The sequence below is a fragment of the Helianthus annuus genome, chromosome 3, assembly GCF_002127325.2.
Source record: "Helianthus annuus cultivar XRQ/B chromosome 3, HanXRQr2.0-SUNRISE, whole genome shotgun sequence".
NCBI classification, from domain to species: domain Eukaryota; kingdom Viridiplantae; phylum Streptophyta; class Magnoliopsida; order Asterales; family Asteraceae; genus Helianthus; species Helianthus annuus.
The window spans coordinates 45,778,284-45,850,372 of record NC_035435.2 but is presented as its reverse complement, the minus strand read 5'-3'; the positions used below and the strand labels follow the sequence as shown (position 1 = coordinate 45,850,372).

Below are 72,089 nucleotides of genomic sequence, written 5' to 3'. Positions count from 1 at the left end.
ACACGAAGTTGATGATACCCAGAATGAAGATCGACCTTTGAAAATCAAGTAGCACCCTGTAACTGGTCAAAGAGATCATCAATGCGAGGTAGGGGATGTTGATTCTTGATGGTAAGCTTATTCAGCTCACGATAATCGATACACATTCTGAAAGATCCATCCTTCTTCTTGACAATAAGAACGGGAGCACCCCAAGGTGAAAAGCTAGGACGAATAAAACCTTTGTCAGAAAGCTCTTGAAGCTGTTTAGACAACTCTTGCTTCTCAGATGGTGCAAGACGATATGGAGCTCTGGCAATAGGATTTGCACCAGGTACGAGATCAATACGGAACTCAACTTGGCGTACTGGGGGTAGACCAGGTAACTCTTCAGGAAACAACTCCGGATAATCCCGAACAACTGGGATATCTTGAATAGACTTACCTTTGCCCTTATTTGCTGTAACATGTGCCAAGAAGGTGACATAATTCTTTCGCAGATACTTCCGAGCTTGAAAACAAGACATAAGCTTGAGGCTACTAGCAGGTTTCTCACCACAAACCTGTAGTATCTCACCTGACGAAAGCGGCACACGAACGATCTTCTCAAAACAAACTACCTCTGCGCGATGCTTGGCTAACCAATCCATACCCACAATAATGTCGAAGCTTCCAAGTTGCATAGGCGTGAGGTCAATAGGAAAAAGATGGTCGTTAAGGTTAAACTGGCAGTTGCGAAGAACAGAATCAAGAACAACAGGTTCACCACTTGCAACTTCGACTGTCAAAGGCTTACCTAGTTTCGTTCTAGACATGCGAAGCAATGGCTCAAAAGACAACGACACAAAACTCTTATCGGCCCCTGAATAAAAAAGAACAGATGTAGGTTGATTATTAACAAAGAACGTACCATTCACCACATCATTGTCTACTTGCGCCTCTTGTGCATTCATGTTGAAAGCTCGCCCACGAGCCTGAGCCTGAACTGGGTTCGCATTTACCAACCTTGGACACTGGTTACGGTAGTGGGTCAGATCCCTATAGTTATAACAAGAACCTGGTAGGAAGTGAGGTCGTGCTGCTTGACCTTGTTGCTGAGCAGGAGGCTGAGCAACTTGTTGAGCCGGGTTCTGAACTGTCTGATTCTTGTTGACCGGAATGCGGCATGTAGCAGCAAGATGACCAGGTCTTCCACAGTTAGTGCAATGACGACATTGGAGGTGGGTTAGGTGATGGCCGTTACACCTGTTGCACAAAGGTGCATTGCCAAGATAAGGCCTCTTGGCAGGTTGTTGCGCAGGCTGATTTTGTGCAGCTTGAGCCTGTGCAGTAACGACATAGTTTTGGGAAGCCTTTCGCTTCCTAGACCCCTTTGAGGAACCCGCATCATTTCCCTTCTTTTTTTTACTTTTCTTGCTATCCTTATTGTCATACTCCAGCTTCTTACCCTTCTTGTCACCCTTTCTGTGCAACTTACCCTTTCGAATCTGCGACTCAGTCAACGTCGCAGATAACTCGATCGCCTGACGGACAGTGGTAGGATTACTACCAGTAACGATGTCTTGCACGGAGTCAGGTAGACCATCGATGTACCTCTCGATAGCCTTTTCGAGTGGGGTAACCATTGTTGGGCAAAGTAAGCTTAACTCCTCATACCTGTCAGTATATGCCCTGTGCTCACCACTTTCCTGTTTTAAATCATCAAACTCCCTCTCCAACGCTCGCAGCTCATGACGAGGACAAAACTCCCTCATCATAAGAGTTCTTAGTTCAGCCCATGTTTGTGCCAAAGCAACTTCAGCACCACGGTCTCTCATAACCACGTTCCACCATGTCAAGGCCCTCTTCTGAAATACGCTAGAGGCGAACTCGACCTTCCTATTCTCAGGACACAGAACATGGCGGAATGTACTCTCAATGCTCTCTAACCATTGAAGGAGCCCAGATGCCCCCTCAGTACCACTGAACTTGAGTGGTTTAGCCGAATTGAAGCTCTTGAAGTTACAAGGAGCATTCTGATTGTTGTTGGCTTGGTTCACCTGAGCGATAATGTTTGGGAGTGCTGCAGCCATGTGCTGTGCCATAATATCTGCCATTTCGACATTTGTTAATGGGTTTTCACGTCGAGGAGGCATGCTAAAAAGATGAAACATGAGAGGAAACGAGTGAGATGATTAGATGAAAAAAACGAGAGGAAACAAAATCAACAAAGCAAGGATGGTGGTCACTTGTCCGTATCACAAAGCAAACAAACGACACATAGTGACTAATCAAAGTAAATGGGTCCAAAAATAATGCTTAGCGAAGACATGCTCGCCTATAAGTGAACACTCACCCCAAGAGTTCCCAGGTAAGAGTGACTGGTCCAATTATGTGGATTTGAACGAACACTCTAGCCTTAGACAGAAAACCCAGGGTACAGGCATTCACCCTTCCAGTTTGCACGTGTTCACACTATTTAGAACCCAAAACTTAGACGAGATTTTGAAAACTTGGAAGGCACAAGGCCCAAAAGAATCATTTAAAACAAATGATAAATTTTCATAATCAATTTGAAAAATCAAAAGGGTTCAAAACCATATAATAAATCATTAAAAACAGAAGATTGTTTTTCAAAAATCGTTTTAGAAAAACTGGGTTCTTGTTTTTGTGATCACCTAAGGATAGGTGAAGTGCACGTTTTAAGATCTAAACACAAGATAACTTGTGTTGGGGTCCTAGAAAGGTTATAGTCTAGGTCAAAGCATTACTAATAACCTAATTTCCTATAACCATTGGCTCTGATACCAACTCTTCTGTCACACCCCGACCACGTAAAACATCAAATCGTGGCGGAAACATCGGGGAGTGTTGTAACAGAATTATTATTCCATAACCATGGTAATTAAAATAATATTTTATTCATAACCAAAGGTGGAATTTCATTGTCTCAAAACAAGAACCAAAGAGTTACATTGTCCTAAAATAAAAGAAACAAGAGTACATAATTAAACTAAGTCTATCTTCATTTTATGTCACTAAGGCCCAAGTCCACCCTAGCGTGTCACGATCAACATCCTAAGCAACGGCTCCTGAAAATACATGTGAAAATAGGTACGTCAGCATAAAAATGCCTGTGAGTAACATAGGTTTTGTGAAAACTGGATTCATGACTTAGGTTTTAGAAAAATGTTTAATAAAATTCAGTCATGAACCTTGTAAATTGTTTTGTTTTGTAAATCATTTGAAAAACGAATAAAGTAGATGATATGTATAATTAAAAGAATAAACTATGATTAAATGAATAACCAAGTAGAATAAGTTGTATAAAATAAACTGTTTTGTAGAACAGAGTCTTATGAAAAATATGTTATTTGTGTAAAAATGTATAAGTCCAAATTGAATGATTTAAATAACGCTATGACATGTAATACAATACAAGCACTTATATATAGAAAGTACCAGCGGCGTATCCACCATGCTTGTATCATACTACACACATATCGTTACTTAAGTCACTTAAACAAACCACCAATGTATAAAGTTCATGTTTAAACCAACCATCAAATGTTCTTGTTTAAACCATTGTCATATGTTTAAAAGTCCAAAATGTAGTCATGTAGTCATGTATGTGTGGTAAGTAAAGTGTAATTACCATAAACCAAATGTAAAATGTACAAAACAAAGTATTTTGAGTATATCAAAAAGTTATGTTTTGCAAAGTAAAAGCATGTTTTAATGATACAAACATTTGTGTGGTAAGTTAACGCATATATTCAAGCCTTGAGACAGACGGATAACCCTAAGTCAAGGTTATCAAAAGAAATATTATCAGATTCAGTCATTCCTTTCGCCCAAACAAGCCTAGGATGTCAGGAACGGGATTTGTCAAGTCCTATGGTACCATTACTTACTACCGAGCGGTGTAGCTAATGTTAATGAATGTATATAAGTCCCGTTTATACAAACCAAATGTTATACCATATGTAAACATGTTATATGAAAACAATGTACTAAGTATGCTAAGTTAACATACAAAGCAGAAAAGTTATGTAAATCAATGTGCTAGCATGCTCAGTCTACATACATAGCAGAAAATGTAATGTAAAACAATGTGCTAATATGCCAAGTAAACATATGTAGCAAAACAATGTAATGTAAATCATGTACTATAAGTGTACTAAAGAACATAGCAAGCATATGATGTGAAAACAAGAAAGCACGAAAGTAACAAGTAGGCACACCTGTAATGTAAATCATGTACTATAAGTGTACTAAAGAACATAGCAAGCATATGATGTGAAAACAAGAAAGCACCAAAGTAACAAGTAGGCACATGTGATTCACCCCAAAATGTTTGACAAACAGTAAAAGAGGGGACGATGTACTCACTTGAGATTGCTCAATAGACTTTAGATATCTACCAAGCAGGCTAGAAGATCACAGATTCAAACGACACCTAATATAGGTATCTACATTAATAAACGGACCTATCAGAGGATCGGGTAGTACGAGGGTTTGTAAACCAAATAAGTATGGGAACTTATGTAATATGGTTTAACAAAGCCTATATACTAAAATGAAACCTATCCTAAGTGCTTTTGACCCGTTACGACCCGTTTAGGTAGCTTATGCTACTTTAACACGTCGTTCGCGTAAAACGCGTTCGGACCGCCTAACTAGTCCTATGATAAGTGAAATATGCCGTAACATGTTTAATATTGTTGCTAAATCAGTTTAGATGTCAAAAGTTACGTTACTTAGGCTTAAAATGAATTTTAGCGTGAAAAGAGCATTTTGGTAATTTACCTAAGGCATAAGAACTACTCATCATACAACTACTTAAATGATGTGACCATAAGGTATAACCTCGGAAGGTTATTCCTTATACAACTATGGTCACCTAAAGTGTTTGGCCGGATCCTAATGATCGACCAAATGGGTCGGGTTCGAAAGCATAAGCGATTGTTTAGATCGCTTACCTTTACGACCCTAGACAAGCACAATTCTAAAAGTGACGAGCTAAACATGCTAGAACATGTTTAGTAAAGTTAGAAAACAGGTTTGGTATTAAAACAAACGGTTTTAATACCATAGAGTAGTTTGGTTACAAAATACATGAGAAAACGCATTTTGGCCGAAACTACGACTCGTCACTAAGCCTAGATAACGTGGTAATCAGTAGGTATAGTCACTAGGGACTATAACTATCGTGATTACGCTCACGTTATGTAGTTCAACCAAACTTCGCGTTGACCATAAACTGGTCAATGCAGAAAGTCAAACACAGTTTGACTTTAACGCTAAAATGAACTAAAATCACGAAAGAATACTTACAGAAGGTCCCCACAAGATTTGACCCGATTCACTCTCAGGTAGGAAGCATAAACTTCCACTTAGAGAGCTTGAATCAGATTCAAATGTGAGGAATGAATGAAATGGGTTGGGTTTATATAGGCATGGCACAACCGTTAGGATCGTTCGTCAAGAAACGTGCTTCGATCTAGGCCGTCCATGTGTACCCCTTGTTTTGGAAAACCATTAGAGCCCATTGATTCAGTCCATTGTTTGAGAAATACCATTTGCAAGTGGTTTTGGAGTGCATAACAGCTGTTAACAGCTACTTACAGCAATTCTGCACATCTGGGAGGGCCTCGCGCCCCGCGTAAACATGTGCAAGGCCTTACACGGGCCGCCTGGGAAACACAGTTCAGCAACAAGTTTGCAGTTTGACCGTTTCAGTCCCTGAATGTGTTTAAAGCCATTTCCGACATGTTTAAGGCCCGTTAAACCAACTTTAAGGCCCTAAAATGAAGCTTAAACATTGTGGACATGAAACATGCTCAAAAATATGCCGGATGTCGGTTCGTTTGGTCGTACGATCGCGATGTTCGCTTAATTACGACGGAATGCGCATAAGCACGAAAAACGATCCAAATTGCACGACGAATGGATTTTTCTTATGCCAAACACTAAAATAAAACATTTTAATGCTTACATAAATTTTTGGATGTCTGGATGTATTCAGAATGTAGGTTATGCCCGAAAATGCAAACTTATGCAATTTTTGACGCTTTTAGTCCCTGAATGAGCATAAAGTTTATTTTAGCACACCGAACCCCTCAAAGCCTATTTCTAAGCTATGTAAAGGATATTTAGGGTGTGTTTAACTTATGATCATGTTCCGGAATGTTCGTTACAGTTCAGATTGGCATACTTCCGCAGTTTGTCAATTTTAGTCCCTGTAGGCGAATTAACTTGATTTTGCCATACCAAAGCCTTCAAAACTTATTTCTAAGTTATGTAAAGGTTATTTAAGGTATGTTAAGCATAAATTGATGTTCCAGAGTATTTGTCGCGTTAAACTCATTACGTTTACGCACCAGTTTGCGTATAATTCTCCAGAAAGCGATATAGAGTTTAAAATCAAATAAAAACCAAAACATGAAAAACATCCAACATAAACAAACAAACATTGGGATCAAATAACTTTATTTCATTGATAACTGAATTGTTTACAATGATTACAAGCACATATGTCACACGCTTTATCTCAAGAATCTGGCAATCCTTTCAGGAAGCCTTTGGTCTCAACTAGATCTAAGCACGACCTTCCATCCGCAAACAGATGGCCAGAGCGAACGAACCATACAAACACTGGAAGATATGCTTCGCGCATGTGTTATGGACCTCGGTGGCAGCTGGGATACTCACCTACCTTTAGTTAAGTTTTCCTACAATAATAGTTATCACACAAGCATAAAAGCCACACCGTTCGAAGCTCTGTATGGCCACAAGTGCCGCTCGCCATTATGTTGGGCAGACGCTAGAGACAAACGCATGGTTGATCCTGAACTTCTGCAAGAGACAACCAACAAAATCATACAGATCCGAGAGCGCATTAAGGCGGCTCGAGATCGACAAAAGAGCTACGCTGATCGAAGACGAAAACCCTTAGAATTCGAGGTGGGAGACAAAGTTTTGCTAAAGGTCTCACCTTGGAAAGGCGTAGTAAGATTCAGAAAACGTGGAAAGCTGAATCCACGATACATCGGACCATTCAAAATCTTGGAAAGAATTGGTACCGTGGCTTACAAGTTGGAATTACCGGAAGAACTTAACGGAGTACATGATACGTTCCATGTATCCAACCTCAAGAAGAGTCCAACACAAGAAACAGTGATCATCCCTGCGGATGAAGTGCATATTGACGACATGACAAGGAGGAGCAGTGTCAAGCTTGTCAAAGTACGTTGGAACTCTAAGCACGGACTCGAGTATACGTGGGAACGTGAAGACTAGTTTAAAGAAAAGTACCCACACCTGTTCAAGAAGACTCCTACGAGAGTTAGTTCAGCCTGAATTTCAGGATGAAATTCTTTTAACGGGGGGAGACTGTGACAACTGGCACCAAACCGGTAATTTCCGTACAATTTAATTAATACTTGATAACTGCAATTATGTGCTTAAATGTCAACATTTTCTGATTACATACTATACAAGTGAATTCATGCACGTTTTATACTACAAATATTGCTTTATGCATTAATGAACAGCGTTGCCTAGGTGTAGGTCCAATGTCAAGAATACATTAAAACCCAAGTATGTATACAAGGGTTAACATATAGACATTCCGGAAGCTAGAATATGCACTAAAAAGCAACCGAAACGCACTTTAAATGCAGAATTCTGCACAAATCAGCTATAATCAGCTTTTTAACACATAAATATCATGCAGAATTCATGTTTTATTATCCAGAATACCTTCCTAAGTGTCGGGAATTGAAAGCGTCACAAAAGGATACATAAAGGACACTAAACGATGCAATTTAGCACTTCAACAAACCGGTATTTAACCGAACAACCGGACATTACCCGGAACATGAAAATATTGCTAGAAGCATTGTTTATTTATTTCTGAACTAGTTATGGTCCTCGAACACCCTAACATACTACATAATGCATCATACACTTAAAACACTAGACTTAACATTTAACCTCCAACTAATTACACAAGTTACCATTTAAAGTTATACTTAACCCCCCCCCCCTCTCTCTTGGACGGTCACCATGGACCCCACCAAGATTTTCCTAATCCTCCATGATCTTACTTGGATTTGGAAAGGTTTATTTAGATTGTGATCTTGTAAGAAGATATGATTTGTACTTGTGAAGATCTTATGAAGATATGGCATGGATATAAGAACGTCATCTCCCTCATTCACCATTCACACACCACAATCTCCTCCCTTTTACCCCCCCCCCCCCCCCCCGGCCGAGACACACCCCACAACCACCAATATCATTCAACCTCATTCATCCATTCCAAGCTTAATTCAAGGTGCAAGAAGGTGCCTAACGAAGTGTGGAGCTTGTGGATCTTGAAGGACCTTCTTCATTTGCTTTTATCCAACCATTTTGTCATCTTCAACTTCTAGTATTCTTCCCTAGCCTTGTTGCTAGTGGTGAGCCCTCATGATCTCTTATTACTTCATATCTTGATGGTTAAAGGATGATAAATAATGTTAATCACAAGAACACTAAAGAACATGATCATGATACTTTAACATAAGCTTAAAAATATAAGATTACATGTTGGATGTGTTGATTTGCTTCTTGTTGATTTGTGATTTGTGTTAGTGATGTTAGACATCATAAGAAACCTACTAGATTGTGATTAAACATATGATCTAGTAAGTTAAGGGAGTGATCTTGTGAAAGACCAAGATCATCATACTATATGTCTTCATGAACTTGAATAATGAAAGTGATCTTCATATGTAAAGATGACAAAACAAAATACAAATCTTGTAAATAGATGATTACAAAAATATTTTTCTCAAGAAACTAAGTTTATTTCCAAGATTTACAAAGTCATGGTTTCTAAATAAACTAACCATATTTTTAGTGTTTAAACAAGACTAGAAACATGTTTGTAACAAGAAAAATACAAAAGAAATATTTTTAGAAAAATCATCTTGCAAGTTGTAAATGACTAAATCTTTTAATAAAGTGATTTACAAACAAATAACCATGTTTTTAAGGGTAACTAAACCTACTAAATGACATGGTAAGTTACTACAAGTTTTTACAAAAACTTCAAGTTCATGATTTAGTGTAATTTACATGATCTTGGCTTGTGGTAAGTCTTGAATTGTTGTTGATGTTGATGATGACTTAAAAGAAAATAAACACATGTTTTAAAAACATGGGAAACCTCCATTTTTAGGGGAAACTATGTCAAAATTTCTATAGAATTTTGACACTTAGAAAAATGTAAGTTTTGGTGAAACTTATTCCCTAAAAATTTACCTAAAAAGTATTTACCAATGTTTCCCTAATTTTTATAAACTTCAAGTTAAGAAATGATGATTTCTTCGAGATAAAAATTGGTGTTAAGTATGTATATTTTTGAGGAAAGTATATATATTTATTGACCACCAAATTTTGTGCTAAGTGTATGTAATATGTATTATACGTGATAGTGTATTAGGACTTGAAAATACACTAAGTACTCCAAAGGAGTAGAAATACAAAATACACATACAACATGCATAGACAAATACAAGAGAATATATTTATGAAAATATATTTCTTAAAAGATTACGTAACTTGGACAAGTTATAAACATGAAATGAAGTTTTGGACAAAATACATAATTCGGGTGAAAAATGCAAGATACTTATATTTATTTTTGAGAAAATAATATAAGTAAAATACATAGTTAAAAATATAAATTATTTTTAACAACAAAGAACAAATACATAAAAGATGGTGACTTGTACTTGTGCGATACAAGTCTGGTGACTAACGTTAATAAAACACGTATAGGTCACGATGCTATATAAGCAAAATCCGGTGAAGTTTACGGCGCAAGGAACGCAAAGTTGTGAGTTCATGTCCCCACTTTTAATCTTTTACATACTTTTTAAACTTGGGGAAAATACATGTGTTATGGTATGTTGGATACAATAACTAAGGAATGATACTTGAAATCGTGTCACGAATACGGTACCAGAAGCACCATTAATCGTGTATATACTAAGACCACAGAACAAAAGGTTAGATCTAATGGGTTTTCGGGCAGCCACACTCTTGGTGATAACTAGTACCAAGTAGTGCTTTTGTGTCTTAGTCGTGAATCGACAACTAGAAAAATGCCTATGGTTTGGATGCTTCCTATGTCGTGTCACATGTTAATAGCCTTGCAACCCATTAACAATCTCGATACTTATAGAAATACTTGATTTATACAAGATACATACCATGTTTTCATACTAAGTATACAAACGTTCAATACAAAAAATGCATGAATTCACACCAACATTATGTTGACGATTTTCCAAAAACTCACATGTATTTCAGGTAACTAAAGTGGAAGTGCGCGCGGTCATACTCATGCTCTGGATGTTGTTCATGTTTATCTTTGAATAATGTTGTAACTTTTCAGACAATGTCTTATGCTGTCTTGTGATGTAAACACTCAACCTATGTTTTCAATTTCGTATTGTTATTGGTTTTAGAAGTTATTTACGAGCATGTAGTATGTTTACCATTCGTATGCAATGAGGACCTTTCATGATCACACCTCGTGCTTCCGCCTAAGAAAGGGGTGTGACATCACCAACTCCATAGTCAACTTCAAATGTTACTCCTGATTCTCCTTGGCTCGCGTATAAGTAAGTATGTCGTCGATGAATATTATCGCGAATTCATCCGATTAGGGTTTCCATACCTTGTTCATGAGATTCATAATTATAAATGGCGCATTAATTTAGTCAAAAGGCATGACTAATAACTCGTAATGGCCATATCACGTTTGAAAAGCAGTCCTCAGCATATCTTCGTCAGCAACCTTCAACTGATATTATCCCAATCGTAGATCGATCTTCGTGTAGCAGCTGGATCCCGGTAGCTTGATCGAACAAATCGTCAATCCTCGGTAAAAGGGTACCGGTTCTTGATAGTCAACTTGTTCAGCTCTCTGAAATCCTCTCACATCCTGAACAACTACCACTTCTTTACCATCAACACTCAACACTCGAAACTCGACACTCGACTTGGTCAGTCTTCGTGAACAACTACCACTTCTTTACCATCATCAAGATGAGATATCCTAGCTAGCTTCTTCCAGCGATAGTCCCCACTTCGCTCTTTGGAAAATCAATCCATCCTCACATCTATTCAAAGCTCCCCAGCTCCACTGGAAATAAACCAACACTAGAACTGCGATTACCTAACTAAATACTACAACTGCAGACGACCTTACTAGTTTCTATTGTCACACCCCCAAAATCCACACGCGGAGTAACACCGCTTGGAGGCGTGACGTGACCAGGATCAAGCCACCAATCATATTGAACATTATAAGTAATAAGTAAAAATCATTCATCAATACGAAAGGTATTCAAAAACCAAAACATAATCAAATGTGTAGCGAAAGCAATAATGTAAAACCCAACATAAGTTATAAGTTTGAAATGTCATAAATGTTTAACATGGCATCCACGATCCATGTCCACAACGACAACGCCTCCCTGTGCAAGCTCCATAAGTACCTATTGACCTGCAAGGCATGTAGCAACGAGTCAACAACAAAGTTGAGCGAGTTCACAGTTGGTTGTTTAGTTATAGTATTCGTTTCGTAATTCTCATGTTCGTTTCGTAAACCATGTATCGTATTTATTTGTATCGCGGCCCTCCAGGCATGTTTGCGAAGATTCGTGGGGGTTTCCCATGTATTCTAGACTAGGTGTATCGCGGCCCTCCAGGCATGTATGCAAAGATTAGTATTCGTATCGCGGCCATTCCAGGCATGTGTGCGAAGGTTAGTGGGGGCTTCCCATGTGTTACCAGTCTAGCTGTATCTATAAGTGACCTTTCCCTAACGAGGTCAGTGGTACGTATTTCCGTAACGATAAAGTACAAGTAATCATTCAATCCCACTCCCAACCCCGGAAATCCCATGCCTTGGTAAGAGTGTGAACTCACCGTGGTTTGCTCAGCATATTACACGAAAAGGTTACTTGAGTTATATGTGGTCAACCACTTCCTAGCATGGTTACCATACAAGTCAGGACTAGGTTCAAGTAATGCACGTATGTTTACACATAACTAACGGGTTTCGAGCACGTATGGATCATGGCAAACACGTAACAGTCAAGTACATAACATGTCCGACTTGTGCGATTCAAAGAAAGGGGCTCGCACAAGTCTAACAGTCTTGTGCGATTCACCCGTTGAAGCCCAATAATACCCGGCCCAATAAAATATAAGCAGTCCAGCATGTAAACGGCCCAAACAATAAACATGAGTCTTGTGCGACTCAGATGGACTTGTGCGATCCGGATAGCTTGTGTGATTGGGATTGGGCTTTGAGGCCCAACCGTGTAATAGTGTGTGTATGGCCCAAGCCTTGTGCGATCAGCACTATCTTGTGTGATCCACAAGGTCTTGTGCGATCATGCAAAAGCTGTGTTGTACGCTGTGCTTTATGTGCTTGTACTTAACTTGTGCGACTGCACTTGTGCGTTCAGATTTGTGTGATCAGGTCAGATTCTATAGAATCTGATCTTGTGCGATGGGTGTTGTGATTGCCGTAAATCATGGGAATCGGTTACAATCATTCTAACAGTTTCCTATTTCTCATTCTTTCAATTAATTCAGCATTAACAACTTCCTAACATGCAATCATCGATCAAACGGGGGCTTTAACATCAAATCCCTATGAACATCAAGGAGTATACATAATCATCACAATTAACAATCAATCGGACTTTTAGGCTAACATACCCACATGCTAACATACAATCTATCACGCCAAATCAACAAATCATTCGTATGAGATTCCATAATAGCCGATTAATACATGTTTGATTCTGGATTCAAGCCATACTATCATCGATTTCCTAGGTTGATCTAAACACATAATACATATGAGCCGATTATATAGAACACCAAATCTTAACAGTTTACATCATCATTTATTCACATATCATCCCTAAATCATCATGTAGAACATACATAACACGACATCATACATCACACAATCAAAGATAGAACACTAACTGATTAAAGGAGAGGGTAAGGATTGACCCGAATAGAAAGTCTTCGGTGGAGAAGGGATCCGGCTACCGTCGAGTTCGTGAGGGAGAGAAAGAGAGAGTAGGGTTTTTGGTGTGTATAGAGTGTTAGCAAATAATGGGGAAGCAAAACCTCACAAGGGTTTTGTATTGGTTTATATAGAGGAGTGGCCGAACCCTCTTAATGGGTTGTCCATTCGGTTCAATTACAAAAGAGTGTGGACCGAGAATGGTAAGGAACCAAAGCCCAAAGGCTTGTGCGATCGGGTTGTTGTTGTGCGATCGGGTTGTTGTTGTGCGATCGGTTCATTTTGTGTGATCTTATTACATACATACATGCACAACACATATTCACATAACATAATAACACATATTTCATTAATCATCATAGTTCACATAATCACATAGGGTCCACATGCGTTACATTAAACACAAAGATTGGTTCTGAAATACAAGTTGTCGCATTATCCCCAAGTTGAAAGAAATTTCGCCCCGAAATTTGGTACGTACTCACTGAGGAAGCTTGTTAAGTTGCATGGTTTTCCTGGTTTTCCTGGGGTGTCACATTCTCCCCCCGTTGGTTTGGAACTTCGTCCCGAAATTCCGCAGTAGCTTCAGCCTCAGTAGTGGTTGTACTGTTTGCGAACAATTGGGGATACTTTTGCTTCATTTGGTCTTCGCGTTCCCAGGTGAACTCTGGGCCACGACGGGAGTTCCAACGAACTCGGACAAGAGGTATTCTGGTGTGCTTGAGGACCTTAACATCCTGGTCCGTAATTTCAATTGGTTCCTCGACGAATCGCAACTGTTCGTCGATAGTGTGTTCCTTGAGAGGGACTATAAGGGTCTCATCTGACAGACACTTCTTCAGATTCGACACGTGGAAAACGTTGTGAACTGCACCTAGTTCTGCTGGTAGGTTTAGTTTGTAGGCCACTTTGCCTATTCTTTCTATGATTTCGAACGGTCCGACATACCGCGGATTGAGCTTGCCCTGCTTACCAAAACGAACTACACCTTTCCAAGGTGAAACCTTGAGTAGCACTCGATCCCCAACCTGGAACTCGAGTGGTTTTCTGCGCTTATCAGCGTAGCTTTTCTGACGGTCACGAGCTGCCGCCATGCGTTGCCATATCTGAGCAATTCTTTCCGTTGCGGTTACCACAAGTTCTGGACCAGTGATCTGACTACCACCCACCTCTGCCCAACAAAGAGGTGATCGGCATTTACGCCCGTATAATGCCTCAAATGGAGCGGCTTGAATGCTGGTGTGGTAGCTGTTATTATATGAAAATTCTACTAATGGCAGATGTTTTTCCCAGCTGTTGCCAAAGTCAATAACACATGCCCGAAGCATGTCTTCTAGAGTCTGGATAGTGCGCTTAGACTGCCCATCCGTCTGAGGGTGGTAAGCTGTGCTCATGTCTAATCGAGAGCCAAAAGATTTGTGCATCGCTTGCCACAGTTCTGAAGTAAATCGTGCATCACGATCAGAGATAATAGAGGTCGGCACTCCATGCCTTGAGACAACTTCCTTAAGATATACGTCTGCTAGAGTGGAGAACTTATCCGTTTCCTTAATAGGCAGGAAGTGTGCAGACTTTGTGAGTCGATCCACGTCACCCAAATAGTATCATTCCCACACTGAGATCTAGGCAAGCCAGTAACAAAATCCATGGAAATTTCCTCCCATTTCCATTGTGGTATCTTTGGTTGCTGGAGTAGGCCTGATGGTTTCTGATATTCCGTCTTGACTCTCGCACAAGTCAAACACTTGCCAACGTAAGTTGCTATGTGGGCCTTCATGCTAGGCCACCAATACATGGTTCTGAGATCGTGGTACATTTTATCCGAACCTGGATGTACCGAGTAGCGAGACTTATGTGCTTCATCCATTACAAGCTCGCGTAAGTTGCCATAAAGTGGGACCCAGATGCGTCCTGTTACGTAATAAGCGTCGTCTTCCTTTTGTTCTAATCGTTACCTTGAGCCGCGTAGGGCTTCGGCCCTGACGTTTTCTGGTTTTAATGCTTCTACCTGAGCATCTCGTATCTGTGCCGGAAGACTAGACTGAATGGTAAGTTGTAATGCTCGTACACGCCTAGGTGTAGTATCTTTTCGACTGAGGGCGTCAGCCACCACATTGGCTTTGCCTGGATGGTACTTGATGGCATATTCGTAATCGTTCAAAAGTTCGACCCATCGTCGTTGACGCATGTTCAATTCCTTCTGTTTGAAGATATGCTCGAGACTCCTGTGATCGGTGTAGATGGTGCACTTGGTACCGTACAGGTAATGTCGCCATATCTTAAGCGCGAAAACAATAGCTCCCAGCTCTAAATCGTGCTTAGTATAGTTTTGTTCATGAACCTTAAATTGACGTGACGCATAAGCAATGACCTTGCCACGTTGCATTAACACACATCCAAGACCTTGAATGGATGCGTCGCAATAGACCACAAAATCGTCCGTGCCCTCTGGCAATGAAAGGATAGGCGCGCTGCAGAGCCTATCTTTTAAGTGCTGAAAAGCGGTTTCCTGAGTACTACCCCAACGGTAGGTGACACCCTTCTGTGTCAGTAGTGTAAGCGGCTGTGCAATCTTTGAGAAGTCTTTGATAAACCTTTTATAGTACCCTGCCAAACCCAAGAATTGGCGTATTTCCGTTGGTGTCCGAGGTGCATGCCAGTTTTTAATCGAATCTACCTTGGATGGATCAACATGAATCCCATTCTTGTTTACCACGTGACCCAGGAAACGGACTTTACGAAGCCAGAAGTCGCATTTCGAAAACTTGGCATACAGCTGTTCTGCTCGAAGTAGTTTCAAAATGAGTCGTAAATGTTGTTCGTGTTCCTCCTGACTCTTAGAGTAGATCAGGATGTCATCGATGAAGACAATCACAAACTTGTCCAAGTATGGCTTGCATACTCTGTTCATAAGATCCATGAAGACCGTATGCGCGTTTGTTAACCCGAATGGCATAACTAGAAACTCGTAGTGGCCGTAACGAGTTCTGAATGCTGTTTTGGAGACGTCCTCATCCCGGACTCTCAGTTGATGGTAGCCTGACCTCAGATCTATCTTCGAATAATAGCTCGACCCTTGCAATTGGTCGAACAGGTCGTCGATGCGTGGAAGAGGATAGCGATTCTTCACGGTCACCTTGTTGAGTTCACGGTAATCGATGCACATTCTGAAGGTACCGTCTTTCTTTTTCATAAATGGCACTGGAGCTCCCCAAGGCGAAGAGCTAGGACTAATGAAACCCTTATCCAAGAGTTCTTGCAATTGTTTGGACAGTTCTTCCAGTTCGGTTGGAGCTAAGCGATAAGGTGCTCGAGCTATAGGCGCTGCTCCAGGAGCTAGCTCGATTTGGAATTCGACCTGATGATGAGGCGGTAGTCCAGGTAAATCTTCAGGAAACACTTGAGGAAAATCGCGTACAACTGGGATATCCTCTAATCTCTTCTCCTTCGTTGATGCATCAGTAACAAGTGCCAAAATGGCAGTGTGGCCCTTTCGTAAACACTTCTGGGCCTTCAGGAAGGAGATGATGCCAACCACGGCACCACTCTTGTCACCTTGGACCTCAAGAGGTTCTTTGCCAGAACGGGGAATACGAACAATCTTCTCCTTGCATAGGATTTCTGCTTGTTGTTGGGATAACCAATCCATCCCAATGACGATGTCGAAACTACCCAAAACTATGGGAATGAGATCGATAGAGAAAATCTGACCAGCGAGGATAAGATTACAACCCTAACTATGTGTGTGGCCTCTAAACTCTTACCATTAGCTAACTCTACGACATGCTTGCTGTTTAAAGGAGTTGGTGTACGTTTAAGCATTTGACTAACTTTTAAAGACACATAGCTGGTATCCGCAACTGAATCAAATAACACAGTAACATAAAAGTCGTCGAGAAGGAACTTACCCATCACTACGTTAGGATCATTCCTTGCATCACCCTGACCCAGCACGAACGCTCGACCCCTGGCGCCGTTGTTTCCATCATTGTTTCCCCCGTTGTTGTTCCCATTGCCCTAATTATTGTTGTTGTTGTTCTGGTTCTGGTTTAAGTGGGGGCAGTCTCGCTTGAAGTGGCCATCAGCACCACACTGATAGCATCCCCTGTTGCCTCGCTGCTGTTGTTGCTGATGGTTTCATGGAGCTGGTGGTTGTTGTTGTTGGTTCTGATTCGCAGGCCGTGAGATCCTGCAATCTTTCGCTTCATGACCCATCTTGAGTCACCTCTGGCAACGACCCTTGTTGCACTGGCCATTGTGGTGCCTGTTGCATGTATTGCACCTTGGGAGGTTTCCTCGATATCCACCCTGCCTTTGACTACCAGAAAGTTGCTGACCAGGGCTCTGGTAATTATCAGTCTTTCGCTGCTATGCCTGGGACTGAGCTGTAGCTGAACCCTTGCTGGAATCCCCATCCCATTTCCGCTTGTTGTCACTGGGAGTAGCGGAAGTAGTAGCATTAGTAGCACCGATACGTTTAGGCAGCTTGTTCTGTTCCACTGCCTGATCTGTGAGGCGATAGGCAAGGCGTGTAATATCCTGGATATTATCAAGGTTGGCCGATGTCACATGACTTTGAATTTCTGGTGCTAGTCCTTTGAGATACAACTCAATACGCTTGATAGGAGGGTCCACCATAGTTGGACACAAGACGGCCAGCTCATTTGACCTCTTTGTATATGCTTCAATCTCCGACCCCGCCATTTTTAGATTAAAGAATTCCACCTCCAACTTGTGGATGTCATCACGAGTGCAGTATTCCCGCTTGATTAGTTCCTTAAAATCGTTCCAAGGGGTGGCGTTAGCAGCTGCCAACCCTAAAATCTGAACTTGCGCATTCCACCAGGTCAGTGCAATGCCTTCGAGAGTACCAGTGGCGTACTTCACCCTACGAGCCTCAGGACATTCACACATCTCAAATACAGACTCGAGCTTTTTAAACCAATGGAGGAGTCCAACTGCTCCTTCCGTGCCACTGAAAGTGCTAGGACGACAGTCCATGAAAGTCTTGAAGGTGCATACAGGTAGCTGAGCGTGTTGACCTGTTGTGTATAAGAACAGGACAAGGCTTAACACAAGAATCGGTTTAGGAGTGTAGGATCTAAAGATCCCAGAGTGAGTTTGCGACTGCAGGGTATACCTCCTACTTGTGCGGCTGCAAGTGCCGCAGCAACTTGTTCGTTAATCAGAGCCGTCAACTGGGCTTGAGTCATGTTAATGCGTCCACTCATGATCTTCATATCAAGGGAACATAAGTGAGAGAGGTTCGCGAAAAGAGCGATGACAGAAGAGAGTAAGCACACAAGTGTTCTCAAGCAATGGTGGTTATGTTTATCTAAGCATGCCATGAGCAAAGTTCTATGTAATCTAGCAAGTAGGCAATATAAACATGAATAGCAGTACCTATAGTGTTGAATCTTGCACGTGGAGCGAAGCGTCGTTGTGGATCGTTGAGCACGGTACAGGTTATAGTCTGGTTTTAATAAAAACGTTTTCCCCTTATTAAAACCATGTTCACTATAACCAATGGCTCTGATACCAATCTGTCACACCCCCAAAATCCACACGCGGAGTATCACCGCTTGGAGCCGTGACGTGACCAGGATCAAGCCACCAATCATATTGAACATTATAAGTAATAAGTAAAAATCATTCATCAATACGAAAGGTATTCAAAAACCAAAACATAATCAAATGTGTAGCAGAAGCAATAATGTAAAACCCAACATAAGTTATAAGTTTGAAATGTCATAAATGTTTAACATGGCATCCACAATCCATGTCCACAACGACACCGCCTCCCTGTGCAAGCTCCATAAGTACCTATTGACCTGCAAGGCATGTAGCAACGAGTCAACAACAAAGTTGAGCGAGTTCACAGTTGGTTGTATAGTTATAGTATTCGTTTCGTAATTCTCATGTTCGTTTCGTAAACCAGGTATCGTATTTATTTGTATCGCGGCCCTCCAGACATGTTTGCGAAGATTAGTGGGGGTTTCCCATGTATTCTAGACTAGGTGTATCGCGGCCCTCCAGGCATGTATGTGAAGATTAGTATTCGTATCGCGGCCATTCCAGGCATGTGTGCGAAGGTTAGTGGGGGCTTCCCATGTGTTACTAGTCTAGCTGTATCTATAAGTGACCTTTCCCTAACGAGGTCAGTGGTACGTATTTCCGTAACGATAAAGTACAAGTAATCATTCAATCCCATTCCCAACCCCAGGAATCCCATGCCTTGGTAAGAGTGTGAACTCACCGTGGTTTGCTCGGTAGATTACACGAAAAGGTTACTTGAGTTATATGTGGTCAACCACGTCCTAGCATGGTTACCATACAAGTCAGGACTAGGTTCAAGTAATGCACGTATGTTTACACATAACTAACGGGTTTCGAGCACGTATGGATCATGGAAAACACGTAACAGTCAAGTACATAACATGTCCGACTTGTGCGATTCAAAGAAAGAGGCTCGCACAAGTCTAACAGTCTTGTGCGATTCACCCGTTGAAGCCCAATACTACCCGGCCCAATAAAATATAAGCAGTCCAGCATGTAAACGGCCCAAACAATAAACATGAGTCTTGTGCGACCCGGATGGACTTGTGCGATCCGGATAGCTTGTGCGATTGGGATTGGGCTTTAAGGCCCAACCGTGTAATAGTGTGTGTATAGCCCAAGCCTTGTGCGATCAGCACTATCTTGTGCGATCCACAAGGTCTTGTGCGATCATGCAAAAGTTGTGTTGTACGTTGTGCTTTATGTGCTTGTACTTAACTTATTTGACTGCACTTGTGCGTTCAGTCTTGTGCGATCAGGTCAGATTCTATAGAATCTGATCTTGTGCGATTGGTTATGTGATTGTCGTAAATCATCGGAATCGGTTACAATCATTCTAACAGTTTCCTATTTCTCATTCTTTCAATTAATTCAGCATTAACAACTTCCTAACATGCAATCATCGATAAAACAGGGGCTTTAACATCAAATCCCTATGAACATCAAGGAGTATACATAATCATCACAATTAACAATCAATCAGACTTTTAGGCTAACATACCCACATGCTAACATACAATCTATCACGCTAAATCAACAAATCATTCGTATGAGATTCCATAACAGCCGATTAATACATGTTTGATTCTGGATTCAAGCCATACTCTCATCGATTTCCTATGTTGATCTAAACACATAATACATATGAGCCGATTATATAGAACACCAAATCTTAACAGTTTACATCATCATTTATTCACATATCATCCCTAAATCATCATGTAGAACATACATAACACGACATCATGCATCACACAATCAAAGATAGAACACTAACTGATTAAAGGAGAGAGTAAGGATTGATCCGAATAGAAAGTCTTCGGTGGAGAAGGGATCCGGCTGCCGTCGAGTTCGTGAGGGAAAGAAAGAGAGAGTAGGGTTTTTGGTGTGTATAGAGTGTTAGCAAATAATGGGGAAGCAAAACCTCACAAGGGTTTTGTATTGGTTTATATAGGGGAGTGGTCGAACCCTCTTAATGGGCTGTCCATTCGGTTCAATTACAAAAGAGTGTGGACCGAGAATGTGTAAGGAGCCAAAGCCCAAAGGCTTGTGCGATCGGGTTGTTGTTGTGCGATCGGTTCATTTTGTGTGATCTTATTACATACATACATGCACAACACATATTCACATAACATAATAACACATATTTCAGTAATCATCATAGTTCACATAATCACATAGGGTCCACATACGTTACATTAAACACAAAGATGGGTTCTGAAATATGAGCTGTCACATCTATCAACTTACCAATTGCTAGTTCTATCGGACACTTTATACCCAGCTTACTTGTTGGTGAACACAAAATTGGTTCAAAGTTTCTCGAACAAAACTCAAGTCAGCTTTGGTATTAAAAGTATGAACATAGATTGGTTTTTTATTTGAAATATACCGGTAAGAACAACAAGATCGTCTCATGCCTTCCCAGCGTTTAGCTCGAACGCTCTACCCCTAGCATCCTGACCTTCATTCTCAGACAATCTCTCTCGAAATGTCCTTACTCACCACACTCGTAGCATCCCTCGAGCGTACCTTCCTCCGATGTACCCTTAGCATAGCACTTGCGAATCATATGTCTAGTCCGACCACATCTGGCGCACTTTCTCCGCTCATCCTCGTGAGTCTTCCTCCCTCAAGACCACTCCTGCCATCCCTGACATTATCCTTTCACAAACCACTAGAGTTAATCTCATACACTTTCCCCCGAACCGCGTTTCTCATCACACTTCCCATCGGTATCTCTCCTCGAACTCTCAGACTTTCGCTTTCGCCAATCCCTAGATCTAGGCTCGGAATGCGGAATTATTGTTGGTGCATCCATCTGTCGACTTCGTCTTGTATCGAGTCTTGTATAGGTCTAGATAGATTAGGGCTCGGAATCCAAGAAAATGACATTGTAAGTGATTCCGCTTGAAATGATCTTATGACATTTCAAGCGAAATCTCCATCATTCTGATTCCGCTCGAACTAGTTGTGATGATTTCGCTTGAGTCGTAATGTGTTGATTCCGCTTGAAATGAACATGTACATTTTCAAGCGGAATCTGAACACTATATATAGGTTGTTTGGAGCGAAATCATGAACAGAGTCTTCGGTTTGCAACGAAGTGCTGCCGAAGTGTCGACTTGTTGTAAAACAGCTTTCAATCAATTCGACAGTTTAAAGTGATTTATTGCTGAATTGAACTCAGTTTCTTAGTTTCCGCCTCTGAAATTGAGATAAACTCTTCTGATCGACTCGTTCGGGTCCGAAAATGATCCTACAATTATTTGAATGGTCGATCGGCTATGACGGCCCGACATCACGCATACCGTTGCCACGTCATTGCATAGGGTACCAGCAAATGATTTTGGGTTACAACCCTGGATTGTTTTATGTGTACATCTATTTACTATTTACAAAGTTAATGAAAAATCAGGATTACGCTCCGATTATATCATAACACAGGAACTACTAAAACTTTCCGATCATTATCCCCAGAAGCGTTTCCGATCTGTGTCCTACCAAAACCATGCCCATGAGCATCATGTCCACGTTCCTGGCCATTATTTTGGTTAGCATCGCGCTATTCCATAGTAGTATTAACGTGTTGGGCTATGAGTTATGCCAACTCTTCTGGGGTAATAGGTACTCCAGAACCCTATCTCGCTTTTGGCGGCCTTTCGTCGTTTCTATTATTTACAACAATAATAATCACATAAGACAATGACCAAAAATAATTCAATCATTAAATGGTAGTGGACCGAACATTGCGCATGTATAATATCCAGATTTTAATGAGAACAATTCTTAAACCAAAAGAAACCCATTTGATATTTATACTAGAAATTTACAAAGCTTGTTTTTAGTACTAAGACTATTCAAAATTCGGCGTGTCTACATCAACACCCGCAACAAGTCTATATGAAATTTCCTCCTAAATATCTGAAAATTTGGCATGCAAGCCATGAATAGGGTTCATCAAACGAGACATACAAAACAAACAACAGAAACAATCAACAACTAACGCTTCAATCCCTGGAAGTCCAACATCTTCCTAACAAACTCTTCTAGCTCATCATACCAGCCCATCTGTTCCTCTAAGTCTCCGCGTAACGTGGCGAACTGGCGATCGCAGTGAGAGCGATTGACCCAAATCTCCTTCTGCTTCTTCAAAGCGGATGCTGTCTCAGCCCTCGGAGTCGATGCGATCTCTCTAACGGGTCGAGTCCTCTTCCTACTACGAGTGTAGACTAAAAGAGGTGTAGCAAAACACGTGACTCGAGTAACGGAATAGACGATTCTGTAACGAGGGGCGAAGGAATCTCAAGTGTAGGCTCAACAGTATCAGTGAGCAGGTCTACTAATGGCTCTATAGATCGAGACGTGACATATCGTATCCGTACAAAGTAAGTGTGTGGTCAACGTGAATAGTAACACATAAGGCCTAAATAAATAGAAAATCACGTATGCACATAAACACATAAGGGTTTTCATACATGATAAATTTCCGCATATATCTAAAAATCTTGGCTTCGAGAATTTTGGATTTTACATTTCAAAATTCTCCGGTTGAAGTCTAGTGTTTTCCTCCGAAAACATCTAGTTCGCTAACAACCAATGGCTCTGATACCAACTTCTGTCACACCCCCAAAAACGTCGCAACGGAATATATAACGTAGTGGTGATGGAAGTTGGGTGATGTTTGATGCATTATAGTGTTGCACATATTAACTTAATTAAAATATAAGTTTTTAAACATGACGTCCCAAATCATGACACAACCACAATATAGTTAAATTGTCTTTGATCCTTACGGATCTTATTACATTGTCCCAGAAAGTTTAAAGGTTAGTCCAACATTTTTAAGTGACAAAACATGCATCAACAAACACAAGATACGCCATGATTCCCGAAGCCAAACTCAAGTACCCGTAGAACACGTTAAAATCAAGTGTCAACACAAAGGAAGGTGAGTTCACGTATTCACTTACAACCAATTTTAATCCAAGGAAAACTTTCTGATTAGGTGTTTATTTGAAATCATCCATATAAATTTTAGAAAGTCCATTTTATTTTCTTAATAAAATCCATGGGCCTTCTGTCGGTTCATCAATCCGACCACAGTAATATATATTGCCAGGTTTTGTATATCAAATTATAGCGTCAATTTTCAGACTTGTATGTTAGCTAGATGATACAAACTATATATTAACCATGCAGGGATAAGCTAGACAATAAACAAAATATTAATTCGTCGTTTGACTTGACACGGGGCGACCGGTCACGACGGGGTTGTCAACCCGATAGATCTACCAACAATTCATCGCGTGCAATACTTAACTAATCAAACGACATCATGGGCGCATGGTTCTTTCTCGAAGAACAATATGATGTCTACCTCACGTACAATATATATAGCCTACTAATATGACAATTTAATACACGACGTTGTACGAATTCCCCTTATTCTCCATCATATGAAACCCAGTCAAGAATTCGTCCCCAACAGTACGGTCTTGTTTCACTTAAGAAATATCGTACATACAATATTCATTCATCAAAAATGTTTTACTTCGAAACATATAACTTATCAAATTTCATATATTTTCAGCGAAAATATATATATTTTATATTAAAAGGTATGTTTTATTTCGAAAATATTATTAAACCCTTTTAACGACGTGTTCTACCCCCAGAATATATACAAAGCAGTAAAAAGAGGGGTTTAGTGACACTCACCTTTGGGTGCTTATTTTAAATAGCGCAATCCCAGAGATTGATTTCTACATGTCCTATTATATATATATATATATATATATATATATATATATGAACGATTTTAAATCAGTACACACAACACAAAAATCCTAAGTTTCTCCGTTTCTTAGAATTATCACATAACTTTGAGATTTTCTCGAAAAGTTATCGTTTTTGATTATGTTGGCATTATTGTGACCAATATTGTGTAAATCCGTTAATTCTCTCGTTTATACGCATTATATCTACGATTTGCGTGTCGTAATATATATACATAAACGTTCACATAATTTAACATCAGAACACGCGAAATCTTGTTAACTTATCTATTTTGTCATTTTTAAGCAAATATACCTAAAACATCTCATATGTACCAAATTTCATGCTCGGCAAACAAGTTACACATTTAACGCCAATTTTACCGTTTCTACCGCACAAAACGTACAAGCATACATGCGTAAGCTAGATTGCTAATTTCCTGTTAAAAACTTAGCATATTTTCACATTCTCATGTTTAAATCACATAACACATTTTAACACATAAGGTTTATCCAAAATTTTACCCATACTAGTGTACTTAGAAAAATGCGTATTTTAACGATTCGGTAACGTTTTCGGGCGTCGGAAGTCACGTATGACTAACCAAACACCAAGTGAACTTAAAATTAGTTAAAATACTTGTTTTTAAACTAAAAACATCAGTTTATTTACTGATAAAAATCAGTTTTACAAAAATCTCCCGAAAAGCCGATTTTTGACCGTTTTAACGCATAGTTTTGTTTTAAAGGTTACTATAATCATCCCAAATTGAAACGACTTGATATTTTAACACAATACATGTTATTTACTCATTAAATAGTGATCATAATAAGCTTAGTGAAATTTTTGTGTAAGTCACATAAATCATGCGATTTCACATATTTTACAACTCCTAATGCACCAAGTACAACATGCAAGACTAGTAAACTTTATGACAAAGTTTTATATCATTAAACACTTCAAAATAATCATATTTTAGTGTTTATAATCTGATCAAAAATCATTTTTATCAAATCATGTTTAAATCATCATTTTCATGCTTTCATATCATCATGCATATTCATATATGTGCATCTAATGCACTCATACAACATCATCATCATTATTTACGATTTAGTCATACCCAAGAACATATTAAATCCATATTCTTACTATCATAACCTATATCATCCATTATCACATAATCATTCATACATAAATGCAAGTGTTCTTACATTTATGATTATATGACCAAAAATTGCATGCATGCATTCACATATACATACATATACACGAAATATATCAACCCAAATGAACTTCTAAAAGTTAAATTTTTCATCAAATCCCTTTCAAAAACATGAAACACTTTTAGATCATTCTTTTATGACATTTTTGATTCATGCATGTATCCTATCATCCAAGAATAATATTATTCAAGAATCACTCAACCAAAAATCAAAACATGATTACATATACACACATATATACCTATGGCTACACACACAAATTCATCCATTTTTATTTATTCAAAAACCCATTTGTTTTTAGATTTCAAGTTTGTGATTAATTTCAAGAATAAGAGAAACTTCCATTATTAAGAACATCAAGAATCAAAAACAAGGTTTCTAAAATAAATTTTATACCTTCAAGTTCTTGAATGATTTTTAGTAAAATTTGGTGATATTAGACTTGATTGTGGCTTGAAACACCTTGAAATCACTTCTAGATCACCATATGGACTTGAAAACACTTTGAAATGGGTTTGAATCTTCAAGAACACGTTGGAAATTTTGGAATATGTATGAATATAGGGGTGTTCGGCCATAGCTTTATATGAGAGAGAGTAAATTTGTGTTTGGATTTCATTCTTGGACTTGGAGAAGATTATAAGAGATTTACTAGATTCCTTTCATTACTTATCTTCCCAAGAACAACAAATGTCATACATGCATGAAATAGGAAAAAGGTGGGCAGCCATGAGGCCAACACTGTCACACCCCTTTCTGCGGCGGAAGCACGAGGTGTGATCATGAAAGGTTCTCATTGCATACGAAAGGTAAACATGCTATATGCTCGAAAATAACTTTAAACATTACATTACCGAAAACATTAGTCAAGTGTTTACAACACATGATATCATATTGTCTTAAAAGTTACAACTTTATTTAACGATAAACAAAGCGACATCCACGAGCATAAGTAAGACCACGCGCACATCAATCCTAGTTACCTGAAATACATGTGAGTTTTGGAAAAACGTCAACATAATGTTGGTGTGAATTTATGCAGTTTTGTATTTCACGTTTGTATACTTTGTATGAAAATATAGTTTGTGAATAAATCAAGTTTTCATATATATAAATCCAGTTTCATGTGTACACCACGTACTCATGTATAATTCAAATTCTTCTTGAGTACCCCACGTACTCAAGTATAATTCCCATTTTCTTGAGTACCCCACGTACTTCAAGTATAATTCAAGCTTTTCTTAAGTACCCCACGTACTCAAGTATTCATCAAGTTTTAGTATGGTATGAATTTTATGTAAATAAAGTATCCCTGTAAGTATCAGGATTGTTAATGGGTTGCAAAGCCATTAACATGTGACACGACATAGGAAGTCACCAAACCTTAGGCATTTAATTGGTATATTCTGAGACACAAAAGCACTACTCGATTCTCGCCCTCGCCGAGAGTGTGGCTGCCCGGCACCCGTTAAATCTAACCTTTTGTTCTGCGGTCTAGGTATATTGTTGATTAATGGTGCTTATATACCCTATTCGTGACACGATTTCTCGTATCAACTCCCATAGCGCCTCAAACTTGGTTCTCGTTCTCACCAAGTGCGCTTCTCGTATTATTATATCACATCACGCTTGGTACTCGTTTCTCACCAAGTGTGTTTCTTGTATTCTTATATCACAACACACTTGGTACTCGTTTTCAACAAGTGTGCTTTTTATTATCATACCATTTGTTAAACATAAAAAATATTTGTAACATGTATTTCACCCCCGAAGTTATAAAACTGAAAACAGTTAAGAGAAAAGGGGGAGCATGAACTCACAACTTTGCGTTCCTTGCGTCGTAAACTTCACCGGATTTGCTTAATTAACGTCGTAACCTATACGCGTTTTCTTAACGTTAATCACTAGACTTGCGTCGCACAAGTACAGTCACTCTCTTTTGCGTATATTTTCTTGTGTTAAAAACATTTTATATTTTTAACTAAATGTCTTACTTATATTATTTTCTCACAAATAAATATAAGTCTTTTGTGTTTTGCACTTTGCACCCGAATTATGTATCTTGTATGTTGTTTGTGTATTTTTTTTGTATTTTTACTGGTTACGAGTATCTCCAATTCATATTATTTTTACTCTAAAAATAATATATATCTAGTTCACAAAATAATCACATAATCATACAAGCGATAAATATATATATTCTAAATATATATTTAACAAGTTTTATTTATGAAAATCCTCCTCCGGTATTTGGAAATTTTGTAATAAAAATCATGGCGAAATTTGTTTGGAAAACAAGCCAAAAATATATTCATAACACTTGTCACAAAAAAAAAAAATATTCTAAGTGTTATTTTCTGAAAAAATTTCACCAGAGTTTCCTCTGTAACTAGAGGTGGCCACGCTTACTAGCGTATCATTTTCTTTTAAAAATTCAACCAATCAATTTCCCAATCATCATCAAACTAGTCCAACATAAACATATATCGCAATCACATAAACTTGCAAGTTGTGTAAAAATGTGTAGTAACTTACTAGCACATTTGGTAAGTCTTTCCATCTTTAAAAAAAATAAAATCATTATCTCGAAACTTTATTTTTAAAGAATATGAAGTTTTACAACTTCTAGTCGGTATTTACTAAAATATATCTTTGTTAAATCCTTTCGTCACACAAGTGTCTACACACTTTTTGGTTCTCAAAAATTTCTTTATTTGAGAAAGATCCGACTTTTTAAACATGATTTCATCATACTCTTGGTTCTTCAAAAATACCACTTGTAGATCCGTAGATCTACTAGTTTAGAACTCCATTTCATAAGAAAAAATCGTTTTTACACAAGTTCATGTTCTTGAGTGAAAGGGTTCGTCATCTAGTTATTTTTACACTAAACATAGTGCTAGTTCATGTTCCATGAACATGACCTAGCGTGGTTAGATGACGATCCGTTCCCCTACTAGCATCCAACAATAATAAATAATCATAACAAAACAAGTTCCATAAGTTTTACACTAACATTCATTCGTTAACCACCAAGTTTATTATTTTTAGTAGACTTTTAGTTTTGGTTTCTAGTGTTCATAATTTTTATCCGACAAATCTCTTATTAACCACTTTAGACAAGATCAATAGGATGTTTTAGAACACTTACTACTAGCTCGAGGCTAGGGAAGAAACTAGACGAAAAACTAGGTGGTTAATAGCGTTGTGGGGAGGTCCTTGGCAATCCGTAAGCACCGGGTCTCCTTATGCGAAATCTAGCACCTTGATATGTATGTGGGATGGCAAGATGGAAAATTGAAAGTGTTGGTGGGTGGGCTATGGTATTCGGCCGATAGCATCAAAGAAGGAAAGAAAGAAATGAAATTTTGTTTGTTGAAATGGATGATAAGGGTGGCCTCATGGTTTAATTTATAAACCAATATCTTTAATTAACCACAAGACAATATGTATCCAAGATATTAAACATCCCTAAATATAATATCCAAAATTGTGTGGTGGTGTCCCCTACATGGGAACCGATTGGTTCATGTAGGGTGGGGCTTTTGGCTCAATTTCAACTACATAGTTAGTGATAGTTGTTTATTAGGAAAATAAATTAAATTACTAGTGTGTTGTAATTTATAACGGGTGTTAGGGTATTCAGGGATCCTAACTGGCTCAGAAGAAAGAAAAACAATGTTAATGACAATATTTTTATGTTCCGGTTAAAGTCCGGTTGATCGCTAGGATATTAATCCGTTAAAGTGCTAAATTACACTTTTTAGTGTCTTTTAAGTACCCTTCTTGTACTCTTTCAATTCCCAGCACTTAGGGAAATATTCTAGATGATAAAACGAAATTTCTGTATAATATTCATATGTTTAAATGCTGAATTATTGCTGAATTATACAAAATTCTGCACTTAAAGTGCGTTTCGGGTGCTTTTTAGTGTATATTTTTGCTTTCGCAATGTCTATAAATTAAACCCTTATATGTACTCTTGGGTTTTAATGTACTTTTGTCGTCGGACCTACACCTAGGCCTCAATTCTAATGTCTGACTGCTTTCTACAATTCTGTTGACACAGTGTGTCTTACCGGTGAGTTTACTATTATTTCTGACGCAACGCTCTCGTTTATGCATAAAGCAATATTTTGTAGTATACAACGTGCATGAATTCACTTGTTTAGTATGTAAGCACATAATTACAGTCATTAAATAATAATTAAGGAGTACGGAAATTACCGGTTTTGTGCCAGTTGTCACAGTCTCCCCCCGTTAAAAGAATTTCGTCCAGAAATTCAGACTGAACTAACTCTCGCATGAGTCTTTTTGAATAGGTGGGGATACTTTTCTTTGAACTGGTCTTCACGTTCCCATGTGTACTCGGGTCCGTGCTTAGAGCTCCAACGTACTTTGACAAGTTTTACGCTGCTCCTCCTTGTCTTGTTGACTTTCCAGTCGGTAACCTCAACGGGTTTTTCTGTAAATTGGAGGGCTTCATCAACATGCACTTCATCCATTGGGATGATCACGTTTTCTTGTGTTGGACTCTTCTTCAGGTTGGATACATGAAACGTATCATGTACTCCATTAAGTTCTTCTGGTAACTCCAACTTGTATGCCACGGTACTAATTCTTTTCAATATTCTGAATGGTCCGATGTATCGTGGATTCAGCTTTCCACGCTTTCCAAATCTGACTACGCCCTTCCAAGGTGAGACTTTTAACAACACTTTGTCCCCCACCTCGAACTCTAATGGTTTTCGTCTTTGATTAGCGTAGCTCTTCTGTCGATCTCGAGCCGCCTTAATGCGCTCTCGGATCTGCGCTATCTTGTCAGTTGTCTCTTGTACGAGTTCAGGACCAACCATACGTTTGTCACCAACGTTTGCCCAACATAGGGGCGATCGGCACTTGCGGCCATACAGAGCTTCGAACGGCGCGGCCTTTATGCTTGTATGATAACTGTTATTGTAGGAAAACTCAACTAAAGGTAGGTGAGTATCCCAGCTGCCGCCTAGATCCATAACGCATGCGCGAAGCATATCTTCTAACGTTTGTATAGTCTGTTCGCTCTGGCCGTCTGTTTGTGGATGGAATGCCGTGCTCAGATCTAGCTGAGACCCAAAGGCTTCTTGGAATGATTGCCAGATTCTTGAGACAAAGCGTCCATCTCTGTCTGAAATAATGGAGATTGGCACTCCATGCCGCTTGACAATTTCTTTTAGGTATATCTCTGCAAGCTTTCCGGTGCTATCCTTCTCCCAGATTGGTAGGAAATGCGCAGATTTCGTTAGCCGATCGACTATCACCCATATCATATCATGCCCTCTAGGGGTCCTAGGTAACTTTGTTATGAAGTCCATCGAGATCTGTTCCCACTTCCATACGGGAATCTCTGGTTGTTGTAGTAGGCCAGACGGTTTCTGATATTCAGCCTTAACCTTAGCGCAGGTCAGGCACTTTCCAACATAGACAGCAACGTCGCTTTTGAGTCTTGGCCACCAGTAATATTCTTTTAAGTCTTGATACATCTTGTCCGATCCTGGATGGATCGAGTATCTTGACTTGTGCGCTTCATCAAGGATGACTTCTCGTAGGCCACCATAGAGCGGAACCCAAATACGCTTTTTAAACTATAAGGCTCCCTCTTCATTTGGCGCCATGTACTTCAATGCACCCCGGAGGTATTCAGCTTTGTGGTTTTCCACCTTAAGGGCTTCTTGTTGTGCGTCACGAATACGTGAAGTGAGGTTTGTTCGAATAGTCATTTCCAATGCTCGAACCCTTAGGGTCTTACCCCTTTCTTTTCGACTTAATGCGTCCGCTACAACGTTTGCCTTTCCAGGATGGTACTTAATCTCACAGTCATAATAATTTAGCAGCTCGACCCATCGCCGCTGGCGCATATTCAATTCCTTCTGATCAAATATGTGTTGCAGGCTTTTGTGATCTGTGAAGATTGTACATCGAGTACCATATAGATAGTGTCGCCAGATTTTCAAGGCAAATACCACTGCGCCCAGCTCCAGGTCGTGAGTGGTATAGTTTCTTTCGTGTACCTTCAATTGCCTTGAAGCGTAAGCGATGACCTTTTGGCGTTGCATGAGCACGCAACCTAGTCCTTGTCGCGAGGCGTCACAGTATACCACGAAATCTTCCGAGCCTTCGGGTAGTGACAATATTGGTGCATCGCATAGCTTGCTTTTGAGTAGCTGAAAAGCTTCTTCTTGTTTAACACCCCAGTCATACTTCTTGTCTTTCTGCGTAAGGGCAGTTAGCGGCTGAGCTATTTTTGAGAAATTCTCGATGAATCGTCTATAGTAGCCCGCTAAGCCCAAAAATTGCCGAACTTCAGTCGGGGTTTTGGGAGCTTCCCAATTCTTTATGGCTTCAACCTTGGACGGGTCAACATGAATTCCCTTCTCATTCACCAAGAAATTGTACTTCGCGAATCCAGAATTCGCACTTTGAGAACTTTGCATACAGTTTCTCTTTCTTCAGTAGTTCTAGGATGGTTCTGAGGTATTGTTCGTGCTCTTCTTTCGTCCGTGAGTAGATCAGGATATCGTCGATAAATACAATTACGAATTTATCGAGATATGGTTTGCATACCCGGTTCATCAGATCCATAAAGACCGCTGGTGCATTCGTCAGCCCGAATGGCATCACAAGAAACTCGTAATGTCCATAGCGTGTTCTGAATGCAGTCCTTGGTACGCTTTCTTCTTGTACCCTTAACTGATGATATCCAGATCGAAGGTCGATCTTGGAATAGTAGCTTGATCCTTGCAACTGATCAAATAAGTCATCAATCCTCGGTAGTGGGTACCGATTTTTGATAGTGAGCTTGTTCAGTTCTCTGTAATCGATGCACATTCGCAGAGTTCCATCCTTCTTCTTTACGAACAATACTGGAGCTCCCCAGGGCGAGAAACTTGGCCTTATGAATCCTTTATCCAACAACTCCTGGAGTTGTGTAGACAATTCTTGCATCTCGGATGGTGCAAGTCGATAGGGTGCCTTGGCTACAGGTGCGGCTCCTGGAACAAAGTCTATACGGAATTCGACTTGTCGTTGCGGAGGTAGTCCTGGCAGGTCTTCGGGAAAAACATCCGGGAATTCCTTCACCATAGGAATATCTTCGAGTTTCGGCTCCTCAGCCTTCTTATCTACAATGTGTGCTAGGAAGGCAACACATCCTTTCTTTAAGCACTTCTGTGCCTTAATGCAACTGATGATTCGAAGAGGCGCGTCTCGCTTTTCTCCATGTACGATGAGAGTTTCATCATTCGCTAAAGGGATGCGAATGATTTTCTCATGACAAATAACTTCAGCCTTGTTCTTGGACAGCCAGTCCATTCCGACTACTACATCGAAGCTACCCAATTGAATAGGTAAGAGGTCGATGCTAAACCTTTGTTCACCAAGTTCTAATGTGCAACCTCTAACAACTTCGCCCGATTCAACAAGTTTACCATTGGCTAGTTCTATGGAATAGGGAATATCCAATCTACTAGACTCTATCCCAAGCGTACGTTTAAATTCCACAGACATGAAACTATAATCGGCACCAGTGTCAAATAATATGGATGCAAAGTGATTGTTAATGAGGAACGTACCGGTGACCACGTTAGGGTCCTCGCGTGCGTCCTATGCTCCAATCACAAATGCTCGAGCCTGAGCATTGTCTTTCTTTGGGCAGTCTTTCATGAAATGATCATTGCTTCCACAACGGAAGCATCCTTGGTTCCGCCCCTTCCCGTTGCCATTCTTGTTACCAGCACCGTTTCCATTTCGATTCTTTCCCTTACCCCAACAGTCCTCCGTTTGATGACCCAATCTACCACATTTATCGCACCTTGGAATGCGACAAGCTCCATCATGATGATACTTACATTTTTGGCACTTAGGCATAGTGCCTTGGTACCCTTTCGCTGCAGCATTTGCCTCCTTAGAGGGGTTGGTGTCACGTTTCTTGTTGGAACCCTTGTTATTGCGAGTTGCTTGACTCAGGTTTGAATGCTTTCTTTTCTTGTCACCGGACGACTCAGCATGCGTCACGGTGTTTTCTGTCGGGTTCAGAGATAGCTTCTCCATGCGAACACAGTCTTCAGTAAGGCTGACAGCCAGAGTTACAGCCTCAGTGATTGTCTGGGGTTTGGCTGAAGACACCATGCCGCGAAATTCCGGGGCCAGTCCCCAAATGTAGCGTTCAACGCGCTTAAATTCTGGAGTCACCATATAAGGAATCACCCTGGACAAATCATGGAACCTTCGTGTATACCCAGTGATGTCAGCACCCACCATAGTCAAGTGCTAGAACTCCGTCTCCAACCTTTGGAGTTCGGCACGAGAGCAATACTTCTCTCGCATTATCTCTTTCAGTTCATCCCAAGTCATGCCGTACGCGGCTTCATCACCCAACGTTTGAACTTGCAAATTCCACCATGTCAGTGCTTCATCGACAAACAGTCCCGTAGCGAAAGTGACTTGCTGATCCGCTGTACACTTGCTCATGCGGATAGTAGGCTCAGTCTTCTCTCCGTCCAACGCACAAATGCTACCGCTCCTCCAGTGCCATCGTAGTTCATTGGTTTGCAGTCGAGGAACTGCTTGAAGGTGCAGCCTGTAATTAACCCAACCAATTCACTTATGACCACTCGAAGAAGTAATGAAACAAGGATCGTTCATAATTTTCTTCATGCTTAGTAAATTGTACATAAGGTTACCTTGAGCTGCGCTTCCTCCAGACGAATCTCCATGCCCGTTACGTCTAGCATTGCTTGGTCCTCCATTGTCTTGGGTGCGGTTCGCCTCGTACTGGGCGATAGCAGCAGAGATCATCTCTTCCAATAGAGCGTTCAGCTCTTCAACAGTTCTTGGCAGTGGGGGAGGAGGAGGTTGATCATCATTGCGAGCATTCACAGCTTTCCTGGGTGCCATGTTCTGGCAGAACATAACACAACAGGGTTAAACATTTGTTTTACATCGTCACACTAGACATTAATAGCATATATATTCACAGGTATATATACCACATAATCAAACAATTATTACTCCAGCAGAGTACATAGTAGGCTTGCACTGAGGGAATCTACACGTGACAAGACTTGCTGTGGTTTCTGTGCACTGAATTCCATAATTATGTATGCATCCATAATTACGTAACTCCTTGCACAGTCCGCACAGTTCGTTTCATCCTCGTATTTCTTCCTTCAGATGGGCCATTGTTTCCAGGCAAGGTCATGTATACTAGTGGTATTCTACATCTAGTACTTACTAATTATCACACATAATTGCAAGTAATTTCTCAGTTAAAGACAGGTGCTACTCCTGTGCACCCTAAGTCTCGTAGTGTCTTTTCTAGACTCTTGTAAACAGTTTCAGGCAGTGGATGTCACGGGACGTATTATGCAATGAAAACTTTTTGAAAAAAAATTGTTTTCGTGAATGGATCCTAGAGATTGTAGACTAGACTCGAGAAGGAATCCTGGTTCACTACAATCGCAGCTCTGATACCAATCTGTCACACCCCTTTCTACGGCGGAAGCACGAGGTGTGATCATGAAAGGTTCTCATTGCATACGAAAGGTAAACATGCTATATGCTCGAAAATAACTTTAAACATTACATTACCGAAAACATTAGTCAAGTGTTTACAACACATGATATCATATTGTCTTAAAAGTTACAACTTTATTTAACGATAAACAAAGCGACATCCACGAGCATAAGTAAGACCACGCGCACATCCATCCAAGTTACCTGAAATACATGTGAGTTTTGGAAAAACGTCAACATAATGTTGGTGTGAATTCATGCAGTTTTGTATTTCACATTTGTATACTTTGTATGAAAACATAGTTTGTGAATAAATCAAGTTTTCATATATATAAATCCAGTTTCATGTGTACACCACGTACTCATGTATAATTCAAATTCTTCTTGAGTACCCCACGTACTCAAGTATAATTCCCATTTTCTTGAGTACCCCACGTACTTCAAGTATAATTCAAGCTTTTCTTAAGTACCCCACGTACTCAAGTATTCATCAAGTTTTAGTATGGTATGAATTTTATGTAAATAAAGTATCCCTGTAAGTATCAGGATTGTTAATGGGTTGCAAAGCCATTAACATGTGACACGACATAGGAAGTCACCAAACCTTAGGCATTTAATTGGTATATTCTGAGACACAAAAGCACTACTCGATTCTCGCCCTCACCGAGAGTGTGGCTGCCCGGCACCCGTTAGATCTAACCTTTTGTTCTGCGGTCTAGGTATATTGTTGATTAATGGTGCTTATATACCCTATTCGTGACACGATTTCTCGTATCAACTCCCATAGCGCCTCAAACTTGGTTCTCGTTCTCACCAAGTGCGCTTCTCGTATTATTATATCACATCACGCTTGGTACTCGTTTCTCACCAAGTGTGTTTCTTGTATTCTTATATCACAACACACTTGGTACTCGTTCTCACCAAGTGTGCTTTTTATTATCATACCATTTGTTGAACATAAAAAATATTTGTAACATGTATTTCACCCCCGAAGTTATAAAACTGAAAACAGTTAAGAGAAAAGGGGGAGCATGAACTCACAACTTTGCGTTCCTTGTGTCGTAAACTTCACCGGATTTGCATAATTAACGTCGTAACCTATACGTGTTTTCTTAACGTTAGTCACTAGACTTGCGTCGCACAAGTACAGTCACTCTCTTTTGCGTATATTTTCTTGTGTTAAAAATATTTTATATTTTTAACTAAATGTCTTACTTATATTATTTTCTCACAAATAAATATAAGTCTTTTGTGTTTTGCACTTTGCACCCGAATTATGTATCTTGTATGTTGTATGTGTATTTTTTTTTTTTTTTGTATTTTTACTCGTTACGAGTATCTCCAATTCATATTATTTTTACTCTAAAAATAATATATATCTAGTTCACAAAATAATCACATAATCATACAAGCGATAAATATATATATTCTAAATATATATTTAACAAGTTTTATTTATGAAAATCCTCCTCCGGTATTTGGAAATTTTGTAATAAAAATCATGGCGAAATTTGTTTGGAAAACAAGCCAAAAATATATTCATAACACTTGTCACAAAAAAAAAAATTTCGCCAGAGTTTCCTCTGTAACTGGAGGTGGCCACGCTTAGTAGCGTATCATTTTCTTTTAAAAATTCAACCAATCAATTTCCCAATCATCATCGAACTAGTCCAACATAAACATATATCGCAATCACATAAACTTGCAAGTTGTGTAAAAATGTGTAGTAACTTACTAGCACATTTGGTAAGTCTTTCCATCTTTAAAAAAAAAAATTGTTATCTCGAAACTTTATTTTTAAAGAATATGAAGTTTTACAACTTCTAGTCGGTATTTACTAAAATATTTCTTTGTTAAATCCTTTCGTTACACAAGTGTCTACACACTTTTTGGTTCTCAAAAATGTCTTTATTTGAGAAAGATCCGACTTTTTAAACATGATTTCATCATACTCTTGGTTCTTCAAAAATACCACTTGTAGATCCGTAGATCTACTAGTTTAGAACTCCATTTCATATGAAAAATCGTTTTTACACAAGTTCATGTTCTTGAGTGAAAGGGTTCGTCATCTAGTTATTTTTACACTAAACATAGTGCTAGTTCATGTTCCATGAACATGACCTAGCGTGGTTAGATGACGATCCGTTCCCCTACTAGCATCCAACAATAATAAATAATCATAACAAAACAAGTTCCATAAGTTTTACACTAACATTCATTCGTTAACCACCAAGTTTATTATTTTTAGTAGACTTTTAGTGTTGGTTTCTAGTGTTCATAATTTTTATCCGACAAATCTCTTATTAACCACTTTAGACAAGATCAATAGGATGTTTTAGAACACTTACTACTAGCTCGAGGCTAGGGAAGAAACTAGACGAAAAACTAGGTGGTTAATAGCGTTGTGGGGAGGTCCTTGGCAATCTGTAAGCACCGGGTCTCCTTATGCGAACTCTAGCACCTTGATATGTATGTGGGATGGCAATCTGGAAAATTGAAAGTGTTGGTGGGTGGGCTATGGTATTCGGCCGAGAGCATCAAAGAAGGAAAGAAAGAAATGAAATTTTGTTTGTTGAAATGGATGATAAGGGTGGCCTCATGGTTTAATTTATAAACTAATATCTTTAATTAACCACAAGACAATATGTATCCAAGATATTAAACATCCCTAAATATAATATCCAAAATTGTGTGGTGGTGTCCCCTACATGGGAACCGATTGGTTCATGTAGGGTGGGGCTTTTGGCTCAATTTCAACTACATAGTTAGTGATAGTTGTTTATTAGGAAAATAAATTAAATTACTAGTGTGTTGTAATTTATAACGGGTGTTAGGGTATTCGGGGATCCTAACTGGCTCAGAAGAAAGAAAAACAATGTTAATGACAATATTTTTATGTTCCGGTTAAAGTCCGGTTGATCGCTTGGATATTAATCCGTTAAAGTGTTAAATTACACTTTTTAGTGTCTTTTAAGTACCCTTCTTGTACTCTTTCAATTCCCAGCACTTAGGGAAATATTCTAGATGATAAAACGAAATTTCTGTATAATACTCATATGTTTAAATGCTGAATTATTGCTGAATTATACAAAATTCTGCACTTAAAGTGCGTTTCGGGTGCTTTTTAGTGCTTATTTTTGCTTTGGCAATGTCTATAAATTAAACCCTTATATGTACTCTTGGGTTTTAATGTACTTTTGTCGTCGGACCTACACATGGGCCTCAATTCTAATGTCTAACTGCTTTCTGCAGTTCTGTTGACACAGTGAGTCTTACCGGTGAGTTTACTATTATTTCTGACGCAACGCTCTCGTTTATGCATAAAGCAATATTTTGTAGTATACAACGTGCATGAATTCACTTGTTTAGCATGTAAGCACATAATTACAGTCATTAAATAATAATTAAGGAGTACGGAAATTACCGGTTTTGTGCCAGTTGTCACAAACACTTGGTGTCTCTCTCTCCTATATTTCAAATATATATACATATACATACACATATATAATATAGACCAAAAACTGGTATTTTACTGAATACCTGGTATTTTATCTTGCGTTTTAATCCCGTTTTAGTGCGTTTTAAATTATTTTTAATACTCCTTAAAATAAACTCACCAAAATATTATTGAACAATATTTTGTTTGCCTGGACTGGTTACGTTGCCGGTATTTGGTAGTATGCATGCTGTGCTGCGCGGTACGCGCTTAAAATCGCAAAAATAGGGATTTATGTGTTTTTATTTATTTTTATTATTCTAAAGTAATAAACTCATCAAACTATTACTAAAATGATTATCAGTTGCCTTGACAGGCTGTGTTGACAGTATTTTGTCGGTATACGCGCCGAATCGCGCGGTACGAGCTTAAACTCGAAAAATAGAGTTTCTTAGCATTTTAATTTATTTTTCCTCACGAATAGGATTAAAATTATTATTCAAATCATAACAGACTATTTTTAGGATTTTAATACTGATCGGGTGGTCACCGACGTTCATTTTGCATTTTAACCGTTACGCAATAAGCGTTTATCTTACCGTTGCCAACATAATTTTTATCAAAGTTTAATTTTACCAACTCATTAAATTTCACATATAAACATCATAACCAGTCAAATATAGCCATGTTACCTATTCACAACACGTGTTACAATTGTACGGTACAGCCTGAAAAGCCGGGTGTCACACTTGGATGGTTCAACACTTGTGGCTTGTCTAAACCCTATCAAAACAGAAAGTTTAGAAGGTGTTTGCACCTCTAAACTTGTAAGAATCAACCATACACAAGCTTTCAAACCATGACTTAATTAGAGGCTAGGTAGGTGCAAGATTGTATAAGTTTTTGTTAGGACCGATTTTCGACTCCGAAAAGATTGCGAACCGACCGTGTGATGTGCGGAATCCATGCACGAACGTGACCGAAAACACAAAACCGTACAAATAACGTGATTCTATAGAATAATCTGACGAGTACAATGCACCGTGAATCACATTTCTCTCTCTAGACTTTCTCTCTCTAGAACTAGATCTTCAAAGCTCCTAAATGCCAAAAGTTCAAAAGTTCTTAAATGAAACCCTAAAGCTCCTATTTATAGGCACAAGGTTATAAGGGATTTCCGCTTATTTACAATAATGCCACCTTGCCTTTTTCTCTAAATATTACATCATAAAGTCTAGTTTACTTCTGAATCGGCTACGAACTTGATTGACGGAGGCGATAGACATACTGTACAAACAGACTCCCCCTTGGATATTGCCGCAGTCAATCTCGCAGCGTCTTATCTTTTCTCTCTCTCTCTTTAAGTCTTCTTGAAGGTTTGATATCATCAGCAACCACAGACTCCCTCTTGCTCGAACAGAATCCCCGTGGACATATTTTCAGCTTGCGTTACTCCCCCTATCGGTTAGACTCTTTCTCTTCAGGCTCCCTCTTTTGTGAAGCTTCCGTGCTTTTGGGATCGACACATGGCTTCCCGGATACAAGTTCCCCTTGCACCGAGCTCGTCTTCAGACTCCCCCTTAGACTCGGCTATCGGGATCGCAGTCTGGAATAACATCTGCAATTTCTCAAACATTTATAAGTGAAAATGTTTTAAGCATCCAGGAATGATTACCTGGCTCTCACAACATATGCTAAAATATCTTTACAGTGAAAGCATTTTCAGTTGTCCAGGTATCGTAACCTGGCTCTTTTAAAACTTTTTAAATCAAGAACCTGGCTCTTCACTCCCTATATCAAAATGTTTTATAGATTTGGCAGTTTCATCGACCAAGATCGAAAACAGGCTCTTTTCAACAGATTTTAACAAATTAATCAACCAACTCCCTCACAGTTAATCATCCAAGTCAAAATTAATGACCTTGGAGACTTCACAAACTATTTTTTATTTTTGAGTTTAAAAACTTCAAGTTTCAAATTAATGAACTTGTTTATTTTCAGAAACACAATCAGCATACTTAGATTTTGAAACTCAGCATTCAGACATCAGTTGTCGAAAATAAAGCGGAATCAAATTCTTTTTGGAATTTTCTAAAGTATAAAGCAGTAAAGAAATATTTACTGACAATATTTTTGTTTGAGTTCGTGTCAGAGGATCATATCAGTTTATGACAAATCACTAGCACCGTTGAGCTTTTTAACACTTTAAGTTCTAAACGATTCACTTAGATTGTCAGTATACTGATCCACTTAAATTTTCACACAAAGTTCAATTGATTCGAGATACAAGATTAATGTTTTAAGGACTTAAACTTATTCACGTGTCCCACCTCAGAATATACTCCTGTATCAAAATTCCCTAGATTCAGTCTTACACGTGAGTATACTAATTTGATATCTGTACTCTGGGTTAGTGCGAGACCTTGAGAGCTCAGGTATGAACTTTCGTTCAGTCAAAGAGATGAAGGCTTGACTTTAGGTGTGTCCCACTTAGGGATCTTCTTTACAACAGCACTTGATTTATATCTTTCGATATTTTCTCAATTTTTATGCTGAGGGAAAGCTTTATTTAAAGCACGTAAAGTATTATACGAGGACTAGGCCATTGCTTCCGCAATATCAGAAGTCCAGGTATAATACCCCAGATATCAAACAGTATAAAGACCTAGTATCTCAGAATCAGGCAATCTCTCAAACAAGATTTCGGGGGTTACCCATATTATCCGAGAGAAGTTCCCCACGAGATAAGTAAGTATTTAATATTTAGGTTTATATCTCGAAAACAATCTACTAAGCGTGTAAAAACCTACTGGCATATCATCAGTGAGACCGTTTATCACATTTTAACATTCCATTTCTTTAGCGTACTGTGATTGTCTACTGGTGTACTATCATTTCCTCTTTTTACACAAAAACTCATTTTTGAATTTTATCATGTTTTTGGCTTTTTCAAATTTTCTAATGTTTTTGGATTTTCTAAAATTTCTTACTCCCCCTAAAATGCAAAACCATTTAAAGAAAATTTGACAAACCGATGTAGATAGTTTTATCTCGTCATCCATTTTCTGCTTCTCATGTACTGAATTGCAGAAAATATAACGTACCCCCATGATTTACAACACATTGATTTTTATAGTTTGAAAACTGTTTTTCAATCTTATGAAATTAATCATGTTTGTTCCGCCGTGAGGGTTTCGGCATATTCAATCAAACTATTTTTGTAAATTTTTGACAAATTTAAAAACAAACATATTTTTGGTTTTTTTTAATTTTTTTTTATTTTTAGGGTTTTTGAAATATGGTTTATTTATGTACAGAAACTGATAAACTCCCTGTTTAACCAAACCAGGGTTCAGCAGCCTTCTCCTCATGTGCTAGGCTGCTCATCAATTCTTTTTCTTGACAATCATGCTTCATGAGCACCTGCACATTCACAAAAACTCAATTACTTGAACAATTTAGCCAGGTCTGTTTGACCTTAGGCATTTCAACACAATAAGCTTCATTCAATTTTGGAAAATCTTTGTCATTTTTCACAAACAATTTTTCATCTTTGACTTCAACTTTTTCATCATTCACAGAAGTCACTTATTTCTTAACCACCCAGTTCTGTCCTTTTGAAGCACTTCTTTTGTAAAATCGTGACTCGTTTTGATTATTTTGACTTTGAACAACTTTTGGTTTCCAAAATTGATTTTGTTTTAGAGATATTCGATATAAAAGGCATCCTTAAGAAAGATAGGAGAAATTTGACAAATCTGGATGTTTTTGGCTCTGAATCTGATCAAATCTTGAACGATTCTGTGCGTTTGATCTGCGCAATCGAGCTCTTGCTCTGATACCACTTGTTAGGACCGGTTTTCGACTCCGAAACAATAATGTCACCTTGCCTTTTTCTCTAAATATTACATCATAAAGTCTAGTTTACTTCTGAATCTGCTACGAACTTGATTGATGGAGGCGATAGACATACTGTACTAACAGTTTTAACATGTGAACAATGGTTCTGATCCCTACATCGGGGGTCCAACCTTTACGTTTTCCAAATCACACCCCGCCTTTTCTAGGCGAGGCTCCCATTAAAGCCATACTTCTTATCTCAAATTCTTACGATTTCTGCCGCTCATCGGCGCAATCTTTCTGTATTCCACGGCTGTCTCGATATGACCACATATCTGAACGATCTGGCCTCTAGTTTTTAATGGACCAACTCGAGCCAGTAGATTGTTTATCTCTGGTCTCCGTTCAACATGACGGGGATCGTCTTATTATGTTCCATCTAAAGCTTCACTCGAAGCGATTTAAAAAGCGGTGTGAAAACTCCACTAAGGTCAAGTGAGCGTTCCAATTTTTTGTCAAAGTTTATCACACAAGCACGCAACATGTCCATATAGTCTGCATCGTTCAGTAGCTTAGTCCATCTTTGTTAATATTTAAGTTCTTACGATCAATGGTGTGCTGCAACCCTTGCAGCGTTTTATTCCAGGTAATGACGTCAAATTTGCGGCGCGCAATTACTGTATCTAGATCAAGGTTTCTTCTCATGATCCTTTAATCAACGTGACGCGTATGCAATAACGTGGTCTCGTTGAATTGACCCGCAATCGAGATTTTGTCGAGAAGTGTCGCATAATTGCAACTCTAACTCCTTAGCTCTTGATTACAGGGTTGTCATGAATCTCGTTCTTATCCACCATGGATCCTAAAGTTCTCACTTCGCGAATTCGAAATCCGCTTTTTGTTATATGTTGAAAACACTTATATATAGGAAGTACCAGCAGCATATCCACCATGCTTTCATCACATTACACCCGTCCCGTTATCTAAACACTAACCAAAAACCAATCGTTAACCCAAATCGTTTAACTCGTTAAAATCGTTTCAAAAGATCAGTCGTGGTAAAGTTTATGAATGGATGAACATCGTTTTAATCATGTAGTTGTTTATTATGATTGAATGCAATGATATTAAACCAGTCACACATCATACGCTTCCGCAAAAGTCAGGGTGTGACAGTCTGTGGTTATAGCTATGCTGCAAAAGTTGTGGAAGTTCTTGACTTCTGAACTCTCAGCACTGGGTCTCTTTCTTCAGCTCTTGTGGTTAGCTTTATATCAGGATCACGATCAGCATCTGCTTGAAAATTTTGTCAAAAAGTATGCAAGAGGAGGATTCTCAGCAGCTCTTTTCTTCTTCAATCTTTTTTCTTTCAAGCAGGTTCACAGGTACTTCTTCAACTGTACTATCATTGTCAGACGGCAATTCGTATCCGATTCTTCTAACTCAGGTACATCTGGTTGTTGTGATGCTTCATGCTTTGTCAACAGCTAACAGCATCTCAAACTTCATCAACCCCAGTTTCTTGATTTACATTAAGTTCTGCACATGCTCAGAAATTCATAAGCAAACACTTCTATGCAACAAGGAGAGTACCATATTAACACTTGGTACATCTAAGTACCTGTACTTGGATTTCATAATTTAAATTCTTTCAACTTTTGATAATCAGTCAAATCTTCAAGAATGGTTAAAATTTTTAATAAAACAAATAAAACGCTCTATTTTGGATTAATTTTTTTTAAGAAAAACACGACACTATTTTTGGATTTTTGATTTTTCTTTTAATATGAGAATATAAACAGAAACGAAGAAACATTTAATTACAATTTTAATGGGATCAAAATCGTTCTCAGACTGACCAAGGAACACTTTTCAGCACGAACTTATTCAGACTGGTCTATGTGATTGCCGATATGTTTGTCCTCTTAAACCTAACGCTCAACTTTCAATTTTTCAACCTCGTGATACGCTTAAGGTAATATTATACTATTACACCCGTGTGTCCCATACCATGACATACCCCCGCGATCAAGGTAAGCACAACGATTCATCGTAGCAGGTGAGTATACTGAGTTCATACTTTCGTTTTTACAACGCCAAACTATTGGTGAACAGGTCAGTACTTTCGTACAGCAAAGTGACCATAAAGTCTGACGAGGATTAGGCAAATACCTTTTATGGTATTAATTTGGCTTTAATAGCGCACAGAATTCTCTTTATGTGAGATTTTCTTCCGTTTAAGGTTTTTTGGCCCTTTTGGCCCTTTTTGGCCCTTTTTGGCTCTTTTAAGATATCTTGACTGTGCCTAGGTCTGCATATAATCTGGATGCAACAGAAGGACAACCCTGATATCCCGGATGGCTTATCAGCATAAAGACCCGAAACCTCAGACGTTGGCTATCTATCAACGCAACATTTAAGACCATGAAATCATACGTCGATGGTATGTTACCCACGTGATATATAGTTCGTTATGTTTATATCACTTGGTATCTCTTATCTTTTTGAGCGTTAAGCCTATCGACATATCACAATAGATCCTCGTCTTTTCAGCTATAACACCTTACATGTGTTAGTCAAGCCCTTTAACACGAACATTTATTTCATTTCCCATTTGATGCAATACAATATTTTTGGATTTTTTCTGTTTTTCCGATATTTTTGTATTTTTCTCATTTTCTCCCCCTAAGACAATGCATATGTACATATATTCCCCTATTCCCCCTAAATTTGTGCATCACACTTTATGCACAAATTTACCTAATAATAAAAACTTATGTACAAAGATATAAACGAAAGAAAAAGAAAAATGTTTTTGTTGTTTTTGCTTAACCGTTCCGTCATTAGATTGAAGACTAATCAATATCAAAATTAAAGCATGGAATTTAAATTGTACCTTTCTTGCTGATCTTGTCTTACCTCTCTTATCTCCTCCAAAGGAAACATATCATCTGTAAAAAAAAAAAAAAATTGAACTTTTTGCAACAGTGAGATGTTACCCGTTATATCTCTGGAACAACTGCTATCAATATTCCAGAGATTGTCAACAGCTCATCCTTAGTTATCCATGAAAAAAAGGAGATTAGTAAGACAATGGTACCCAGGCTATCGTGGTCCTGGGTTTACCTGAAGCATCAAAATAAGACACTTCTTTTAAGCACAAATTCCCTTTTGTTTCTAGGATTGGAGACGTTGTCGCTTTGCATTTGGGTTTCCAAATTTGTTTCGGCTTAACAAACGCATTTGCTGCCTTCGGTTGAGCAACTTTAGCTGTTTCAGGTTTATTCGTTTCAGAAACACGTTTTTGTTCTTGAACAGCCTTACGTTTGTTTTCAGCAGCGTTCCAATCCCCATCAGATGGTTTAACCTTGAGATTCACATTCTTCAGTGCCTTAGGTGAAGATACCTTCATTGGCTTAGAATGGTAGTTATCCTTAGGTGTAACCTTCTGATTTTGAGCATAATACGGTTCATAGGGATGATTTGTGCAGTTTTGAGCAATGTCGCAATTGAAGCACGTTTCTCTCTTCACGTAGAAAGCATTCTGATCAGCTGGATTTGCTCTTGCAGGCCCTAAAGGATGAACCAGTCCTTTCTGTGCTTTATTCTTATGCACTTCCTTTGTAGACGAAGATGAATTCAGATGTCTATACTTGTCATTTGCAGGGGCCTTCTGTAGTGGAGATTTCTTTTGATTCTTCTTGTTTTGCTTAGACTGCAAGTCTTGTTCAGAAATCTCACCAGTCTTTCTAAACGCTTTGTTAGCATAGTCAAATGCATATTTCTCACATTTGTCATTACTGACTGGCTTAATAAAGGCATTTTTCACATCACGAGCCTTTTGAGGACTATTGTTGCTCGTTGAGGACTGTGGAGAGCCTGATTATCTTTGATGTTTAGACTTCCTCTTTCCTCATCCTTTACCTGCTCGTTTCGGCTCTTGTTGCTTGATCTGACCCTTTTCATCACTAACAGACGGTTCAGATTGTTCAGTTTGCGCACGTGGAGCCTTGTTCACATTAGACTTCACTTCATCATCTTTGGTAGGATCAAAAAGTTCTGGTTTATCAGATGAAACACCAGAAACTTCAGCATTTACAGGTTTAACAGAACCCCGTGCCTTTGATGTATAATCACTGGGTTTTCCATACACCATATGTTGTTCGTTCTCAAGATCTTCCTCGGTGTCAGACATTCTCGTGTAGTTTTGATTATATGGTGGGGTAACCTGATTGTATCCCAAACCTTTCCCCTTGTTCTTTTTATATGCCAGTTGCACATCGCACATGTCTTGAACGACCTTGGTGGAAGCATCAAACTTCTTCATGTTTAGCTCATTTTGTTGATACTTACCAGTAAGAAGTTCTAGCTCAGCTCTCACAAAATCACATTCCAAAATTTTTGCATTAAGTATAGTTTTGTAATCATGGACCCAACTATGCTGTTGATTTAAGTCCAAGTGGAGCTGAGCTATGTCCTTCTTTTGTGCTTCAACCTTTTCAGTAAGCAACTTGTTCCTTTGTCTAAGGCTGATGCACTGTGTCATTGCACTATTATAATCATCCATCATTTTAGAGTTGAGTGCCCTAAGTTATGCAACCTTATTCCTGCAAGGTTCAATACATAACAGATAGTTGACCGTGTCAATGAGCGATCTTGGTTTGTCTGGCTGAGCTTGGGCTTGGGCTTGGGGTGCTGGGCTATTGACTGCAGCTTGCTGGGCTTGAGGTTTCTGTTTGGCCACTTCATCGGAATGAGATTCTTTTGACTGTACATATAGATCTTGGTTTGATTGTAAATGATCCCACAACCAAGAAACAAAGGAGTCTTTATCGTTACCCAAAAAAGTATTCATCCAATTCCTTACTTCCTCTTTTCGTCCCCCAAATTTTAAGCAAGCGCATAACAAATTCCACGACAGGATCAACAATATATTCTCCTATAAACTCATTCAGCTTTTCTTTCACTCAATCCCACAACCTTCCAGCTCCATCTCTAGAAAAAATAATTTCAAATCACGAATCGTCAGCACTATCCATCACGTTTGGGTTTTGATTTTGAGCCTTGGATTTAGTGCTGTTAATGGTAGGTTTGATAATTGGGCTAAAGTCGATGTTAGGATTTGCATTTAGCTTTGGATTACATATTGGGCTAAAGACGATGTTCGGATTTGCATACGGGTTTGGATTACATACTGGGCTGAAAACTACGTTCGAGTACTGAGTTTGGGTTGTAGACATCTTCGAACACTTTGCAATTGAATGAACCCGCTTTCTGCAACGTACTTCAAAACTTGTCAAAACTTATACCGCAAAACAAACAAACCCCCTTTTTTAATTTTTTTTAATTAACCTTTTTTTTAATTAACTTTTTTTATATATAATTTTTTTAAAATATAATATTTTTTAAAAATTTTGTAATTTAACTTTTTTAAATAAACTAACATTATAATTATATATTTTTAATAAAACTTTTAATTAATATTAATGATTAAGTAATGATTACCTAATTATTATTATTATTATATAATATTAATTAAAAACCAGAAAACCCAAAAAATTATGTCCAGCCGCCGTCGATAATCGTCTTCTTCGTTCACGATAATCCGAACTAAAACCCTAAATTTGAACGCCGCCAATATCGAAATGTTCCAAATGTAAGAACGATGATGATGAGGATGGTCGCCGAAGGTGATCAACTTGCAGGTCGTCGAAGTAGGTTTACTCTTGATCGGAGGTCATGGAGAAGATGAAGATGATTAGTAATCAGATGGTGGTGGTGTGATGATTCACGATGGTAATGGTGATGGTGATGTCGATGTTATGAGGTGGAGATGGAGTGGAGTTGTAGGTTCGGCGGAATGATGATTAACGGAGGTCGTCAGAGTTACTGAATAATGGATGGGTTGACATATTCACACACCTTAATGCCTATTTCCACACCTTTCTAGACGCCTCGTATAGCCCTATACGAGGCGTATAGGGTTGCTTTTCCCGACCAGCTTCTACACCTCGTACAACGTCACATCAGTCACATCAGACGGGGAGTCTAGGCCTGTACGAGGGACCAATACGAGGGTACTTAGACGCCTCGTATAGGCCTATCCGAGGCGTCTTACTGACTGATTTAACTATGATTTGACTGTGTGTCTGACATGTGACTTAAAGGCATACGCGGAGCCTAGAGCTATACGAGGCGTCTATATCTCACATAAAATGCAATATACAGTGCATTCTTGGTCCACACCCGAGCATTCAACAAACACACACATTCACACATTCTGTTTCTTCTTGTATTTATTTGAAAGACACTCGTGTTGTTTGTATTTGCGTTATTATCATCCCGGAGTGTTGAAATGTCATCATATTGGGACGGCAACTACATCTTCGGGCAGTATTCTAGCGACAACTGGGTGCACGAAAGCGTTCCGGTAACAGTTAATAGCTTAAATGTTTTAATTACTTGTTGTTTTAGTTTATTATTTACTAATGATGATACGGTTGTCTATTTTGGAGGAGTCTGGCGTTCCCGATTCTAATGAGCAAGAGGAGGTTGTGTCTAGTATACAAGGAAAACAAAACAGACTGTTTCTAGATTTGAACAAGCATCATCCTGTTGATGAAACAGCCCTTGTAGATGACTCATACCATGCTGGTGGATACGGAGGAAATGGTGGATACGGAGGAAACGGTGGATATGGAGGAGACGGTGGATACGGAGGAGACCGTGGATATGGAGGAGACGGTGGATACGGAGGAGATGGTGGATACGGAGGAGACGGTGGATACGGAGGAGACGGTGGATACGGAGGAGACAGTGGATATGGTGGATACGGTGGATACGGTGGATACGGAAGAGACGGTGATCATCAGCAATTCATTTCCCCGGGCACTCCTTACGTTCATCAAAACAATCCGGACGTTGGAGGATATGGTGGATATTGTGGTTATGGTGGATATGGTAGATATGGTGGTGAGGCACCTCCCATCCTGGACAGTCTGTACTTAAAAAAGCAGGTATAAATTACTATTTTATTATTATTATTATTATTATTATTATTATTATTTTATTATTATTATTATTATTAATATTGTCGATGTTACAGGTTTTCAACTCTTTAGATGGACTAAAGAAACGGATACAAGAAATAGCAAACGCTGATGGTTTCGTTATTGTCACCCATCGATCAAAGAAAACCGGGGGAAGAACCGGGAGGGTATGGCTTTAATGTGATCGTGGTGGTGAGCACCAGACTACAGCAACACTTAGAAAAGCTGGAAGCAAAAAAACCGGTTGCCCGTTTTACCTGCTGGCTGTGCGAAACCACCCGTATGAAACCTGGGAGATAAAAGACGGAACAATTGAACATAGCCACGAACTTTGTGAGGACCTGTCGGCCCATGCGTTTGTGCGAAGGTTTACTCCAAGCGAAATGAAACTGATCGAACAGCTGACAGCTCAAAACATGGAGCCGCGCAAAATATTTCAAACGATAAGGAAGCAGGACCCCAACAGGTTTCATGTTCAGAAAGACATTCAAAACGTTGTGGTAAAGATTAGAGCTGAACAAAGACAGGGATTGACTCCCATGCAGTCACTAGAAAGCATGCTGATAAACAATGACTTCATTTACGAGACACGGGAGGAACCCGGAACAGAGATCGTAACAGAGATCTTCTTTCTTCATCGGTACTCGAGAGACATGTGGCGTGCATTCCCCCACGCCATGCTGATCGATGCGACGTACAGAATAAACATATATAATATGCCATTTATCCAGATTGTTGGTGTGACGCCTACCAACAAATCGTTTGTTATTGCGCATGCTGTTGTTAGTAAAGAACGAGGTGATAACTTTGTGTGGGTGCTTGAGAGGGTCAAGTCAATGTTGGATGAATGTATGGAGCCACGTGTGATTTTAACGGATAGAGACCTAGCCCTTATGGGCGCGTGTGCTAAAGTATTTCCAGACGCCTCCAGGCTTCTGTGCAAGTGGCACATACAACAGAATGTTATGAAGCACTGCAAGGGTGCCTTCACAGACGAAGACTGGGAGAAATTTTTGTCATTCTAGGGGACATTGATTGAGTCTCCATCCATACCTATCTACGAGTACCACTTGCACAACATGCGAAAGTGACTTGTGGAGTGCAAACGTTCTAGTCAGTTTTTCTAATAACATACGACTCACCTATGAAAATTTTATTAAATTATTTTTACTTTTAAGGAGTCTTCAATTACATGTACGATAACTAGCTAAAAGACTATAAGGAGATGTTTGTCTTTGCGTGGACTGATAAGAGGCGCAACTTTGGTAATCGTACCACAAACCAAGTTGAGAGCCAACACGCCAACTTAAAGAGATGCGTCCTAGATAGGAGCTCGCTGGACCGTATAGTTGGTTGTGTCCGGGATATAGTTGAGACACAGTTCGGTGAAATAAGGAAGACTTTCCGAGAAAGCATCGAAAAAAGAATGAACCACCACAAACACCCGATGTTTCAACACCTACTTGGAAAAATATCCCATACATCCCTTTACTTGTTGAGGGGAGAGGCAATTAGGAAGCTAGATGTCCTGGAGCGCTTTCATTCATCATGTGGTTGCCAAATGTGGTATAGCTGTGGGTTGCCCTGTGCTTGTAGGATAGAAAAGTATATGCGTGAAGGTAATAATTGTTAAACGTACAACACTTGTGTGATATATTTCCGTTAATCATGTGACTTAAACAATGTTGTTTTTAACCATGCAGAGCGTCCGATTCAACTCGAAGACATAGACGTCTTCTGGCGGAAACTTAACTTCCAAAATTGTGAATTGATAGACGATGACGTTGACGTGGTCGAAGAGCTAAATATTGTTAGACAACAATTAGAGTCGCACCCCCCAGCTCAGCAAAAAAGCCTGATGTTAAAGATTAAAGCGGTGTTGACTCCAAAGAAATCTACCAAGAAACCACCGGTTGTCCAACAAAATACTCGTGGCCGACCAACAACAAAGCAGGTACAACAAGGGTTGGACGAGGCCTCTCGTATAGATGAAGAATTGAGGAGAAGCTCCTTCGGTGATGCAAACACGTGCTTTGAAGGTTCCCGACAAAGTAAGTACGACAAACCTCGCCACAGCTCGTACGTTCCGTCACAGGCCTCTCAACAGTCGGTTATAAGGTCCCAAAAACCCAAAGCGAGCCTAAGTCGTTCAAAGAGTTCTAAGAAGAAAGAGACACGAGATGCTCACGGTTTTCCATTAATCATTGGGGATGAGTACGTGGGAATCATTCAAACAGTTTAAGTATGCCATTCTGCCAGTGTTCCAATCCGTACGTCTCGTGCATACGAGATGTGATGTCGGACGGTCATTATGGGTTTCGGTCTGTGGCTGTGGGCTTAGGTATGTATCAGAGTTCATGGGGGCTTATTCGAAGGGACCTTGTCCAAGAAATGGATCAGAACGAATCGATCTGGTTCCCAATATTCGAAGCATGGGATGAAGGTTATTTTTACACGCATCGTCAGGGCCTAATTTGGGATTCAGTGTCCGGATGTGGGAAGGAACACTGGATGGACTTCCCCTTAGCAGGACTTCTTATTGCACAAACATACGGTATCGGGGTGCACCTGTTAACGACAACCATGTGTGCGAGTTCCACTTTCTTCCCGATACTAAGTCCTCCGGCTAATCAACAACCATTATTCAAAACGCTTACACATGTTAACGAGAACCACTTTATACATGTTAAGCTGGAAGGGGATTATCCAATACCACCAGCACACGGGCTATGGTTGACCCATCGAAGACCCCATACGGAACAATGGGAAGATATGTACTTGCCACGTCTAGAATGGTATACATCGATAATGAATCCTCCGCCAAGATCAAACCCTAGTCTTAATTACATCGACAGTGATACGGAAGAATGATTTTTGTAATCAATAGTATTTTTTGTAATTAATAGTATTTTTTGTATTAATTCCTATAATTTTCTACAATTTCTATAATTTTTTTTATAATTTCTATCATTTTTCTATAATTAGAATTGATTAAAACAGGTTAATAACATTTTTATAAAAAAATTACATATATACGACTCATATAGAGCTAGATGTGTCGTATATGATTTGTCAAAATACCATTTTGCCCCTGATATGCCCCCAATCTAGGCTTATTTCAGGGGCTAAAAGGTCATTCTACCAATCCCAGACGCCTCGTATAGACCTAGATTGGTCGTATGTGAGAGCGGGTTTTTGAAAATTTGAATTTTGAAAATTTGAATATCAAAATTTGAATTTATTAAAAAAGGACGATTCGTATAGATCTGTACAGGTAGTCTATAGGGGCGGCATCATTTCTTTTTTTTTAATTTGAATTTTGAAAATATTTTATTTTAATTACTATTATACCCCTGAAAGTCCCTAGTATAGGCCTTAAACAGGGGCATAAAGGTAATTTACACACATAGACGACACGTATAGGTCTATACGACCAATACATATTGGGCGGCAAATGTTTCACTATTTCTTTTTTAATTATTAAAAAAATGTTTATTAAATGACCATTTTGCCCCTGTAAAGCCACCAGTATAGGCCTTAGTCAGGGGTAAAATGGTAATTAACCATTCCAGAAATATCTTTTTGGATTGGTTAATTACCATTTTTCCCCTGAATAATTACCATTTAATAAAAAGCTAAGACGACGCGTATAGGTCTATACGAGGCGTCTATGCCTCGTATAAGGGTGGGGGAGCCTAGACGACCCTGGTTATCACACCAAACAAAAAAACACATACATATACGGAGCACACACCTGTATACGTCTCGGATTAGTATTTGGACCATATTTTCGAAGATTTGAAGCATCACTGGTACGTATTTCATCCCGTAGTTTAGTATTTTTGCCTCCTTTTTACCTTTAGACCGTAGGTTTGCCCAAAAATTTGGTTTTTGTTGGGTTTTGGGGGTTTGAATCTGAGGTTGAAGATGAAGCTATAGAACAGGACGCCAAGTATAGCCCTATACGAGACTGATACGAGGCTCTGAAACTTTTTTTTTTGGTTATTAATGTTATTATTATTGTTATTATTATTATTTTTATTATTATTATTAATATTATGTATTATTATTATTGTTATTATTATTATTATTTATTATTATTATTATTATTTTTATTATTATTATTATTATTATTAATTATTATTAATATAATTATTATTATTAATATTATGTATTATAATTATGATTGTTATTATTATTGTTAATATTATGTATTATTATTATTATTATTGTTATTATTATTAATATGTATTATTATTAATATTATGTATTATTATTATTGTTAATATTATTATTTTATTATTATTGTTATTATTATTATTATTATTATTGTTTTTGTACGTATACGGTATTTATTTGCAGATTGATTATGGAGGACGATCCGATTCATGGCGATGACATTCAGGGAGGGCTTGATGGGGCACCGCCGGGGGGTCAGCCGGTTTAGGGGGGTCCACGACGGAGACGGCTACCGCCTCTGGATACGCTGCAGGGTCACCCGTATCTAGAGTTTCCCGACGGCACCGATGCCGACTGTCATTGCCAGAAGCTTAGGAGGATGCACATTGGATCGCATGCAGCGATCAACTGGGATGCGATAGATGCGATTGCTGAGACGACTAGAGTGCGTCGGTTTATACCTGTCGATTCGCCGTGGCATCGTCTTTTTGATTTGGCGCACACTCCAAGCTACAGGGAGTTGCTGGTCGAGTTCCTTTCGTCATTCACATTTCACCCTCCCGGGGTCCCAGTGCCGCTTCCGTACCCAGGTGCTCCCCCTCCGCCTAAGGTTTCTTTCAGGCTCGCTGGCGTTATGCGTTCGATGACGCTAGCAGAGTTTGCGGTGCATTGTGGTTTATACATGCAGGGGGAGATCGAGACTGAGGTTTACACAGCGGGGCTAGTGGTGGTTGACAGGCCCACTCTTTTAGGGTTTTGGCAGGTGATTGCGGGGGCAAATCATTGGGAGCACGACAAGTCGAAGGGGAGGGTGTCGTTTATTAGAGACCCACTGTACAGGTACGTACTTTTATTACGGCAATTGTTGTGATTATGTGTATTGTTTATTAATCTTTGTTTCTGTATTTCGCTAACACTATCTGCAGGTATATGCACCATATGCTCGCTACTTCTATTGCAGCGCGCGGCTACAGCCGTGAGTGGTGTACGATCACAGATCTTTTTTTCTTTTATTGTTTGTTGTACAGGAGGTCGTGCGCACTAGCTCACGGTCTAGCCCAGTACTACGCCTCCGCCCATCTCCGGCAGGAGCGTGGATTTTTGTATGGCGGGGCGTACGTAACCGTCATTGCCCGTTCATTGGGCCTCGTACTGCACCAGGACCCACATCTACGGACGCCGCCAGTTATGCAGACGCGGATGGGTTTTCAGTCGCTGTGGGGGATGAAGCTGCTCAAGAGGTTCCCCGTTGGCCCGCGGTTTAAAAACTGCGACGGGGAGATATGGAGAGAGGAGCCCCAACCAGAGCAATTCGAACCCGTCTATCCTCCGAGGATCCTGCTGATGCAGTGCCCGTGGAGGACCCTCCGGAGGATGTAGACGATGCAGCGGTGCCACAGCCACCGCCATCTCACGGGGCGCCTCAGTTTCCACGTCACGTTATTCCAGGTCATGCCCCAGGAGCTGCGCTACATCCGGATGTACGAGCCGAGCTTGACAGGCTCAACGATTTGGTAGGTTGGCTGGTACGGGCCGAGCAGGATAGACGAGAGAGAGAGGGATTACCCCCGATACCGCTTCCACCGGCTCGAGCACCACATCAGCAGCAGCAGCCCCAGCAGCAGCAGCAGCAGCAGCATCAGGATTCGGATTCGGATTCGGATTTGGATTTGGATGCAAAGACCTGTTGTTGTTTTTATTTTTATTATGGATGTACAAACTTATCTTATATATTTTTGTTATGGATGTTCAAAGTTATCTTATATATGTCATATTTATGTTTGTTTTCAGTTATTCGGTTACTTAATGATTGTTGTCTTAAATTGAGATAATACGGAAACAAAATATGTTTTGAATATAATACGGAAACAATATATCCCCTGAATATAATACGGAAATAATATTTGAATGAGATAAAATTTTAATCGGAAGAATAATATTTAAAAAAGTAAAATGTTAAAAACATTATAATATTTAATCGATATAATATATTTAAAGAGCCGATTTTTAAAATAGTTGATTTTTAAAAAACAATAACTTTTTTATAATGTAAAAAACAAAAAAAAAAAAAAGTTTTTTTAAAACCAAAAACATTTTCAACCAAAAAACACATCTTCAAAAACTATAAAAAAAACCATACCAAAACCCACCAAAACACCCCTTATTTCAGCCAAAAAAAACCCAAGCCTAAGACGCCTCGTATAGGGCTGTACTATTCGTATAGGGTTTCTTAAACTTTGTGCCTGACACCCTCTGAGACTCCCTGAATTCAGTGCTTAGACGCCTCGTATAGCCCTATACGAGGCGTCTAGGGCACAAAAAGTGTCCAAATAGGCAGGGAGGGTGTCCAAATAGATTGAGCCTAATGGATAACTGATGGAAACAATGATTACGGGTTAGTGTTGGGTGGACTGTAGGTGGAGACGAGGTGGTCGGAGATGATGATGGTGATAACGAATAAAGGTGGTCGGAGATAGGGCTGTAAACGAACCGAACGAACACGAACAAAGTCTTGTTCGTGTTCGTTCGTTTAGGAAATAAATGTGTTCACGAACAGTTCATGAACACTTACCAAACAAGAATTTATGTTCGTGTCCGTTCATTAAGGAAATGAGTGTGTTCGCGAACGGTTCACGAACACAAACGAACACAAATAAATTTGGCGAACACGACGAAGGATAAAGATAGATGGCCCAGAGAGTAGCACTCGAACTTGAATCCCTTATTGTGTTACGGAGGTCAATCGTATTCGCCGATGTAAATAATGAGAAATGAAAGAGAAATGATGCATAAACGAGGTGAAAGTGGGTTTCCTAGCTTAGTTGTTAGGGTAATAAAATAAATAAAAGATTAATAATATAAAAAGTACAATTAAAATATAAAAAAGTACAAAGATCTTCAATTAAAACACAAGGATACAAACATAAACAACGTAAATCAACGAATATTCATGAACATGTTCATGAACACCTTACCGAACGTTCACGAACACAATCGAACGAACGAGACCTCTGTTCATGTTCGTTCATTTAACTAATCGAACGAAATTTCTTGTTCATGTTCATTCGTTTATTAAACGAACGAACATAAACGAACTTCCCGTCGAACGGTTCACGAATTGTTCGCTGAACGTTCGGTTCGTTTACAACCCTAGTCGGAGATGAAGGGATGTGCGGCGGTCCAAACAGACGCTGGTGATAACTTGACCGGAGTAGAAGATGAACTTGACGATGAACAGGTTTAGAGTGGTGATCGGAGATAGTTGATGGAGAAGATAATGATGTGAGGTTACGATGAATGGGAGTTGATGATGTAATGGTGGAGGTGATCAACAGTGGAGTTGCAGGTCTCGAAGATGATGATGATTAAAGGTTGATGGTTAACGACGGAGATACATACGGATGTTGTCGGAGTGGATCGAGAGGATGAACGAAGATGGTGACCGGCGTTGATGACGTGAAAAAGGAGGTTATGACGGAGAAGGTAATGAGGATGAATGTATCTCGGATGATCTCGGATGATTGATGATATTATGAATCTCGGATGAAAGGAAATGAGATGTTGATGAATGATAAACTGTCTCGGACAATCTCGGATTGATGATGGGTATTATCTCGGATCAAAGATGTGTTATCTTGGATGATCTCTGATGGATATCTCGGATGAAACAATGTGATGAACGATGAAGGTGAAGTTGACTGTTAAGATGTTAAGATGATAATGATGGTTCGAGATGTATCTCGGATGAGACGATGTTGATCTCGGATGAAAGGATGTATCTCGAATGGATGATCTCGGATGGAAGTGATGATGATGTACATTGATGAATTTGATGATGATGTACGTCTGATGTAGCGATGATGAAGGACTACGATGAATGTTTTGAGGATGATTAATGTCACAGTTGCCAATGAAAGTTTAATGATGTAAAGTGATGATGATGATGATGATGATGATGGGATGATGACAGATGAAGATGAACGATGATGTAATATACTAGGATTTGATTGTTTGTTGTCCGAGATGGTCTTCGGATGAAAAATTGATGAATATTGGTGCAGATCCCAAATCCTTCAACAACTTTCAAGCAACAACTTTCAAGCAGATCAAAATATCAAAATACAGTGATTTTTAATGAAATTCTCTGAAGAACGCAAAGAACACGATGAAGATCTTCAATAAATATTCAAAATTTCTTGAATGTTTGATATCTAAATGGCTCTGATACTAATTGTAAGTCCTAAAAACCAGATCAAACAACGATATCAAACGATCACCAAGGATGGGCGAAATTCAAACTTGATGATACTCAAGAAATCTCAAGAACATCGAATCACTTTCAAACTTTGCACACGATTCTATTACTATGAAAATAGCAAAACCGTCTGGTACAAAGTTCTCACACTAGCTCTCTCTCTAGCTAACTAACAATGGAGGCACACTTGGAGGTTAATGGGTGTTCAACCCTAGAATGACATAAGACTAGCTTATATACCCTAGGGTAAGCCCGTTCCCCACATGGGCTTCCTTTGGGCTTGCCTAGCCCACATGGCTTAGGCATGCCCAGAATGACCTAAACAGGTCCAAACCTAAAACAAACTAACCCAAATAAATCCCAGTTCGCTACCATAGCCCATTGCGTATATTTGATGCGTTAGTCTCACACTTTTAGGTCCTAACACTCGTTGATTTGAAGATCTTTGAGTGGAACTTGAAGTCCTTCTTCAGCTAAGCATTTCTTTAAGTTCGAGACATGAAACATTGGATGGACATTGTTGAGTTCTTGGGGTAGGTCCAGTCGATACGCTACCTTGTCAATCCTTTCGATAATCTTGAAAGGACCTACATAGCAAGGAGCGAGTTCTTTAAGTTCGAGACATGAAACATTGGATGGACATTGTTGAGTTCTTGGGGTAGGTCCAGTCGATACGCTACCTTGTCAATCCTTTCGATAATCTTGAAAGGACCTACATAGCAAGGAGCGAGTTACCTTGAGAAGTACCTGATCACCAATGTTGAATTCCCAAGGCTTGCGTCGCTTGTCGGCATAACTCTTTTGTTGGCTTCTGGCTTTAAGCAGGTTGTCACGAATCTGCAAGATCTTGTCTGTCGTCTCTTGTATAAGCTCGGGACTGGTGATTTGAGCTTCTCTGATCTTGTGCCAACAAATAGGCGAACGTCACTAACGACCATACAATGCTTCGAATGGTGCCATTTGAATACTCGCGTGGTAACTGTTACTGTACGAGAATTTGATCAAAGACAAGTGCATATCCCAGTTGCCACCAAAATCAATTACGCGTAAAAGAAGCATCCTCTAGAGTTTGGATAGTGCGCTCAGTTTGATTGTGGATTGAGGATGGAAAGCGGTACTGAGATTAAGATGTGTACCAAGAGTGGTTTGAAATGTTTGCCAAAGAAGAGAGGTAAAATAACCATCACGGTCCGAGATGATGTCAACGAGGATACTATGACGACAAATGATTTCATCCGTGTAGATATGAGCCAATTTCTCTACTTTGTAGTCTTCACGAATAGGGAGGAAGTGAGCGAATTTGGTCAATTGGTCAATGATTACCCAAATACTGTCATGACCAGAAGAAGTACGAGGAAGTTTGGTAATAAAGTCCATAGCGATACTCTCCCATTTCCAGACTGGAACTTCTAGTTGTTTGAGAAGGCCAAAGGGACGTTGATTTTCAGTTTTCACCTTTGAGCAAGTGAGACACTTCGAAACGAAGGTGGCGATATCCTTTTTCATGCCAGGCTACCAATAAGACGTACGCAGATCGTGGTACATCTTATCAGCACAAGGATGAATAGAGTATCGAGTCTTGTGTGCCTCCTTCATTAGAAGTTCATGAAGGTCATCACGATTTGGACAAACGAAACTGAGATAGTAAAGAATACCATCCGATTTGGTTACGAGTTGATCTTCAACACCACAGTTCATCTCGTTATAGAGGTTACCCTCGTTAACAGATGAGTACTGAGCTTCTCGAATGTGGTTTCGAAGATCGTCCATGAGTTGGAAACAGCGAACACTCTTGACATGATTTTTATGACTAAGAGCATCGGCCACGACATTCTCTTTACCTGGATGGTAGTGAATTTCGCAGTCATAGTCGTTTAACAACTCCACCCAGCGACGTTGGCGCATGTTGAGTTCCTTTTGATTGAAGATGTGCTGAAGGCTCTTATGGTCGGTCAAGACGACACACTTAGTACCATAAAGGTAGTGTCGCCATATATTCAATGCAAAAACAACTGCACCAAGTTCAAGGTTGTGACTGTGTAGTTTTTCTCATGAATTTTGAGTTATCTTGACGCGTAGGCGATAATCTTGTCTCATTGGATAAGGACGCAACCAAGACCTTGGTTCAAGGCATCGCATTACACGACAAAATCGTCATTTCCGTCAGGAAGAGTGAGAATAGGACCATTGCAAAGAATTTCCTTGAGAATTTGAAAAGACTCCTCTTGCTTGGGACCCCAAACAAAAGGTTATCTTTTTTAGTCAAAGAAGTAAGAGGAATGGCGATTTTCAAAAAGTTGGAGATGAATCGACGGTAATAACCTGCCATCCAAGGAATGAATGAATTTCAAATGGAGACTTAGGTGCGGTCCAGTTCTTCACAGCTTCAATTTTGGCGGGATCAATGTGAATACCTTGTTCGTTGACGACATGACCAAGGAATTGAACCTCTTTTAACCAAAATTCACACTTGGATAATTTGGCATAAAGATGTTCAATGCGTACGAGTTTGACTATAAGACGCAAGTGTTGCTCATGCTCTTCTTGTGTCTTGGAATAGATTAGAATATCATCAATGAAAACGATTACAAAACTGTCTAGATAAAGCTTGCACATTTAGTTCATCAAATCCATGAAGACCGTAGATGTGTTGGTTAAACCGAAAGGCATAACCACGAACTCATAATGATTGTATCGCGTACGAAAGGCAGTTTTAAAATATCTTCTTCGAGGACTCGAAGTTGATGGTAACCAGAATAAAGATCGATCTTAGAGAAACACGTCGCGCCTTGAAGTTGATTAAAGAGGTCGTCGATGCGAGGAAGAGGATAACAATTCTTAATAGTGAGCTTGTTAAGTTTACGATAATCAATGCACATCCAAAAGGAACCGCCCTTCTTAGTGACAAATAGAACCGGTGTGCCCCAAGGAGAAGTACTAGGGCGTATAAAGCCTTTATCAAGTAACTCTTGAAGTTGGCTAGATAGCTCTTGCAACTCTGAGGGTGCGAGTCGGTACGGGGATTTAGCAACAGGCATAGCGCTAGGGACTAAATCGATACGAAAATCAACTGAACGAGGAGGAGGAGGAGGAGGAACAGGTAGATCTTCGGGAAAGACGTCAGGAAATTCACAAACAACAGGAACATCACTCATGCTCTTATCCTTATCCTTCTTTTCCACATCGTGGGCGAGAAAGGCAAAGTAATCCTTGCGCAAGTACTTGTTCGCTTGAGTACACGACACAAGCTTGAGACCTTTGGAAGGTTTCTTGCCATAAACGTGCAAAGAGTCACCACCAGGAAGAGGAAGACGAATAAAATTCTCAGAACAAACGACTTTAACACGAACTCGCCTAAGCCAATCCATGCCTACTATGATATCAAAACTACCCAATTGCATGGGTATGAGGTCAATTGAAAACTTATGATCGTTGAGATTCAAAGAACATTTAGGGAGAACCGAATCGACAGTTATCGACTTACTGTTAGCGATTTTGACCGCGAATGATTTTGGCAACTTAGAGCGTCTACACTTAAGCAATAGTTCGAATTCAACGGATACAAAACTTTATCCACACCAGTAAGTGTCAGAAACTTCAAGTAATAACAAATCTATCTGTTCGGATGGCTATCCGTCCGGATGGATGATGACGTCAGCACAATGTGTTCGAAAATTCATAGTTTTTCACAAATTTTGATATGATTTAGTTTGAATTCAGTTTTGAAACCTTGTAGGATCAATCTCTAGTACAAAACGCACAACATGTTCAGATTTTATGCAATTTTGTCAATGAAATCTTTGTTAATTTTGGGTTTTTCGATGTAACAGATAAGAAAAGTAAGAATGGAGTAGAAATCAGAGATGTAGATCTGAGAAATGGTAGAATCTCTGGTAAATCTGTTGTAAATCTCTGAAAACTGGTAGAATCTCTGGTAAATCTGTTGTAGATCTCCTCAGAATCCGACCAGCAAGCTCTGATACCACTTGTGAGGACCGGGAGTTCGGTTAGCTCGAACATGCTCAGGTCATATTAGTAGCTACACGATCGTGCGGAATCCAAAAGTGAAGTAGGAGAGAGAAATACAACGCAGACACCGTTAAACACGTTCATTCTAATTGATGATAATGATTCGTATAAAGATCCAGAGAAAATTGATCAGGGCTTCGCCAGAGGTGTTAAGAACAAGTGTTGTACAAATGAGCACCATGACCTCTAATTATAGGCGAACTCATTCGGATGACACGCACTAACCATCTGTCCGGATGAACATCCGTTTGGATGATCATTTGTCCGGATGAGACTATGTCCATCCGTCCGGATGGACTCCATCCGTTAGGATGAACTTATAAAACGATCTAACTTTACGTTTCATCCCGGATTTACTACAAAACATACATAAAACTGTACATAAACCACAAACAGGTAAATATAGACTCGATACAGACGAAAGCTACAGACATATGCATCTACAATTCTTCATTAATATCCTAGAAGAGTAAGAAGCAAAATGTTGTGTCAAGGTCCACTGGTGAAGCAGAATATAGAGCTATGTGCTCTGTAACATGTGAACTAATGTGGATCATGAATATGTTAAGGGAACTTGGTATAAAGTGTAATTTACCAGTTAGTTTATTATGTGATAGGGAACTTGGTATAAAGTGTAATTAGCAACCATCTCAAGAGCTGCTAATCCTATATTTCATGAAAGGACGAAACAATTTGAAATTGATTTACACTTTTGAGAGAAAAGGTGTCAGCTGGTGTTATAAATCCCGAAAAGGTTGTTTCTGAATCACAATTAGCTGATATTTTTACTAAGGGTCTTTCCGTGTCTCAACATGAGGCAATTTGTGAAAAAATTGGGTTTGGTTAACATGTTCAAACATATAAACGAAGGGGGAGTGTTGAAATAATATAAGTCTTTAATATGTTTGTTACATGACTTGTTAACGTGTGATAGTTGTGGAAGTCAAAAGTGTGCAGGTTATATTATTGAGGGACTAATGGTGAAAATGTACAAGGAGTGCAATGAAAAGTTGTCAAGATTGAAAGGTGTATGTGAAACATGATTGAGAGATGATACATAAACAAGCTCTTTAGGGTTTCTGGATCATTCTCTCATCTTCAGTCTGTTACACTTTCTCTCTCTAGTTGTTAGGGTTTGTTTGAGAAGATTGTGTTGTTGATCTCACTCAAGTGTTATTTTTAGATTGTTTGTATTTGTATGGTGATCAACTGATTGTATTTATCAGTTGATCACAGAACTTTGTAGGATTTGTGATCTTACATTTTGTAAGATCTAGGGTTTCTTGGGGGAACTATTTTTGGTTTGGGTTAATAAGATTTTGTCACCGTTTTGTCACTATTTCCGTTGTTATTTGTTGATTCAAAAATTTCTTCAACTATTAAATGTGTTAGATGGTCAGTTACACTAGTTTAAATGTGTGAAGACTAGGACTGGCATATTTGAAGTGAACAAAAATACGGGTCATGTTTGGATTGAGCAATTCAATCCAAAGTACATCAACCCGTAAAACTCGATGCTATTGACACCCCCTAACAAATACGTTAAGAAGATGCCCCTTACTTTAATACTTTATGAATGGCTAGATTATTATGTTGGGTGCGATGATGGTATGGTATAAAATAACCCTTAAAAAACACGACGGGGTTATTAAAACTAACTTAATTTAAACTCAAACATACAACCAAACTCACCAAACAATCACATATTACTAATTCTTCAACCTCATAAAAATCGAATGTCTTATCTTGTCCTCTTTTCATATAATAGCTTAAAGAAACCCTTTATCCCTCATCCCTTAGCATTTTTTTTATTGGAGTAGACCTTCTATTCCGAGGTACAAGCTAAAATGGTTAGCTGCACTTAAATCTTTCAAGGGACCAATCATCGCAAAACATCACATAAAACATTTATAAACCATTTAGAGTGAATTGCAAGTTTTGTCCTTTATCTTTATACTTAATTTCAGACGGTGTCCTTTTTCTTTTAAATTGATAAGTTTTGTACTTAATGTTTCAATATGTTGCACGTGATATCCTTCAACGCTAACCCAATTAATTTTTATGGTTAATTATGATCATGTGCCTTACACATCAGGGTATTCTTGTAATTTAACATTTCAAGGGAATATCATGTAAATAACTTATATATGTAGGGACTATATTGTAAAAAATAAAATATATACATTAAACTTACAACCCACCATCTACATACCACATCTCTTTCTTTTTCTATGTTCTTTTTACAAATATCATTTTTTGGGAAGTTGGCCTATAATAATCTCACCTAAACTTTATTGGCCATTAATAATCCCACCTCAGAATATTCCCCCCACCAGTCCCACCTTTCACCTATTTTTCCTACAATGGTCCCCCGTTAAAAAAACTTAACGGAGTTAAGCTTTTTTCCAAATTACAATCAGATTTTTTGGGCTTTTGATTAGAACGACGATACGAGTCCATTGATGTAAAACTTGCCTCAAAACGGTACTCCAAATAATGAAAACGACGCTTCAATTCGGGTGTTTAAATTTCCAATTAACCAAAATCAAGTCACTTGGAGTACCATTTCGAAGTAAGTTTTACATCAATGGACTCGTATCATTGTTCTGATCAAAAGCCCTAAAAAATATGTTTGCAATTTGGAAAAAAGCTTAACTCCGTTAAGTTTTTTTAACGGGGGACCATTGTAGGAAAAATAGGTGAAAGGTGCGACTAGTGGGGGGAATATTCCGAGGTGGGATTATTATAAGGTCTAGATGGGATTATTATAGGTCAATTCCCCTTTTTTATTTTGTTCTATGCAAATACACAATTTCTTTTCACCATTAAAACTTCTGAATTCCAATCAACACAACAATTTGAACATTGATCTTCAACACTAAGCTCTTAAACTTTCGTCTGCGTTCGGATTTTAGTAGTTACCGATGATTCGTTTTTCAAGTAGAGTAATTGTTGGTTAATTTTTATTATTGTTATTTGGTGGTTAATTTTGGTACAGTAAATATTGGTTATGTTTTAATATCTATTGGGTGGATAGGGTTCTTGTGTGATGTATCACTTGCTATAATATTGTTTATTGCTAGTAATATTAATTTTATTAATTGCTTGTTTGGACTCTGTCCATTGCGGAATTTCTAATTGATACAGGACGGATAAACTCAATAATCACATAGAAGAAATAGTTGGGTTGAAGGACTTCAATTCCCAACTCACCATGTCAGGTTGGGTCGGATGGCGGTGGTTAGAGTCATTAATCGGTTCTACGGTGTTTGACTAGTCTATTTATTATTGGATTATGATAGTTAATTTAAATAAGTTGATTTGCAGTCCAGGCATGTAATTAGTTATGTTTTGTTTGGGGAGAAGAAAGATACTTGTAAGTTCTCGATAAGAAGTTGCAGGTTTGTTTTCGTTTTTCATCTAGATCGAGTTGTAGGTTTTGTTAGGGTGGTAAGCGAGGAAGAAAGATTTGGTTGGTAAAACTATTCAGGAGATTAAAGGAGTTGTTGAATTATATAAGCGAGGAAGAAAGGTTGGATCAGTTCAGTTCGTGGGGGTGATGGTTCATCGGAGAAGAAGACCAGTGTTTAGAGAGTGGGGGACAAAGAAAGTTAAGAGAGATGGTGTTCAGAGAGAGAAACATTTTAGGATTTTTATATATATTTTTTTTATTTATTTAGCTAAGAGACATATTTAATATAAAAGGAGAAATGACTAAATTGCCCACATGTGCCTTGCACATGACCCAACTTAATGTCTAAAATTAATTGGGTTAGAGCTAAAGGACATAACGTGTAACATTTTGAAACATTAAGTACAAAACTTATCAATTTAAAAGACAAATGACACCATAGGAAATTAGTGTTAACCGATAATTGTGGATCACAATTATCGCCAGCCCATGATTGAGCATCTCCAGCAATTTGTAATAAATTGTATTGATGTAGATTAGCTTGTTTCCGTATATAGTCTATGTAGTGCAACTATTTATAGGGATGTAATATTGAATAAGAAGTCACTCAAGCAATAACATTCATTTACATGGTATCACCCTTCTAGGTTGTTCTCGAACAACCCACCTCCCTTCACTGATTTCGATCATAATCCTTCACACCTACCTTTGTTCTTTTTTTTTTCTTTCCTTTGCAGCCTTGTCTCCATGGATAACCAACCACTTCCTGCAGACTCTACAGCCGCCAACAACAACACCACCCACAAACCTCTTCACCCTGTTTACACTGTTTCCAATATTCAACACAAAGTCCGCGTGTTAGACGGAACCAAGGTTTCGTATGCTTCATGGGTACGTCTCTTTATGCTTCATGCTAAAGGATATAACATACTCTGTCACATCGACGGAACGCCGCCGCCCGCCAAAGACTCTCCTGACCTTGCCTCTTGGGAGAACATAGATTCCATCGTATTGCAATGGATCTATGGAACCCTTTCGGATGAACTTGTCGTCCGGGTTTTAACCGATAAATCCACTGCCCTTGAGGCTTGGCAGCGGGTCAAACGGCTGTTTGAGAACAACAAAGGCCCCCGTTCCCAAGCAATCCAACATGAACTCGCAAATCTTACCCTCGCCTCTATGCCCAGCCTAGATGCGTATTGTCAAAAGATACGTGACTTAACCGACCAACTTTATGCCTTAGACTTTCCAATGAATGACCAGCAACGGGTCCTTCATCTCGTTAAAGGTCTTCCTAAGGAATACGATACCATCGCTTCCATCCTAAATAACTCGCTACCGACTTGGGAAGACGCTGTCGACCAACTCATCTCCGAGTCTGGTCGACTCAAAACCCGTGATGCTGTCACCAAATCTCCTGCTCTTGCGGCTGCCATTCCCTCTTCCACCCCATCCGAACCACCTGAACCACCATACCAAAACCAGAACCCTAACCCGACCCATAACACCTACCGTGGCCCTAACAACCGTAACAACAATCGCCCCAACTCCCGTACAAACCACCAGCCCAACAATCGTGGCCCCAACTCTCGTCCCCCCCCCCCCCAAGCACCATTACAATCGGTCCTATCCTCAGCCTCCATCTTACCCAAACCCACCTACTCAACAGCCATATTACCCACCATTTTGGGCCCCTCCCTATTGGACCCCACCTCCTTGCCCCTATCCTACAAACTCTTGGGCTCAGCCTTGGCCACCACAGGAGACTTTTCAGTCCTATAACAGTAACCGAGGTCGCAATCGTCGGTCGGTGCAAGCAAATCTGGCAGCAGTCGATCCCCTAGAGCCTACCCAGCTTGCTGAAGCAGTTCATGCCCTCTCAATGGATTCGGGTGACGCTAATGCTCAGTGGAACTTCGACACATGTGCTTCTTCTCACATTTCCCTTGATAAAAATAATATTGACAATTTTTCCACGTTTGCACCCATAGCGTCAATAATTGTTGGTAATGGCAATAAAGTTCCTGTTTTGGGCTCGGGACACTCAACCCTCAATTTTGCGTCCAAACCATTATACCTTAAAAACATCCTTTTTAACCCTAATATTGTCAAAAATCTAATATCAGTCCGTCAATTCAATATTGACAATAACACTTCTATCGAATTTGACCCCTATGGTTTTTCTGTGAAGGATTTCAAGGATGGTACGATCCTGAGTCGTCACAACAGTTCAAGTGACCTGTACCCGCTTACCCCAAATGTTTCCGCCACCGCTTGTTTTGCATCTACCCAAGAATCTCCATTTTGGCATAATCGACTTGGACACCCGGGTCAACCTACTATGGATTTTCTTCGTTTGAATAAATTTATCTCTTGTAATAAAGCCAAGAGCTCGTCTCTTTTCCATGCTTGTCAACTGTCGAAACACAAACGATTACCGTTTTCCGATTCTACTACTAATACTTTACGATCGTTTTCTTTACTACATTGTGATTTATGGACATCACCGTTGTTAAGTCACGCTGGATATAAATACTACTTGGTAATAATCGATGACTTTACACAATATACGTGGGTCTATCCTCTTCGGTTTAAATCCGAAACCTTCACCAAAATAACGCATTTACACCAATTTGCCACAACTCAATTCCGCCTACCCATTCAAGCCATCCAATGTGATATGGGCGGCGAATTTGACAACACAAACTTCCATAACTTCACTTCCCAAAACGGTATCCAACTTCGTTTTTCTTGCCCACACACATCCCAACAAAATGGCAAAGCCGAGCGCATGATTCGTCGTTTGAATGAAATCATGTTTACTCTTCTCACTCATGCCTCCTTACCCTCCACTTTTTGGGTTGAGGCTCTTCACACCGCATCCTACCTCCACAACATCCTACCCACCAAACTACACCAAAACCGTACCCCCTTATCTCTCTTATACCTTAGACAACCGTCGTACGACCACCTTCGCGTCTTCGGATGCCTTTGTTACCCTAAGTCCTCCGCTACACGCCCAAACAAACTCACTCATCGGTCTGCCGCATGCCTTTTCCTTGGCTACCCAGCCAACTACCGCGGTTACCGCTGTCTTGACCTTGCCTCTGGCAAGACCATCTTTTCCCGACACGTCACCTTTGACGAAGACGCCTTCCCCATGGCCAACCCACAAACCACCCCACCCACTCACGAGTTCCTTGATCCCAACCCTTCACTTTTTGACCCGCACTCTTTCTTCCCTCCTACACCCGACCACCCAATCCCACAACAACAGCCGGCCTCCCTTTCACACTCCTCGGCCCAACACCCTCCTACAACAACCGACCCAAACCACATGGCCCACACCCACAGCCCAACTCCTCCTCCCTCCCTGAACCCACACCTAACGACCCAACCTGACCAACCACACGCGTCTCCTCAACCATCTCATCCCATGCAAACTCGTTCCCGATCGGGAATCTTCAAACCAAAACAAACCTTCAACCTTAACACCCGTACATCTCCCACCATGTCTCCCCTCCCTAAATCCCACCTCACCGCTCTATCCGACCCAAACTGGAACATTGCCATGACCGACGAATATGAAGCGCTATTGGCCAACAACACGTGGGAACTTGTTCCCCGACCACCTGATGTCCCTGTCATCCGATGCATGTGGCTTTTTAAGCACAAGTTCAACGTTGATGGCTCCCTCGAACGCCATAAGGCACGTTTAGTTGTCAATGGGAAAAGCCAAACAGTGGGGGTCGATTGTGATGAGACATTTAGCCCGGTGGTCAAACCCACCACGATTCGCACTGTTCTGAGCCTTGCTATTTCCCGAGGATGGCCTACACACCAGCTTGATGTCAAGAATGCATTTCTACATGGCCACCTCAAGGAAACCGTATACATGTTTCAACCTCCTGGATTCACCTCCTCCACTCACCCCAAATACGTTTGCCGGCTAAACAAATCTTTATACGGTCTCAAACAGGCTCCACGAGCTTGGTATCAACGTTTTGCAGGTTATTTACACAGGTGCGGATTCAAGAGCAGTGTTTGTGATACATCTTTATTCATTTACCATCATGGCAACCAAATGGCTTACCTCTTGCTTTACGTGGACGACATTATTTTAACCGCTTCCAGTGATGGTTTACTCCAGAACATCATTAAATCCCTCACCGCTGAATTTAAGATGACTGACTTGGGCACCTTGCACCATTTTTTGGGAATCGCTGTCACAAAACAGGCAAATGGGTTGTTTTTATCACAAAGTACTTATGCAGCCGACATCCTATCCCGTGCCAACATGTCCAATTGCAAACCAGCCAACACACCTGCCGAAGTTGGATCTAAATTAAGCGCCGACAGTGGTTCTACCTTTTCCGATGGTTCGTTATACAGGAGCTTAGCCGGGGCCCTTCAATATCTCACCATCACCAGACCCGATTTAGCCTATGCTGTTCAACAGGTGTGTCTCTTCATGCATGCTCCTAGAGAACCCCATTATCAGTTTCTGAAGAGGATCCTTCGTTATGTCAAGGGCACCTTAGATCATGGCCTATTGCTTTCTCCGTCCTCCTCCACCGCCCTAACTGCTTACTCTGATGCCGATTGGGGAGGATGCCCCGACTCTAGACGTTCCACTTCTGGCTACTGCGTCTATATGGGATCCAACTTGATTTCCTGGTCTTCAAAACGACAATCCACGATCTCCAGGTCAAGTGCAGAAGCTGAATACAGAGGCGTGGCGAATACCGTTGCTGAACTTAGCTGGGTTCGCAATCTCTTGCTCGAATTACATGTTCCTGTTCGCCACGCGTCCATCGTTTATTGTGACAACATATCGGCAGTCTACTTATCCGACAATCCAGTTCAACACCAACGAACCAAACACATTGAACTAGATATTCACTTCGTCCGAGAAAAAGTTCGTCTTGGTAACATCAAAGTTCTTCACGTCCCTGCCGACTATCAATATGCAGACATATTCACGAAAGGCCTCCCGAAGCACTTATTCCAAAAATTCCGTTCCAGCCTATGCCTTCGGTCTCCTACGGCTCAGACTGCGGGGGCGTGTTAACCGATAATTGTGGATCACAATTATCGCCAGCCCATGATTGAGCATCTCCAGCAATTTGTAATAAATTGTATTGATGTAGATTAGCTTGTTTCCGTATATAGTCTATGTAGTGCAACTATTTATAGGGATGTAATATTGAATAAGAAGTCACTCAAGCAATAACATTCATTTACAATTAGGTATAAAGATAAGGACAAAAGTTGCAATTTACTCAACCATTTATAACATATTTTTTTAACGTTCATAAGCATGCCATAACCCCAAAGCACGTTTTATGAGAAATACCCTGCATGAACACTACCTATTTTTAGTGTATTACTTTTAGAGCATGCCAAAGTCTAGAATCTAAACCCATCATATCACCCACCACATCATTTCAAACCTCAACCATTTCAAACGTATTTTTTCGTCCAACAATAAACCATTCTAAATCTCTACGTCACATCCCGATTTTACACAAAAAAAAGCCATGTGTGTGTGGTCCCCTCTAGACAAACCAGACTCATCTGCTACATCAAACCGGACAACCAAAGTCAATCTCCTCCAATGGTAGCAGTGGCGAACCCAGGAATTTTTCAATGGGGTGCGAAATATTTTTAAAGATTTTAGACGCCTAGGTATATAAAAAAATTCGGTTCATATCGGTCGGGTCATGTAAAACAAAAGACCATCAAGCTAAAATTTATATAATCATCAAAAACATGTCAAACGTCGTTACAAACATATTTAAAATGTCGCCCTACGGGTTTTCATTTTTTTGAAATCTATCCCAAACATCATTTAGAGCTACTTTTCTAAGCAAATCTTTCTCTATATAACATATACAACTAATTTTCAATATTAAACAATTAAACAATCATCACCAAACTTCATAATTTTCAACCTTAAAATCAGGCCCTAGTTAGAGCTACTTTTCTAAGCAAGTCTTCTCTATATAACATATACAATTAATTTTCAACACTAAACAATTAAACAATCATCACCAAACTTCATAATTTTTCAACTTTAAAATCAAGCCCTAGTTTCAATTGTTGATTTCTTGTAACTAACCATTTAAACACACTAAACTTTAACTAAGACAACAAAATCAGCCAACTAAAGTTTCAAAAAACAACTAAAATTTCAAACTTTTTTAACAATTTTATTTCTTCTAAAATCCAAATAAAACAAGAAAACAACAAAATAATCGAACCATACCCCGAAAGAATGATAAAGATGTTGTTTTCGTGAATTTGGTGGCTGTAATTTACTATTCTCCGACGAAATCCGAAGCTGATGTTGCATGATGAAGACTTGCTATGCGCTGTTGTTGGTGTCGTGGGTCTAGGATCACAAAACAAAGAACGGAACGAGAGAAAGGGAAAGAGCAGTGGTTTGGGTTATTATATTTTAGTTCAAATTAGATTATCAGATTGGCTTAGGCTTGGGTTATGGAGTGTTTATTAGGCTAAAGGCTAAGAGAAAGTTAATTGGGTTAAGTAAAAGTTAATTAGGTTGTTTTTTTTTTAAATTGGTGTCTACATTTTACCTTTCTCAGACCCTACCTTAGCTTTGCTATTGGTGGGATTTACTGGTGGGATTTACTGCTGCTGATGATGATGATGATGATGATGATTTTTTAATAAATTAATAAGATTTTC

The 72,089-nt window shown here is 39.5% G+C and overlaps 1 protein-coding gene across 1 annotated transcript; it reads left to right on the top strand.

The window, feature by feature from the left end:
* Window positions 1-51,798: 51,798 nt before the first annotated feature.
* On the top strand, window positions 51,799-52,374 carry LOC110931450. Its single transcript, XM_022174843.1, has one exon. The coding sequence runs from the start codon at window positions 51,799-51,801 to the stop codon at window positions 52,372-52,374; it is 576 nt and encodes a 191-aa protein (XP_022030535.1).
* The last annotated feature ends 19,715 nt before the right edge of the window (window positions 52,375-72,089 follow it).

Bases quoted from the DNA above. Each gene is read 5' to 3' on its own strand.
- LOC110931450 (XM_022174843.1), top strand. From the start codon at position 51,799: ATGTCGGACGGTCATTATGGGTTTCGGTCTGTGGCTGTGGGCTTAGGT.